This window comes from Staurois parvus, unplaced genomic scaffold (assembly GCF_062004578.1).
Source record: "Staurois parvus isolate SC_StPar_1 unplaced genomic scaffold, SC_StPar_1.0 ptg003840l, whole genome shotgun sequence".
Classification (NCBI taxonomy): domain Eukaryota; kingdom Metazoa; phylum Chordata; class Amphibia; order Anura; family Ranidae; genus Staurois; species Staurois parvus.
In genome coordinates, this window is record NW_028321635.1 from 23673 (window position 1) to 95761 (window position 72089).

The following is a 72089-nucleotide window of genomic DNA, read 5'->3' on the forward strand; positions in this document are numbered from 1 at the left end:
TCGTTATGGACCTCATTTCTTTGTCATCCATTCCACCAGTAGAAGAAGGTGGTCTTGTGAGTGTCTGTTACTTCCAAACTGTATGCCCTAGAATGTAAGGAAATATATGCCTTCAGCCTTTACAATTTTACTTGGAAGAACCAGGACCTAATTCATATCCTTGATGTTTCCAGAGTCTGCAAGGCCTGCCTCCAAGCTACAGAACCTTCCTAATTTCCAGAAAGGCTAGTCATCCATCCAGGAATTTCAAGAGGCTTCATCTCACCCAAACACTAGCTAGATTGTCAAGTTGAAACCAGGGGCGGACTGACAACTCATGGGGCCCCCGGGCAATAGGGGATCATGGGGCCCCTGTGTCCTTGCCCAAACTCAAAAAAGCCTATGAAAAAGGTACCAGGGGCATCTCATGGGGCCCCCTACTGACCCAGGCCCTCGGGCAGTGCCCGAGTTTCCAAATGGTCAGTCCGCCCCTGGTTGAAGCATAGAGCTTACAGGGTCTTTCAAGTGGCTGTTACTTCCGAAAACTGCATGCCCTAGGATGAAGGGAAACGGTTGTGGGTGGGGCCCCCTTGCCCGGGGCACACGGGGGGCCTTTTAAACTCTCTCTCCTCCTCAAAACAAAATTAATTATATCCATCAAGGGCCTATGTATATAAAGGTAGAGATATCAACCTTTACCTTTATTTATACATGGGCGGCACAGTGGCTTAGTGGTTAGCACATCTGCCTTGCAGTAAATGGGTCATGGGTTCAATTCCCGACCATGGTGCCTCCTGCATGGAGTTTGCATGTTCTCCCTGTGCTTGCATGGGTTTCCTCTGGGTGCTCCGGTTTCCTCCCACACTCCAAAGACATGCTAGTAGGTTAATTGGATCCTGTCTAAATTGTCCCTAGTATGTGTATGTATGAATGTGAGTTAGGGACCTTAGATTGTACACCCCTTGAGGGTTAGGGACTGATGTGAATGTATATATATATGTGTAACGCGCTGCGTAAATTGACAGCGCTATATAAGTACCTGAAATAAATAAATACTTATATATACATAGGCCCTTGATGGATATATTTAATTTTTTTGAGTTTTAGACGTATATGTACAATGTATGAACAATGTCCCATCTATGTGTTGTTCACGTGTTCATTTATCAGTATTTTCACTCTTATCCCCTCTCCATTGTTCTAATATTTTAACTTTGAGAATTATGTTGTGTTCTTACTGAGTTTTTATTCAATTTATTTACAATTTAGTTCCAGTATTTATGTAATTTTAATTTTTTATTTTTATAAAATTATGTTCTGTATTTTCATGTACTATCCCCTTTTTTCAAAGACAGCCAACTTCCATATATAGTGATATGGGGGTAGCTCGGGAACGACCGCCAGCCAGTTTGGCAACAGCAAAACAGTTAATTTATTTGGTTCATGGAAAAACAAAAGACAGCTTACTTCAGCAAAAGTCTATAAACAGTCCCAAAAGCTGGTTTCAGAAGCTAAATCTTAAGCTCACCACAATCTTCAGTCCCATACAGGGGTTAGGCTCCTCCATACAAGGGTGTCAGGCAGGCCACATTGGGGGATCAACAGCCGTGTCTCAGTTTGTCCAGAGAGTTTCCACTGGCCTCACAGCTTGTGAGTCTCTCTCTCTCCACTTCCATGACACCCCTGCCGATTTCCCTCTGCTGCCATTTAAGCCTCCCTCACCTGGGATTTAACCCCCTTGGGACCAAAGTCTTGGTAGTCTCTGCAATGGTCTCCCTTAAAGAGACCACACCGCTAATATAGGGGAAATGTATCTACCATCCAGGACAAACTCCCGGAGTTCTGTAGAACCGTGACCATTAGCACTAGATGTCCCATATAAGGCACAACCTCCTTTATCCTGTCAACTTGATAAAAGGAGTGCTCCTGGAACAACAACCTCAGAAAGCAAGCTCGGGAAACGCGTCGCTACAATGCCAGGTGACATCATCGAGCATACGTTGCGTTCCACTTGTGGTCCAGACCTCAGTACCAGGCCCCTTCCATCTTGCCGGCTCACCTGCAATGCTGACAGAAGGTCTATTACCACCTACAGCTGCACATTCTGCTTCTCACCGTGGCCATCTCTCCCATGACGGGCATTGATGTGCCTGTTTTATTCTACTCTCTTGTAAGTTGCTCTTCACTGTGTGCAATAAATTTGTTTTCAAGTCCACACTTAGAGGCGACTTTCTTCCTTTCTGTTTTACATGAACCACTCTGGAACAAGCTTCAGTCCAGTGAGAGGCAACCACAAGTGTGAAGGAGTTTTTTTATCCTGCTGTATAGAGACACTTTATTAGCAGTGCCACCATATTATATCCATTGTCTATACTGACTAGCTGTATTCTTACGGGCAATGTCTCCATGGTTAGTATCATTGTTCCATCCATTTTATGCATGAAGATTTTGGCATTTAACCCATTGTTTTAGTGCCACCTTTGGATTAAGATCAGGCTGCACCAGTTTCCCTTGTTTATGCCCAGGCATACCCCTGCAGGTAGGAGTCCATGTCTTGAAGAATCCATTACTGGTGGGTTTCCTGGTGGTAGTGCCGGCGGGTTGCTGCTGGTTACATTCTCACTTATAGACCCTTTGGCCTTCTTTCATGGTGTCCTTCTTTCTCCCCTGGACTGAACCTTCCCCCTTTTATATAGCACCACAGGGTGGAGGGCAGAGCCCAGAGAAGCCGGGGAAACCGGCAGACCCAGAGTTAACCCTTCCCCACCTGGGCAGCCCAGAATCCCTATCTAACAACAACACAACTTGTAGGCTTCTGCCTAAGCGAAAACCTTCAGAACCTTTCCTATTTCACTTTGGAGAAGAAAGATTCTAATACCCTTGGTGTTTCCAGAGTCTGCAAGGCCCAACTCCAAGCTGCAGAGTCTTTCAGATCTGCTGAAAGAAAATTCATCCATCCATAACTGCAAGGGGAAAGAGGCTTCATCTCACCCAATAACTAGATAGATTGCCAAGTTGATACAGTGGGGCAAAAAAGTATTTAGTCAGCCACCAATGGTGCAAGTTCTCCCACTTACAAAGATGAGAGAGGCCTGTAATTGGCATTATAGGTAGACCTCAACTATGAGAGACAAAATGAGAAAACAAATCCAGATAATCACATTGGCTGATTTGGAAAGAATTTATTTGCAAATTATGGTGGAAAATAAGTATTTGGTCACCTACAAACAAGCAAGATTTTTGGCTCTCACAGACCTGTATCTTCTTCTTTAAGAGGCTCCTCTGTCCTGCACTCATTACCTGTATCAATGGCACCTGTTTGAACTTGTTATCAGTATGAAAGACACCTGTCCACAACCTCAAACAGTCACACTCCAAACTGCACTATGGTGAAGACCAAAGAGCTGTCGAAGGACACCAGAAACAAAATTGTAGACCTGCACCAGGCTGGGAAGACTGAATCTGCAATAGGCAAGCAGCTTGGTGTGAACAAATCAACTGTGGGAGCAATAATTAGAAAATGGAAGACATACAAGACCACTGATAATCTACCTTGATCTGGGGCTCCACACAAGATCTCACCCCGTGGGGTCAAAATGATCACAGGAACGGTGGGCAAAAATCCCAGGACCACACGGGGGGACCTAGTGAATGACCTGCAGAGAGCTGGGACCAACGTAACAAAGGCTACCATCAGTAACACACTACGTCGCCAGGGACTCAGATCCTGCAGTGCCAGACGTGTCCCCCTGCTTAAGCTAGTACATGTCCGGGCCCGTCTGAAGTTTGCTAGAGAGCATTTGGATGATCCAGAAGAGGATTGGGAGAATGTCATATGGTCAGATGAAACCAAAATAGAACTGTTTGGTAGAAACACAACTCGTCGTGTTTGGAGGAGAGAGAATGCTGAGTTGCATCCAAAGAACACCATACCTACTGTGAAGCATGGGGGTGGCAACATAATGCTTTGGGGCTGTTTCTCCGCAAAGGGACCAGGACGATTGATCCATGTACAAGACAGAATGAATGGGGCCATGTATCGTGAGATTTTGAGTGCAAACCTCCTTCCATCAGCAAGGGCATTGAAGATGAAACGTGGCTGGGTCTTCCAACATGACAATGATCCCAAACATACCGCCCGGGCAACGAAGCAGTGGCTTCGTAAGAAGCATTTCAAGGTCCTGGAGTGGCCTAGCCAGTCTCCAGATCTCAACCCCATAGAAAACCTTTGGAGGGAGTTGAAAGTCCGTGTTGCCCAGCGACAGCCCCAAAACATCACTGCTCTAGAGGAGATCTGCATGGAGGATGGGCCAACATACCAGTAACAGTGTGTGCCAACCTTGTGAAAACTTACAGGAAACATTTGACCTCTGTCATTGCCAACAAAGGATATATAACAAAGTATTGAGATGAACTTTTCATATTCACCAAATACTTATTTTCCACCATAATTTGCAATAAATTCTTTCCAAATCAGCCATTTTGTCTCTCCTAGTTGAGGTCTACCTATGATACCAATTACAGGCCTCTCTCATCTTTTTAAGTGGGAGAACTTGCACAATTGGTGGCTGACTAAATACTTTTTGCCCCACTGTATATAGAGCTTATGGGGTTATGGGCACTTTCCTCCTTGAGTTGTCACAGCTCATCCCATCGGAGGAACCTTCCTGTCCTGGACAGGCTTTGCTATTGATTCACAACCATCTGGATGGCACATAGTCATCATATAACACCTTCCTGTCTTAATACCGAGTCGATGCATCTGCTCTTTGCTTGGCCAATTTCAGAAGAAGGACCTCATCCACCTCTCTCTGTTTATAAATGTCTTTTTATGGCACTGTCCCTCCCTGTTTAGCTAGCTTTTTCCATGAGACCATGAAGACACCAGAGACAAAAAAAGGAAAATTGTCTAGTAACCAGCAAACTTTGCCATTTCTGTTGTCTTTTCATGAGGCATGCACTCTTCTTTTAGAATCAGGAGTTCTTGGACGTCAAAGGTTTTTTATGAGATATCGTTTGTCCTGTGGTTTGAAAGAGATCTGAGCACCAGTCGTATGTATGTCACCATGGAGAGGAAAATGGTGATAGTTATAGAAATAATTTTCCATTATATTTATCATTTTTGTATTGATATTTCCATGTTACATAAAGTCACTCCGGGATTTGGTTTTACCGACAAGAACATATACTGTAGTACAAATAGTGTTGGTTGGGTTTGTTTGGAGATTTCACCAGCTCCTACTTATATTGTTGTTTATCCAGATAGAAGCTACGCTATATACATAGTAAAGAAATTGGCTTGATATAAAGAATGTGTCCTAAATAAATAAGTCGCTGTTTATTTATATGATACATAATATAGAGATGCAAGGATGTTTAAAGTCGTTGGGGGGCTTAGGGCAAACATGCTACGGGAGGGACCCCCAACTAATCACTATAATCAGCCCGTACACAAAACATTCACCCCATATCACTCCTCCACACTCCTCTCCTGTACATACCACCCCGTATCACCCCTCCACACTCCTCTCCTGTACATACCACCCCGTATCACTCCTCCACACTCCTCTCCTGTACATACCACCCCGTATCACTCCTCCACACTCTTCTCCTGTACATACCACCCCGTATCACTCCTCCACACTCCTCTCCTGTACATACCGCCCCGTATCACTCCTCCACACTCCTCTCCTGTACATACCGCCCCGTATCACTCCTCCACACTCCTCTCCTGTACATACCGCCCCGTATCACTCCTCCACACTCCTCTCCTGTACATACCGCCCCGTATCACTCCTCCACACTCCTCTCCTGTACATACCACCCCATATCACTCCTCCACACTCCTCTCCTGTACATACCTCCCCATGTCATCCCTCCACACTCCTCCTGTACATACCACCCCATATCACTCCTCCACACTCCTCCTGTACATACCTCCCCGTGTCACCCCTCCACACTCCTCTCCTGTACATACCGCCCCATATCACTCCTCCACACTCCTCCTGTACATACCTCCCCGTGTCACCCCTCCACACTCCTCTCCTGTACATACCGCCCCATGTCATCCCTCCACACTCCTCCTGTACATACCACCCCATATCACTCCTCCACACTCCTCTCCTGTACATACCGCCCCGTATCACTCCTCCACACTCCTCCTGTACATACCACCCCATATCACTCCTCCACACTCCTCTCCTGTACATACCGCCCCGAATCACTCCTCCACACTCCTCTCCTGTACATACCACCCCATATCACTCCTCCACACTCCTCCTGTACATACCACCCCATATCACTCCTCCACACTCCTCTCCTGTACATACTGCCCCGTATCACTCCTCCACACTCCTCCTGTACATACCACCCCATATCACCCCTCCACACTCCTCTCCTGTACATACCGCCCCGTATCACTCCTCCACACTCCTCCTGTACATACCACCCCATATCACCCCTCCACACTCCTCTCCTGTACATACCGCCCCGTATCACTCCTCCACACTCCTCTCCTGTACATACCACCCCATATCACTCCTCCACACTCCTCTCCTGTACATACCACCCCATATCACTCCTCCACACTCCTCCTGTACATACCTCCCCGTGTCACCCCTCCACACTTCTCTCCTGTACATACCGCCCCGTATCACTCCTCCACACTCCTCTCCTGTACATACCTCCCCGTGTCATCCCCTCCACACTCCTCTCCTGTACATACCTCCCCGTGTCATCCCCTCCACACTCCTCTCCTGTACATACCTCCCCGTGTCATCCCCTCTACACTCCTCTCTTGTACATACCCCCCCATGTCACCCCTCCTCGCTCCTCTCCTGTACATACCCCCCGTGTCACCCCTCCACACTCCTCTCCTGTACATACCTCCCCGTGTCATCCCCTCTACACTCCTCTCTTGTACATACCCCCCCATGTCACCCCTCCTCGCTCCTCTCCCGTACATACCTCCCCGTGTCATCCCCTCCACACTCTTCTCCTGTACATACCTCCCCGTGTCACCCCTCCACACTCCTCTCCCGTACATACCTCCCCGTGTCACCCCTCCACACTCCTCTCCCGTACATACCTCCCCGTGTCACCCCTCCACACTCCTCTCCCGTACATACCTCCCCGTGTCACCCCTCCACACTCCTCTCCTGTACATACCTCCCCGTGTCACCCCTCCACACTCCTCTCCTGTGCATACGGCTCACTGTCATAGCTTCTGCTTGGCTGTGACATCTGAAAAAGTTCTGAATCAAGGTTGCAGCACATACACTGTATGTGTTTATGAATATATATGTTGGTGATATAGTTTTGCACTTGTTAATGAGTAAAAACAGATCTCTTATCAGAGCCGGAACTGGCCATGTGGTTCAGGTGAATGTTCTTTCCACCTGTCTCTGTAAATTATGAGATGATCCTTATTTAGTCCCGTATTGAACAATCACATGTCTATAGAACATCCATCCACCACTCATAGAGGACATGGTAATATAACGGACAATTCGTACTTTTACCTCCCCTCAGAAAATAGCCTTATTACTGGGCTTTACAGAGTACGGTCCTTGTCATAGTTTTTATTCTCTCAATAGTTACAACAAGTCTGTTCAATGTCTGTCACTACTGAAATTACAATATTGCCAAAAGTATTGGGCCCACCCTCCAAATCATGTGATTCAGATGTTCCAATCCCCTCCAAATCATGTGATTCAGATGTTCCAATCCCCTCCAAATCATGTGATTCAGATGTTCCAATCCCCTCCAAATCATGTGATTCAGATGTTCCAATCCCCTCCATATCATGTGATTCAGGTGTTCCAATCCCCTCCAAATCATGTGATTCAGGTGCTCCAATCCCCTCCATGGACACAGGTGTATACAATCAAGCCCCTAGGCATGCAGACTGCTTCTACAAACATTGGTGAAAGAATGGGTCGCTCTCAGGAGCTCAGTGACTCCAAGCGTGGTCCCGTGATAGGTGGCCACCTGGGCAATAAGTCCATCCGTGACATTTCCTGGCTACTAAATATTCCACGCTCAACTGTTAGTGGGATTATAACAAAGTGGAAGCAACTGGGAAGAACAGCCACTCAGCCACCAAGTGGTAGGCCACGTCACATGACAGGGCGGGGTCAGCGCATGCTGAAGCGCACAGTGCACAGAAGTTGCCAACTGTCTGCAGAGTCAATAGCTAAAGACCTACAAACTTGGTGTGGCCTTCAGATGAGCCCAACAACAGTATGTAGAGAGCTTCATGGAATGGGTTTCCATGGCCGAGCAGCTGCATCCAAGCCTTCCATCACCAAGTGCAATGCAAAGCGTTGGATGCCGTGGTGTAAAGCACGCCGCCACTGGACTCTAGAGTAGGGGAGGCATGTTCTCTGGAGTGACCAATCACGCTTCTCTGTCTGGCAATCCGATGGACGTGTCTGTTGCAAGGAGAACGGTACTTACCTGACTGCATTGTGCCAAGTGTAAAGTTTGGTGGAGGGGGGATTATGGTGTGGGGTTTTTTTTTAGGGGTTGGGCTTGGCCCCCTAGTTCCAGTGAAGGGAACTCTTAAGGCGACATTTTGGACAATTTCATGCTCCCAACTTTGTGGGAGGAGTTTGGGGATGGCCCCTTCCTGTTCCAACATGACTGCGCACCAGTGCCCAAAGCAAGGTCCATAAAGACATGGAGGAGCCAGTTTGGGGTGGAGGAACTTGACTGTCCTGCACAAGGGCGGGGCCAACTCAATATTGAACCCTACGGACTAAGACTGGGAAGCCATTAAAGGTCATGTGGGTGGAAAGGGCGGAGCCAACTTAATATTGAACCCTACGGACTAAGACTGGGGGGCCATTAAAGGTCATGTGCATGGAAAGGCAGGAGGCCCAATGCAATATAGTGTATTTCTTCAAGTAGACCTGAAACCAGAATTTAGATCCACATTTATTCCTTTTATTGTATTATGCATTAGACTCAGAAATAATAGAGGAAAAAAATTGCATAGCCATTTGTCAAAAAAATCTGCATGTCCATGTGGTCTGTATGGACTGGCCAAAAACAAATGTTCTTTAGCCTATTTTCTCTTCTGAACAAGTTATTTTATTTATGGGTGATAGTAAAATGCTGCATCATGGCCACTAGATGGTGCTGAGGAGCATAGGAAATGTACAGATCTTTGTAACAAGAGATACAATGTAACAATTCTAGAGATTTCTACATTTATTTGCCAATTCTCTGTAGCGTTACCTAGACTTGTTACATTGCATCTCTTCTTATAAAGACATACCGTATTTGCCGGCGTATAAAACGACCCCCTACTTTTCCTGCTAAAATGTAGTGTTTGGGCTATTCTCGCCGTATAAGACTACCCCTCTTCCAATGCACACCAGTGGGAGCAATAGTGCCCCATCATTGGTGTCAGTGGGAGGAATAGTGTCCCATCATTGGTGTCAGTGGAGGAATAGGGCCCCATCATTGGTATCAGTGGAGGAATAGTGCCCCATCATTGGTGTCAGTGGGAGGAATAGTGCCCCATCATTGGTGTCAGTGGGAGGAATAGTGCCCCATCATTGGTGTCAGTGGGAGGAATAGTGCCCCATCATCGGTGTCAGTGGGAGGAATAGTGCCCCATCATCGGTGTCAGTGGGAGGAATAGTGCCCCATCATTGGTATCAGTGGGAGGAATAGTGCCCCATCATTGGTATCAGTGGGAGGAATAGTGTCCCATCATTGGTGTCAGTGGGGGGAATAGTGCCCCATCATTGGTATCACTGGGGGGAATAGTGCCCCATCATTGGTGTCAGTGGGAGGAATAGTGCCCCATCATTGGTATCAGTGGCAGGAATAGTGCCCCATCATTAGTATCAGTGGGGGGAATAGTGTCCCATCATTGGTATCAGTGGGAGGAATAGTGTCCCATCATTGGTGTCAGGTGGGGGGTGGAATAGTGCCCCATCATTGGTGTCAGTGGGAGGAATAGTGCCCCATCATTGGTATCAGTGGGAGGAATAGTGCCCCATCATTGGTGTCAGTGGCAGGAATAGTGCCCCATCATTGGTGTCAGTGGGAGGAATAGTGCCTATCATTGGTGTCTGTGGGAGGAATAGTGTCCCAACATTGGTGTCAGTGGGAGGAATGGTGTCCCATCATTGGTGTCAGTGGGGGGTGGAATAGTGCCCCATCATTGGTGTCAGTGAGGGGTAGAATAGTGCCCCATCATTGGTGTCAGTGAGAGGAATAGTGCTCCATCATTGGTGTCAGTGAGAGGAATAGTGCCCCATCATTGGTATCAGTGATGGAGCACTATTCCTCCCACTGACACCAATGACACTTGCTGACCCTGTTCTAGTATGGTGCTGCTGCAGCCAGCATATGTGGTTGCAGCAGCACCTCTACACGGCACACTTACCTGCTGCTCCTGCACTCGATTTTCACGGGGCCGCTCGGCTCCGCCCCCTCGCCGGTGATTGGCCGCCTGTGTGCCTTTCCTGAGCTACAGTTCTGGCGGCCAATCACCGGTGAGGAGGCGGAGCCGAGCAGCCGCGCGAACATCCAGTGGCCGAACCGAAGGAGCAGCCGCGCTTCCTGGACCGGATCGTCGTGGGACCGGAGCCAGGTAAGAAACACCAGCCCCTGCCCACCCCTGTACTTAGTGTCCCTTCCATTGGAAGGGGGGGGGGGCGGCGGCGGCACCGTGCCGCCCCCCTAAAAAGTGTCAGTATGCCGTATACCGGCGTATAAGACGACCCCCGACTTTTGAGTAGATTTTCAAGGGTCAAAAAGTCGTCTTATACGCCGACAAATACGGTATGTACTGAATTTCCCATCTAGTGGACATATTAAACTACAGGTAATAATAAAAGAACATTCAGAAGAAGAAAAAGTAGATCAACCAGTTGCTGAACGGCCTATTGGGATATCCTGCGGGCCGTGATCTAGAGTTTCCAGGTAGCAGGCGCACGTGCACACGCCGCCCGCCACCCCTTCTGTGTTGTCATTCGCTACAGCACAAACCGATCAGCAGGACCTGATTTATGACTTGGACCTGCTGATCGGCTTAGCGAATGACAATTCAGAGTCCTGTGTTGACAAACAACACGGCTCTGAATGGAGAGCAGCTACGTGGCTGTTTTTTTTTTCTAATAGGAAAAGCAGTACCTTTTCCACACATTACACATGTCAGGCACACAGTTAACTCTTTGATTGCCCCTAGATGTTAACCCTTTTCCAGCCGGCGTCATTAGTACAGTACAATGTATAGTATCAGCACTAATCACTGTATTAGTGTCTCTGGAAATGTCAGTATCATTTAGTCAGTTCCCACTTAACATCAGTTAGTGTCAGATTGCCCGCCGCACTATAACAGTCCCATTCTAAATTGTTGATTGCGATTACTTGTATTAAAAAAAAAAAAAAAAAAATCCAATATATACACCATTGTTTGTAGATGCTGTAACTTGCACAAAAAAATTAATATACACTTATTGGGATTTTTTTTAAAGACATGTAGCAGAATACATTTTGGCCTAAATTTATGAAAAACATTTATTTTTGTATTTTTTTATAACTAAAAGTATTTTTTTCATTCCATTTTTTTTTTCCGTTTATATAATAAAAAAATAAAACCCCCAGCGATGATCAAATACTAGCGAAAGAAAGCTCTATTTGTGTGAAAAAAATATATAAATTTCACTTGGGTACAGTGCTGCCTGACTGAGCAATTAGCAGTTAAAGTAGTGCAGTGCTGAATAGTAAATAATGCCCTGGTCATGAAGGGGATAAAACCTTTCAGAGCTGATGAGATTAAAGAACAATTATTTTTGCAAAAATTCACACAGAATGTACTGGCAGATTCACTGGACAAATGACTATTATTTCAGATACTTATACAGCGCCAGGGGTGGACTGACCATTTGGAAACTCGGGCACTGCCTGAGGGCCTGGGAAACCCATGCAAGCACAGGGAGAACATGCAAACTCCATGCAGGAGGCACCATGGTCGGGAATTGAACCCATGACCCATTTACTGCAAGGCAGATGTGCTAACCACTAAGCCACTGTGCCGCCCATGTATAAATAAAGGTAAAGGTTGATATCTCTACCTTTATATACATAGGCCCTTGATGGATATAATTAATTTTGTTTTGAGGAGGAGAGAGAGTTTAAAAGGCCCCCCGTGTGCCCCGGGCAAGGGGGCCCCACCCACAACCGTTTCCCTTCATCCTAGGGCATGCAGTTTTCGGAAGTAACAGCCACTTGAAAGACCCTGTAAGCTCTATGCTTCAACCAGGGGCGGACTGACCATTTGGAAACTCGGGCACTGCCCGAGGGCCTGGGTCAGTAGGGGGCCCCATGAGATGCCCCTGGTACCTTTTTCATAGGCTTTTTTGAGTTTGGGCAAGGACACAGGGGCCCCATGATCCCCTATTGCCAGGGGGCCCCATGAGTTGTCGGTCCGCCCCTGTACAGCGCCATCAATTTACGCAGCTCTTTACATATATATTGTACATTCACATCAGTCCCCGCCCCCGAGGAGCGTACAATCTAAAGTCCCTAACTCACATTCATACATACAGATATTAGGGACAATTTAGACAGGAGCCAATTAACCTACCGCAAAGTGAAACAAAAACGAGAAGCGCACCAACCTTGCGCATTACCTCAGCAACCAAATTTTATTAATTAAAGAATGGTACTCACAAACAGCGAATAAAATCAGGCATGTAGTCCTCAAAGGGACTTCACAGATAAGGAGCCAGTGCCAATCCCATCATGGGGGTAGACACTCAGTACAGCCAATTAACCTACCAGCATGTCTTTGGAGCATGGGAGGAAACTGGAGTACCCAGAGGAAACCCACACAGGCACAGGGAGAACATGCAAATTCCAGGCAGGTGGTGCCGTGGTTGGGATTTGAACCAACAACCCCAGTACTGCCAGGTGGAAGTGCTAACCATTCAGCCACTGTGCCAACTATGCACCGTTCTTCATAAACAGCCCTCAAGCTGTAATCAGTTGTATCCTATCCTGTAGAATTCTGAAAAACCTTTTTTTTTCTAGAGATTTTGCAAAACTTTTTTTCTGCAAAAAAAAGGGAGTAAAAACACAATTTTTTTGGTGTTTATTTTTTTCAACAGTGGAAACTGATTTTCAAACAAATTCAAACTTTGGAAAAACACACATTGCCTTGGTGAAGAAACTTTCAACACAAAACTATGTCATCCGATTATATTCTCACTGAATATCGCTCCAATAGACCCAAGGTAAGGTCACCATTTGTCGGGCACCTTACAGTATATATTCCAGTGTGGGCGCTCAAAGCGAGCTGTACGCCAGCCAAGCGTCAATCCAAAATGGCGCTGCTAAGGTGGCCTGCATGATCACAGCAATTCATGAGTCTGCACCTATACAGGCTGCTCCGGGTGCTCCAGCCACCCTCATTGTGTACAACGGGACTGGGAGTTGGAGAATGCACAATGCAATGTTTAATCTGGGGTGCCTGCCTCCTGGGGACATTGCCCAAGCAGCTGGGGATGACTGGAAAAAGAAGAAAGATGGACCCCAAATGTAGAGGACACCAGGAAAAATCTATGAGTTACCTGCTTAATCCTGACCCCCTAAACTCTGCACATTGCGTAATCCTGACCCTTGAACTCTGGGTGTTACACAGTCCTGACCCTTGAACTCTGGGTGTTACACAATCCTGACCGCTGAACTCTGGGTGTTACTTACTCTTGACCCCTGAACTCTGAGAGTTACACAATCCTGACCCTTGAACTCTGGGTGTTACTTACTCCTGACCCCTGAACTCTGTGTGTTACACAGTCCTGACCCTTGAACTCTGGGTGTTACACAGTCCTGACCCTTGAACTCTGGGTGTTACACAATCCTGACCGCTGAACTCTGGGTGTTACTTACTCCTGACCCCTGAACTCTTTGTGTTACACAATCCTGACCCCTGAACTCTGGGTGTTACTTACTCCTGACCCCTGAACTCTTTGTGTTACACAATCCTGACCCCTGAACTCTGGGTGTTACTTACTCCTGACCCCTGAACTCTGAGAGTTACACAATCCTGACCCCTGAACTCTGTGTGTTACACAATCCTGACCCTTGAACTCTGGGTGTTACTTACTCCTGACCCCTGAACTCTGTGTGTTACACAATCCTGATCCTTGAACTCTGGGTGTTACTTACTCCTGACCCCTGAACTCTGTGTGTTACACAATCCTGACTTTTGAACTCTGTATGTTACACAATCCTGACCCCTGAACTCTGGGTGTTACTTACTCCTGACCCCTGAACTCTGTGTGTTACACAATCCTGACCCTTGAACTCTGTGTTACACAATCCTGACCTTTGAACTCTGTATGTTACACAATCCTGACCCCTGAACTCTGTGTGTTACTTACTCCTGACCCCTGAACTCTGTGTGTTACACAATCCTGACCCTTGAACTCTGTGTGTTACACAATCCTGACCCTTGAACTCTGTGTGTTACACAATCCTGACCCCTGAACTCTGTGTGTTACACAATCCTGACCCTTGAACTCTGTGCTACACAATCCTGACCCCTGAACTCTGTGTGTTACACAATCCTGACCCCTGAACTCTGGGTGTTACTTACTCCTGACCCCTGAACTCTGTGTGTTACACAATCCTGACCCTTGAACTCAATCCTGACCCCTGAACTCTGGGTGTTACTTACTCCTGACCTCTGAACTCTGTGTGTTACACAATCCTGACCCTTGAACTCAATCCTGACCCCTGAACTCTGGGTGTTACTTACTCCTGACCTCTGAACTCTGTGTGTTACACAATCCTGACCCCTGAACTCTGAGAGTTACTTAATCTGTACTTGTGAATTCTCTGCATTACTTAAAGAAGAACTCTGGAATGTGGAAAAAAAAGTAACCATTAGTACACCCCCCCTACACAAAACACTAAACGGTTAATAAAATCCTTACCAATAGGAGAAAAGTCGAACTGAATTTTCATGACATCATCTCTGTAATTCAAAAGATAACAGCATCTGCTCTGCCAAGGAGGAGGTGTAACAGCCGGGATTACATTGTGTCCTCTCCTCTATCTCTGCAGTGAAAGGAAACTACAGTTCCCATCAACCTCTGGGAATTGTAGTGAATGTGGGCGGGTACACTAGACCTGTACATGCTGAATGTGTCTGAGAGTCCCTTTCCGCCCACCACAGTAGGTAGAGCTTTATTATATCACTGCTTCCTGGAGAAAGAACTACGGCAGGGATGTGCCAAGACCAGTGGCTGGGGGAATAGGAGGCATAGCAGCCACCGATCTAACAAACAGGAAACCAAAGAGAATGAACGTTTTATTCGAAAATGAATAGGCTATTTCAGAGCAACTACTAAGCGAACAGTGAAGGTAGTAAATCAGCAACAAGGACATGTAAAGATGTTTTTGCCCTGAGTTCTGCTTTAATCATGACCCCTGAACTCTTTGCATTACTTGATCCTGACCCCTAAACTGTTGCCATTACTTACTTCTGACCTTTGAACTCTGGGTGTTACTTGGGCCCGGTTCAAACGTATGCAGTTTGCTTTTGATCCATTTCTGAAGTACTTTTTGTAGTGTGTTTTGCGTTTTTTTTTCACACGCCTTTCTGAAGCGTTTCTTGATGCGTTTTGCATTTACACCTTTTTTTTTCCAATTGTTTTGTGAGAGGGATGAAAGAAAACCCAAAACGTGTCAAAAACGCATAAAAAACCCATCAAGAACACATAAAAAAACACACTACATGTTCTTCTGCAGCGTCTATAATGAAGTCTATTGAACCAAAAACACAACATTTTGCATTTAAAGAGTCTCTAACCCTTTCCAAACAGCGGCTTGAATAAAGCATAGATGTGAACTTGTCCCAAAGGAAACCATGTTAAACGGACTGTAGTGCGTTTCTGCAAAAAGCACCCAAAGGACACATGGGTGTAAACCAGGCCTCAATCCTGACCTCTAAATCATTTGCATTACTTAATTTCCACCCCTGAACTCTTTGTGTTACTTCATTCTGACCCCTGAACTCTGGGCGTTACTTTATCCTGACTCCTGAACTGTCTGTGACCAACTGTCTCAGAGCAAGTGATACTACGGGTATATAAATGGTGGTTTTGTGGGTGTGGTCAGTAGGGTGTCCATTTTGAAAATCTGGTAACCTTAACCCAAGGAGTGACAGGACAGGACAACCACACTAGTGATACCTCAAACAAAGGTTGGCTGTAGGTCTTCCTTAAAATTTACAACAAGCTGAGAACCTGTGAGATGGGTTGGCCAACCTTTTAAGTAGTCTGTAGACTCAGTCTCCGTGTCGCTGGTCTCACACATATGTGGAAAGCATATATCGCAGTACGGCCGGTGACAAAGACAAAAAGTCTCCTCAGAGCTGCTGGTGTCTGACTCGGAGAAAGGAGACTCCGATCGAAACCTCAATGGCCCATTTGTGTCCTGTCCCGCATGAATCCAGTTTATAATACGGCCAGGTTGCCTTGAAAAGTTTGATGGGTCTGATAATGTGGATATCCATAGTCCACCATTTTCATGGACCCTCGTCCCTTCGGTTTGAACACCTAGTTCCATATTATTGGCTGGAGAAGAGGGTACATGCTGTGAAATGTTATCAATAGTTTCATCCAGACTCATTTCACCCGGGTTATTTAGTGTGTCCTCCGTGTGTGCGTTTGCACATTCCCATTTGTCTCTAGCACTCTGGTTTATGAACCATTGGTCTGCTTGGGGCATTTTCTTGTTGGGCTGCAAGGAAGGCCCAGTATTCCTACGACTGTAGGCAAGCCCCCTTCTTCTTCGAGGCATGGACGGCGAAAAGTTGAGGCTGACATTCCGGAAGCGTTCCGTAGAATGCCCCATTGTCTCTCTGTGGATGCTGTGGCTTCCACACCTCTGTCTTCCAGGGGACAACTGGCAACCTTTTGACAGAGTTTCTACACTAAGTTCCCTGAGAATCTCCTGCAGCTTCTCGGTGCTCACATAGTTCACCTTCCTCGATAACCGTTCCCAAGCCTCGCACGTGCCTTCTGCTCCTTTGTCTGTGCACTCACTTGGAGGTTTTGAGGTGCTCTCCATGAAACATGTGGGCACGTCAAACTCTTGTTTTGCAATGGAGCTTTCAGAGGGCTGGAGGGCATTGTCTTCCTTGGGGTCTTCTGTAAGAGGATGAGGGTTTTCAACATTTGACTCTATGTCACCTTCTTCATGGGGACTCTGGTCCAGGTTTGTGTCGTTGGTCGTCACTTTTTCACTTGGTTCCTGGTTCTCTGGTTTGTTGGTGGCCTCGCTGATAGGAGCTATTTGCAATGTAGAAACAGACAGCATGGACACTTCTGTGATCTCTACGCTGCATTCTGATTTTAAGAGTTGCATTAACTTTTCCTTCGCATTTGTAACTTGTTCCTGTAGACTGTCGATCACTGCATTTTTCTGTGGAGCAAATAAAAGTGAATTAGTGGCTTCCAGCATAGGGTGTAGATAGATCTTGGCACTTTGTAAAGTAAGGGCAGATTTACAGGGGTTAAAGTTAAGCTCTAGCAAAGTTTAGCACAATAGGCCCCCCAGCTAGCACAGCTGGGACCTCGTTGAGCAGTAGAATGCCCAGAAGGGCAGCAGTCCTTCACACTGGGATCTCTGGACAAGAACCCTTCTGTTCCAAGCCCCAAGCTATTTATGCTCCCTCCCAGCCACCATCTGGACATCCTCCCCCAGGGATTGGCTGGGATTGTATAAATATTAAGTTACTGATTTGACTCTCCCAGCCCACTGTTTTCCAGGAACCCTGCAGAAGGCAGAGGGAAACAGCCAATCCAGCAACCAGTGAGATACAGAACAGCCCATATTAATCACAAGCAGCTCAACTGACTACAGTGGAGCTAAGAACGAAATTTTCCTAACCTAGCACCTAACTAGGAGGGTGTTACACATTCGCAACAGTTTCACCAGACAGGAAATGAGCGGAAATCTGCAACAGAGGCTCAGACAGCAACAAATGTCTGACAGAAGTTCCAGCTTTCCTTCACCACCCACTAGACAGGTAATTATTCGGCCAATTCTCTTAACGGGTGGCTGCCATTGACTCGTTTTCGGACAGCGATGAGGTTGCTGACTGTGTAACCACTTGAGGATTTTGAACAGAAGGGAAATATAAGAGATACGTTGTAAAAAAAACTTCAGCAAGAGTTTTGAGGAAAGGCCTCTTACGTCCTGCACCTCCTCATTGGCCACCACCCCTCCTGCTCAATCATTATGACATTTGCTTTGCATTGCGCAGCAGGAACACCTGTCTAAATGCATTCAGAATTCATTTTGACACGGGGCCCAGGGCCTATCAGTTTAGCAGGGGGGCCCGGGACAAAGAGTGGACTTTTTTTAAATTACTTTTGATACCACAGGATGGGGTTCCCCACAAATAAAGTTCCCTGGGCACCATCAGGGCCCAAGGACAAAGAAGGAACTATTTTCTGACTTTTAGGAGCAGGTGGCGTAGTCTTTGCTGCCTCAGCTCCCGACAAAATTTTATAAATTTTGAAAATGTTGGCCTTTTCTTCGATTTCAATCCACTAGGGCAGGACAGAACTATAATTTAATTGCTGAGAGCCACGGCACAGAGGATTACTCCATGGGGATCTATGGAAGGTTCATTGGAATTTGTGCCACTGGCATTGGCAGGGGCTAGAGATGTAGCAAATGCAAGCACCTGCTGCTTATTATATATATTTCAGGTACTTATATAGCACCATCAATTTACATATATATTGTACATTCACATCAGTCCCTAACCCTCAAGGGGGGTACAATCTAAGGTCCCTAACTCACATTCATACATACTAAGGAAAATGTAGACAGGAGCCAACATACCTACCAGCATATCTTTGGAGTGTGAGAGGAAACCCACACAGGCACAGGAAGAACATGCAACTCCAGGCAGGTGGTGCCTTGGTTGGGATTCAAACCAACGACCCTAGTCCTGCCGGGTGGAAGTGCTAACCATTTAGCCAAAGTGCTGCTTCCTTAGGAACCATTGATAGAGGGAAGCGGTGATATATACAAATGGTAGAAATGCCTTCCATATACGTATGATGCTCAGCTTCTGCTGAATAGGCCATAGTTCTTGTATTTGTTTGAATGCCATACAGCCATAGTTGAATTTGGACCGAACTGTTGGCTCATCCCCAGGGGCAGACTGACCATTTGGAAGCTCGGGCACTGCCTGAGGTCCCGGGGTCAGTAGGGGGCCCCATGAGATGCCCCTGGTGCCTTTTTCATAGGCTTTTTTGAGTTTGGGCAAGGACACAGGGGCCCCATGATCCCCTATTGCCCGGGGGCCCCATGAGTTGTCAGTCTTCCCCTGCTCATCCCTATCCAGGAAGGGGGGGGGATTATGTCAGGCAGGCAATATGGGGCCCCACAATTTCATATGGCAGCCTGGCAATACCCCACAGTATAAGCCGGCCCCTGAGGATTCTGGAGGGAGTGAAGCCACACCTCGCTCTTTCTGTTCTATAACCTATAAGAACCCAAGTTGTGAGCCGGCCATTATTGTTTAAGGCAGAAGCAGATACAACCAAAGTGCCAGATATTAATGAAAAGTATACCTTATGGCTTCGCTCCAAGCTGTGGATGGAAGGAAAAAAATCACCCCTCCGGCAAGTGCGAAGAAGGGAGCATGAGTCCGGGCGATTCCAGTGTCAGCCAATACAAGTGAAGGGATGGACGCTGCTCAACCAACCCCAGAAGTGAAGGGATGGACGCTGCTAAACCGACCCCAGAAGTGAAGGGATGGACGCTGCTAAACCGACCCCAGAAGTGAAGGGATGGACGCTGCTCAACCGACCCCAGAAGTGAAGGGATGGACGCTGCTCAACCGACCCCAGAAGTGAAGGGATGGACGCTGCTAAACCGACCCCAGAAGTGAAGGGCTGGGCGCTGCTTAACTGACCCCAGAAGTGAAGGGATGGACGCTGCTCAACCGACCTCAGAAGTGAAGGGATGGACGCTGCTCAACTGACCCCAGAAGAGAAGGGATGGACGCTGCTCAACTGACCCCAGAAGAGAAGGGATGGACGCTGCTCAACTGACCCCAGAAGTGAAGGGCTGGGCGCTGCTTAACTGACCCCAGAAGTGAAGGGATGGACGCTGCTCAACTGACCCCAGAAGTGAAGGGATGGATGCTGCTAAACCGACCTCAGAAGTGAAGGGATGGATGCTGCTCTACAGACCCCAGAAGTGAAGGGATGGACGCTGCTCAACCGACCCCAGAAGTGAAGGGATGGACGCTGCTCAACCGACCTCAGAAGTGAAGGGATGGGTGCTGCTCAACTGACCTCAGAAGTGAAGGGATGGACGCTGCTCAACCGACCTCAGAAGTAAAGGGATGACCGCTGCTCAACCGACCTCAGAAGTGAAGGGATGGACGCTGCTCAACCGACCCCAGAAGTGAAGGGATGGACGCTGCTCAACCGACCCCAGAAGTGAAGGGATGGACGCTGCTCAACCGACCTCAGAAGTGAAGGGATGGGTGCTGCTCAACTGACCTCAGAAGTGAAGGGATGGACGCTGCTCAACCGACCTCAGAAGTAAAGGGATGACCGCTGCTCAACCGACCTCAGAAGTGAAGGGATGGACGCTGCTAAACCGACCTCAGATGTGAAGGGATGATCGCTGCTCAACCGACCCCAGAAGTGAAGGGATGGGATCTGTTTCTTCCGACCCCAGAAGTGAAGGGATGGACGGTGCTAAACCGACCTCAGATGTGAAGGGATGGACGCTGCTTCTACTGACCCCAGAAGTGAAGGGATGAACCCTGCTCAACCGACCCCAGAAGTGAAGGGATGGACGCTGCTCAACCGACCTTAGATGTGAAGGGATGGGCGCTGCTCAACCGATCCCAGAAGTGAAGGGATGGACGCTGCTCAACCGACCCCAGAAGTGAAGGAATGGACGCTGCTCAACCGACCCCAGAAGTGAAGGAATGGACGCTGCTCAACCGACCCCAGAAGTGAAGGGATGGATGCTGGTCAACCGACCCCAGAAGTGAAGGGATGGATGCTGGTCAACCGATCCCAGAAGTGAAGGGATGGACGCTGCTAAACCGATCCCAGAAGTGAAGGGATGGACGCTGCTCAACTGACCTCAGAAGTGAAGGGATGGACGCTGCTAAACCGACCTCAGAAGTGAAGGGATGGACGCTGCTCAACTGACCCCAGAAGTGAAGGGATGGACACTGCTCAGCCGACCCCAGAAGTGAAGGGATGGATGCTGCTCAACCGACCCCAGAACTTACCTCAGTCAGCAGGCGTTTCATGGACGTATTTTCACCCAGCAGCTGGTAGATCTGCTCTTCGCTGTACATCGATCTCATGCTTTTGCTGGGACTGTTGAAATATTTGGCCATGTGGACATTTGTGTGACTGGACTCCTCTTCCAACTGCCTCCACTGCAGCAGCTGGGGGAGACAGAAAAAATATTCACTTGCTGCTCACATGCGCCATAACATTGTAACTTCAAAAGCCATTGCTATTATTTTCAGATCATCAGCTTTTATTAAAGTAATACCTGGTGATCCCACTACCGCCTTGGCCAGGCACTTCCTGTTAGAGGGTGACAACGCTCTGTTCCTCTTGCCCAAAGGTACTCCTGCGTTGTCACCCTGTCGCACAGGCTTTAAATCGAGAATAGCTTGGTGATCCAGACAATTCCTTGGCTTCTTGTCCCAGGGTAGAAAAGGCCCCCTAAGCAGGGCCTGCGTTGTCCCCTCCAGGAAAGTGCCATCCCTGTGCAGGGCCGGTGCCAGACTATTTTGCGCCCTAGGCGAGACTAGCTACTTGCACCCTCCCCTCCTAAAAAAAAAATCAACCTTCACCTGTAGTTCGACTTTGCCCATACTAGCACACATCCTCTTTCCCCTCACATTTTACCCAAGCATAAATCCTCTCCCCCAAACCCCCCCTCCTAGCATAAATCCCCCCAATCCCATATCCTAGCACAAATCCCCTTAAACCGCTCCTCCTAGCACAACCCCATCCAAATTACTCTTCCCAGTACAAATCCTTCCTCCCCGCCTAAATTCCACATCCTAGCACAACCCCTTCCAATTCCTCCTCTTAGCACAACCCCCCCCCCCCCAACACAAATCCCTCCAATCCCACTCTCTTAGCACAAATACTCCCTCCCCCAATCCCCTCTACTAGCACAGCCCACCCCAATCCCTCCTGTAACCCAAATCCAACCCCCCCCATTCCTTCCTCCTAGGACAACCCCCCCAATCCCCTCTCCTAGTACAAATATCCTCCATTCCCCCTCCTAACACAAATCACAAATTCCTGAAATCCCTACTCTAACTAAAACTCCTCCATATTACCCTTCCCAGCATAAAATCCTCCCACTTTATCCAAATCCCCCCCCCCCTATTGTAGCACAAGTCCCCCCCATCCAAGCCTCCCTCCTACTCCTAGCACATATCCTCCTATTGCTTCTCTCAGCACAAATTTCCCCCCATCATCCCCATTACCCTTCCCAGAACAAATATCCCCCATCCCACTCCTGCCCAAACCACTCATTTCAGCGCAAATGATTGTCACCCCCCCCCCCACTTTTCATTGTGTACAGTTCCCCTAGCCTGTGAGCTCCACCCCAGCACCCCCTTTATCTGGCGATGGTGAGAGTAGAGAAACCAGCGGCCGTGGCTGCGCCCTAGGAAGCAGTGCGCCCTAGACGGCTGACTAGTTTGCCTAGTGGTCCCTGTGGACTCCAAACTTACATAGTGACAAATGGTGAACCAACATTTACAGCTTGGAGTCCACAGGGGGGCAACAGGGCATGGGATGTTGAATGTCACTGGGAAGGGACCAGGGGCGGACTGACAACTCATGGGGCCCCCGTGCAATAGGGGATCATGGGGCCCCTGTGTCCTTGCCCAAACTCAAAAAAGCCTATGAAAAAGGTACCAGGGGCATCTCATGGGGCCCTCTACTGACCCCAGGCCCTCGGGGAGTGCCCAAATTTCCAAATGGTCAGTCCGCCCCTGGAAGGGACACAAGGTGGACGAGGCCAAGGGGAGCACGTTGGACAGGCATGGCACATATGCTTTGCTAACAAAAGGGAAGCAATGAGGAACTGAATGATTGGCAAGCAGCACTTTGTTACATTTATGGTTTTGGATTTAATATCGCCTTAAGACACCTCATACAAGAATTGTGGCGGGCAATGAGCCAATCAGCTATGAGGGACAACAAGGTTAACATTTTTATTTCCATAATAATGATCCTATGGAGAAAGGGCTTGCAATGATTGTCATTATACCGGATTTATATAACACCAGCAGTGTACTCGGTGCTTTATAAAACGATAGGAGACCGTGCAGCTACAATACCAATCAGTACACGAGGGTCAGGAGGGCTCTCCATGCTTCCTTTGGTACCTGTGGGATGAAGATGAGGCAGTTGATGGTGGTGGTACAGATGAGGATGCTGCCGGAGGTCACCCCATACACCAAGTTGGGCCAGGAGTGGAAGAATCGAGTGACTAAGAGCACGACCCCGGTGCCCACAACCACAAAGGTGGTGCCAACCATGATGACCAAAGACTGGTTCACCGGAGGAGTGCTGATGTTCTTGGTCAGGCCAGCCAAGTAACTTCCATAGAGGAGGAAAATACCCTGAAATGAACCAGAAAGATTCTTAATTATTATTATATTTTTTCGCACTGTTTTTAAAAGATGATGTTTAATGTGCTTTCCTTGGTTATTGTTGATCACTTTATTCCTATCACAAGGAATGTAAACATCCCTAGTGATAGAAATAAGCAGCGACAGGTACTCTTTAACCAATCAATAAGTCCAGTGATGCTCAACCTTTTTTCAGCCAAAGCACCCTTTATATTATGGACAGTCCCGAGGCACCCTTTATAATGACGGACAGTCCTGAGGCACCCTTTATATTATGGACAGTCCAGAGGCACCCTTTATATTATGGACAGTCCCGAGGCACCCTTTATATTATGGACAGTCCAGAGGCACCCTTTATATTATGGACAGTCCCGAGGCACCCTTTATATTATGGACAGTCCAGAGGCACCCTTTATATTATGGACAGTCCCGAGGCACCCTTTATATTATGGACAGTCCCGAGGCACCCTTTATATTATGGACAGTCCCGAGGCACCCTTTATAATTATGGACAATCCCGGGGTGCCCTTTAAAATTACAAACAGCCCCAAGGCACCCTTTATAATTACGGACAGTCCTGAGGCACCCTTTTAAATTATGGACAGACTTGAGGCACCCCATTCTAAAATGTGAAAAACTATTCTAATAGTTGTATATAACGCAGCAACATCCACACACGTAGGACACCCAACGTTACAGGTGATTAATTCTTCCAAAGCATACACTTTTGCACACTGGTACTGACTAATATTCCAATGTTTCTCTTCTCCCTCAGTTTTTCTCCATCACTCAGCTAATGTGCCAAGGCACCCCTGAAGAAACCTCAAGGCACCCTGGTTGAGAAAGGTTGAATAAGTCGATATGACCCCACATCTCTCCTCTACAATGTAAAGCATTAGATTTTAAAAAAAGCATCAATCTAGTGCTGTAAAAGAAAAAAAAATCACCTTGTTTACAATAAGCCGGACGTAATGACGTCATACCGGTCTTCCTAGGCCATAGAGATGAGTGGAGGCCATCCTTCTGTCAGTCATCTCCATGCCCAGCAGCTGCGATTGTCAGATCAGTTCTCGGACTCACCAATCATCCCAATAAGCCCGAGAACCACCAAACGGCGGCTGGGGGTGGTGGTGGGGGTACAGCTATGCAAGACTGAAGGGGAGGAGCCAGTACACCTGTGAAAGACTGAAGGGGAGGAGCCGGTACACCTGTGCAAGACTGAAGGGGAGGATCCGCTACACCTGTGCAAGGCTGAAGGGGAGGAGCCGATACACCGTGCAAGGCTGAAGGGGAGGAGCCGGTATAACTGTGCAAGACTGAAGGGGAGGAGCCAATACACCTGTGCAAGGCTGAAGGGGAGGAGCCGATACACCGGTGCAAGGCTGAAGGGGAAATGCCGGTATAACTGTGCAAGAGTGAAGGGGAGGCCGGCGGTCAGATTTAAGTATACCTTTAGGGAGTGTATAAAGCCCCAGGTCTGATTTCATTCTTTTGCTGCCTGTGTCTTTTTGATGAGATTTTCCATCACTTCCTGTCCAGGAGACAAAACTTTTAGGAATCTTTCCAAAATGAAGGAAAATTGCTTCTTAGTTGTCCCCACTGTAAGATCTCCCCTCACTTCCTTTTCTGGTGACAACTGTAAAATGCGGGATTTCCCATCACTTTGTGCCACTGGGATAATGGTCACAAGGACCAGCAGAGAGGGCGATTTGCTCCAATGGCTGCTGAAAAAAAACACCCATCAGGGGTCCTAATTCTTCTCTGCTCCATCCAAAACACAAAAAAATGTTGGCTTTGGATGCATTTTAACTCCAACAAAATTTTGGATGGGGGATTACTTGCAGAGAAGTGCTTGTTAAGGATTAACCTGCAGCCCATGCAGTCCCTGTGATAATACGACCACTGGATCTCCCTACCACATAACAGGACTGGATATCCTCAACAAGGACAGTTGCTGAGCTCCTGCATACCACCGCTGGCCACTAAAACTGCCTTCCCACAAAAGGCACGACATGCCTGACAAAGGGGTCCTGCGTGGCTCCAAAACCTTGACTTTCTGTTGTGCTGTGATCTTTTTAGAATAAAAACCTTTTTTGGACCATATTGGAGATCCGTGGTGTGCTGGCGAATATGTACACATCCCACACTGGAAGCCGTGAATAATTCTGTTGGGTTCGGTCATAAAACATTCGTTGCACGAATATCAGAAGCATTTGACAGAGGTTACTGCCTGTATCTTCAGCTCCATCTAGTGGCCACAATGCAGTAGTTTTGTGAAATATCTCAAGGAGAAAACTATAGCACATTTTGACCTCTAGATGGAGCTGATGACACAGGAATGAACCTGACATTTCGTTCAGGGGGTAGGACTACTTCGGACATTCGTGCAACAAATAGTTTATGAATCGACCCCTACGTGTGTCTCAGCTCTGCTATTACCTTGAAGCCCAACAACAGGGTGACCCAGAAATCTGGGTAGAGGGAGGAGCAGGAGAGGGTTCTGGTCACAGCGCAGTGCGTCTCTCTCTCAGCCGCCTGTAAGAAACAGTACAAAATTCATATTGTGAGTTTATGGGTTGCATAGAAAATCTGTCTAGGAATCTAGAAGTGTTAAAAGATCATTGTATATACATTATGTACAATTATACACTTAATATTGTATATTATATTGCCAAAAGTATTGTCCCCGCCCTCCCAATCATGTGATTCAGGTGTTCCAATCCCCTCCAAATCATGTGATTCAGGTGCTCCAATCCCCTCCATATCATGTGATTCAGGTGCTCCAATCCCCTCCAAATCATGTGATTCAGGTGTTCCAATCCACTCCAAATCATGTGATTCAGGTGTTCCAATGCCCTCCAAATCATGTGATTCAGGTGCTCCAATCCCCTCCATATCATGTGATTCATATGTTCCAATCCCCTCCAATTATGTGATTCAGGCGCTCCAATCCCCTCCATGGACACAGGTGTATACAATCACGCCCCTAGGCATGCAGACTGCTTCTACAAACATTGGTGAAAGAATGGAGCTCTAAGGAGCTCAGTGACTCCAAGCGTGGTCCCGTGATAGGTGGCCACCTGGGCAATAAGTCCATCCGTGACATTTCCTGGCTACTAAATATTCCACGCTCAACTGTTAGTGGGATTATAACAAAGTGGAAGCCACTGGGAACAACAGCCACTCAGCCACCAAGTGGTAGGCCACGTCACATGACAGAGCGGGGTCAGCGCATGCGCAGAAGTCGCCAACTGTCTGAAAAGTCAATACCTAAAGACCTCCAAACTTGGTGTGGCCTTCAGATGAGCCCAACAACAGTGCGTAGAGAGCTTCATGGAATGGGTTTCCATGGCTGAGCAGCTGCATCCAAGCCTTCCATCACCAAGTGCAATGCAAAGTGTCGGATGCCGTGGTGTAAAGCACGCTGCCACTGGACTCTAGAGCAGTGGAGGCGTGTTCTCTGGAGTGACCAATCAAGCTTCTCTGTCTGGCTATCCGATGGACGTGTCTGGGTTTGGCGGTTGCCAGGAGAGCGGTACTTGCCTGACTGCATTGTGCCAAGTGTGAAGTTTGGTGGAGGGGGGATTATGGTGTGGGGTTGTTTTTCAGGGGTTGGGCTTGGCCCCCTAGTTCCAGTGAAGGGAACTCTTAAGGTGACATTTTGGACAATTTCATGCTCCCAACTTTGTGGGAGGAGTTTGGGGATGGCCCCTTCCTGTTCCAACATGACTGCGCACCAGTGCACAAAGCAAGGTCCATAAAGACATGGAGGAGCCAGTTTGGGGTGGAGGAACTTGACTGTCCTGCACAGAGTCCTGACCTCAACCCCATAGAACACCTTTGGGATGAATTAGAGCGGAGACTGCGAGCCAGGCCTCCTCCCCCGACATCAGTGCCTGACCTGACCAATGTGCTTCTGGAAGAATGGTCCAAGCTTCCCATAGACACCCTCCTAAACCTTGTGGGCGGCCTTCCCAGAAGAGTTGAAGCTGTTATAGCTGCAAAGGGCGGGGCCAACTCAATATTGAACCCTCTGGACTAAGACTGGGAGGCCATTAAAGGTCATGTGCGTGGAAAGGGCGGGGCCAACTCAATATTGAACCCTCTGGACTAAGACTGGGAGGCCATTAAAGGTCATGTGCGTGGAAAGGCCGGCGGCCCGATACTTTTGGCAATATAGTGTCAAAAGACCTGCGTAACAAGGTAAGAGAACTTTATAAAGATGGAAAAGGATATGAAATGATATCCAAAGCCTTGAATATGCCAGTCTGTACTGTTCAATCACTTACTAAGAAGTGGAAAATTATGGGCTCTCGATACAAAGCCAAGGTCAGGTCAACCAAGAAAGATTGTAGCCACAACTGCCAGGATACAAAGAAAAACCCCACAGGTGACCTCAGGAGAAATTCAGGCTGCTCTGGGAAAAGGTAGTAGGATTGGTTTTGTACAAAGATACATGAACAAAAACGAGCTGCATGGTCAAGTTTCTAGAAAGAAGCCTTTATGCACCAAAACACTGTAAAATGGGGCGAAGTCCAAGGAGAGTGAATGCAAGACATGGCAGCGAGTTCCCGTTTTTTATGTAGCTAGAAGATATTTGCCTGCTGACTGTCCAGTGACATCACATATTGGGTTCTATTACTGATCAGAATGGATTTGGGTTCTCACCTTGATGCTGGCGCTGACATTCTGGGCACAAAGGATGGGATCAGACAACACCCAGGACAGGAGCAGCACGGAGTCAATGAACAGCAGGGCGGCCTGTAGACCCAGCAGGGTCAGGTCCTTTATAATCTGCAGGATGAACACAGGAATCAGTGATACATCATAAGAGGACCTGTCACGGCACTGCTGCTATTCCTTCTCTGTAAATGTGAGACCTGCCAAAGATCAGCTCCGCAGAGGTCAGTAATCACATACTGTAACAGTGTTGGCATCCTGAGGCCCGGGGTGGACTGACCATTTGGGCAATCGGGCCATGAGATGCCCCTGGTACCTTTTTTTTTGGTGTGGTTTCAGTGTGGGTGAGGACACAGGGGCCCCATGATCCCCTATTGCCCGGGGGGACCCCATGTGTTGTCAGTCTGCCCCTGATCACAACTTTCATTTCTGACCTGACCCCCCGATATTAGTGTTGTGGTAACACTAGATGTGTTCGGTGTGAGAGGTGCCAGGGACTGGGGTACCATGCTGTGTGTCTCTCTGTCCACTAGGGGATGAGACAAACTGCCTTGGGTTCACAAACTTCAAAGTTCGGATGCTGAACCTGAATCCCATTAAAATCAATGGGAGCCGAATCCATCAAACCACAAGGAAAACATTATTACAAAGTGCCAGCAAATGACATCTCCCCGCTGCCTTCTTAAGATAGATAATATACAGGTTAAATTGTTAGCAAATGACATTTCATTGCTGGTTTCATTAAAAAAAAAAAAAAAAAAAAAAAAAACCTCACAGGCCCCACCAAAGAATCCCAAAATACATAGCAGATATAGGGTCTGCTATGTATTTTGGGGGACCTTTGGAGGAACCTGTGTTTTTTTTTTCAAGAAGCCGGCAATGAAATGTCATTTGCTAATTTAACTTGTATCATCTTTTTTGTCTTCATAAACGTCACTTTTGCTATATGTACAGTAAGAATGACAAAGAACTTTTGTGTAGAGTCCCCCCCCCCCCTTCCCCAAAATGAATACCAGACCCTTTGAGACTGGTATGGATTTTAAGGGGTACCACATGCAAAAAAATACAAAGAAAAATGCATGAGATCCTCCAGGAAATTCATACCATATAGTTGGGGTCTGGTATTGATTTTAAGGGGCATCCCAAAGGGAATAAAGTGTGGGGGTCCCCCTAAAAATCCATACCAGACCCTTAATCTGAGCATGCAGGAAGGGTGGCCAGGAAAGGGAGGGATGAGCAAGTGACCTCCTCCCCTCTTGAACCATACCAGCCCTCAACAAAGGGGGTGTCTTGCCAGAAAGGGGGCCCTGGCAAAGCACCTTTTTCCTATATTGATGAGGACAAGGGCCTCTTCCCTACAATCCTGGCCCAGTGGCTGTGGGGGGGGGGGGGGTCTCATTTAAATGTGGAAGCCTCCTTTAAGAATAAGGGGCCCTCAGGTAAGCCCCTGTGTTGCCATGGCCATTTGTAGTGATTTTATAGCATTAACATTTTAGTTACCTGTGGTTTTTGGAAGGCAGGCCTCCCCTATTGAAATGCAAATGAACCTGTTAGACTGGTTCATGAGCTCCCAGGAAGTGAGGCTGCAGGATATGATCTAACAGGAAATAGAACCTTAATAGACATAAGCCAAACATCACCCCACCCCCCCATGTTAATGAGTATGGGTCCATAGTAGTCTTACTCATTCATACAAAAAAATGTAATCTAGAACAGGGGCAGACTGACAACTCATGGGGCCCCCAGGCAATAGGGGATCATGGGGCCCCTGTGTCCTTGCCCAAACTCAAAAAAGCCTATGAAAAATGTACCAGGGGCATCTCATGGGGCCCCCTACTGACCCCGGGCCCTCGGGCAGTGCCCGAGCTTCCAAATGGTCAGTCCGCCCCTGGTTGTGATCACTATTGGGGTTCAGTAAAACTCACCACTCGTTTGTCGGGGATGCGATGCGTGAACACTCGATGTAGTCTCCAGCTCTTCCCCAGCAATGGCCCAAACACCAGAGACACCCCGATATACAGAAAGCTGATCCTCACCTGAGAGCCCAAAAAAAAAGAGTCAGTCAGGGAATACAATGCAGTTTATGATATTCCTAGATCAGGGCTGGGCAACTGTGGCCCTCCAGTTGTTGGTGAACTACAAGTCCCATCATGCCTCTGCCTTTGGGAGTCATGCTTGTAACTGTCAATTTTTCAATGTCTCATGGGACTTGTAGTTCTAAAACAGCTGGAAGGCCACAGTTGGCCACCCCTGCCCTAGATGAATGCAGCAGGGGGGTGAGCAAGGAGAAAATGGAGTTGAGGGAGATATATACACTGTACAGTATTTTTAAGGAGGCCTGTGCTTAGAAAAATGTGCAATCTGCCTCTAAAATCTATAAACAGGCATTGGGGTGACACCCATTTTAACACGTTTCCCCACAAAAGCATGGAAGTCAACCCATACTGGGTGGGCCACGTTAACAGAGCAGCAGCATTTACAGAGTCACTAATATTTGAGTGTTGCTGCCTCTGCCTGCACTCCATCCGACCTAGATGCATTAGCTCAGCGTAGACATCAAGTTGGCATGCTCTCTGCAAGTCATAGGCATGGATAGAGGAGAATTACTTTCCAAAATTAACCAGGGAAAGGTCCAGGGAAGGAAATCAGTGGGGGGGGGGGGGGGGGGTTCAATGGCTCATACAAGTAGTACTGACATATATTCCTTGTCATGCAACAGACCCTAGTCAATCATTCACAGACAGGTGCAGAAGGTACCTCCTCATCCTTCACAGACCTTGTGTGCAGAAGGTACCTCCTTGTCCTTCACAGACATTGTGTGTAGAAGGTACCTCCTTGTCCTTCACAGACATTGTGTGTAGAAGGTACCTCCTCGTCCTTCACAGACCTTGTGTGTAGAAGGTACCTCCTCGTCCTTCACAGACATTGTGTGCAGAAGGTACCTCCTCGTCCTTCACAGACATTGTGTGTAGAAGGTACCTCCTCATCTCTCACAGACATTGTGTGTAGAAGGTACCTCCTCGTCCTTCACAGACATTGTGTGTAGAAGGTACCTCCTCATCTCTCACAGACATTGTGTGTAGAAGGTACCTCCTAGTCCTTGACAGACCTTGTGTGTAGAAGTTACCTCCTCGTCCTTCACAGACATTGTGTGTAGAAGGTACCTCCTCATCCTTCACAGACCTTGTGTGCAGAAGGTACCTCCTCGTCCTTCGCAGACCTTGTGTGCAGAAGGTACCTCGTCGTCTTTCACAGACCTTGTGTGCAGAAGGTACCTCTTCGTCCTTCACAGACCTTTTGTGTAGAAGGTACCTCCTGATCTCTCACAGACATTGTGTGTAGAAGGTACCTCCTAGTCCTTGACAGACCTTGTGTGTAGAAGTTACCTCCTCGTCCTTCACAGACATTGTGTGTAGAAGGTACCTCCTCGTCCTTCACAGACCTTGTGTGCAGAAGGTACTTCCTCGTCCTTCGCAGACCTTGTGTGCAGAAGGTACCTCGTCGTCCTTCACAGACCTTGTGTGCAGAAGGTACCTCCTCGTCCTTCACAGACCTTGTGTGTAGAAGGTACCTCCTGATCTCTCACAGACATTTTGTGTAGAAGGTACCTCCTCATCCTTCACAGACCTTGTGTGTAGAAGGTACCTCCTCGTCCTTCACAGACATTGTGTGTAGAAGGTACCTCCTCGTCCTTCACAGACCTTGTGTGTAGAAGGTACCTCCTCGTCCTTCACAGACCTTGTGTGTAGAAGGCACCTCCTCATTTTTCACAGACCTTGTGTGTAGAAGGTACCTCCTTGTTTTCCACAGACCTTGTGTGTAGAAGGTACCTCCTCGTCTCTCACAGACATTGTGTGTAGAAGGTACCTTCTCATCTCTCACAGACATTGTGTGTAGAAGGCATGTCCTCATCTGTTACAGACATTGTGTGTAGAAGGTACCTCCTCATCTTTCACAGACCTTGTGTGTAGAAGGCATGTCCTCGTCTGTCACAGTCAGATCTTCTGTGTAGAAGGTACCTCCTTGTCTTTCACAGGCTTTATGTGTAGAAGGCATATCCTTATCTGTCACAGTCAGACCTTGTGTGTAGAAGGTACCTTCTCATCCTTCACAGACCTTGTGTGTAAAAGGTACCTCCTCATCCTTCACAGACCTTGTGCGTAGAAGGTACCTCCTCATCCTTCACAGACCTTGTATGTAGAAGGTTCCTTCTCGTCCTTCACAGATCTTGTGTGTAGAAGGTACCTTCTCGTCTTTCACAGACATTGTGCATAGAAGGTACCTTCTCATCTCTCACAGACATTGTGTGTAGAAGGCATATCCTCATCTGTTACAGACATTGTTTGTAGAAGGTACCTCCTTGTCTTTCAGACCTTGTGTGTAGAAGGTACTTTCTCGTTCTTCACAGATCTTGTGTGTAGAAGGTACCTCCTCGTCCTTCACAGACCTTGTGTGTAGAAGGCACCTTCTCATCTTTCACAGACATTGTGCATAGAAGGTACCTGCTCACCTCTCACATACATTGTGAGTAGAAGGTACCTCCTCGTCTCTCACAGACATTGTGCATAGAAGGTACCTCCACATCTCTCAAAGACATTGTGTGTAGAAGGCATGTCCTCATCTGTCACAGACAATGTGTGTAGAAGGTACCTTCTTGTCTTTCAGACATTGTGTGTAGAAAGTACAGCCTCATCTTTCGAACATTGTGCCTAGAAGATACTTTTGTGTCTTTCATAGACATTGTGCATAGAAGGTACCTCCTCATCTTTCACAGACATTGTGTGTAGAAGATACCTCCTTGTCTTTCACAGACATTGTCCATAGAAGGTACCTCCTCATCTTTCACAGACATTGTGCGTAGAAGATACCTCCTCGTCTCTCACAGACATTGTGCGTAGAAGATACCTCCTCGTCTCTCACAGACATTGTCTGTAGAAGATACTTCCTCATCTCTCACAGACATTGTGCATAGAAGGTACGAGGAGGCCTGACGGCCATCTTTACTAAGGGGTCAGTACTACTCTTCATCAATTATTGATTTACAAGGAGTGTATACTACCCTGTTTTAATACTGCATCTTTGTGAATAAAGTCTTTTAACCATACTACACTATGGGTACCGTTCTTGGCTCCCATTGGAGCTAATTGATTTCCAGGACATCTCACCACTATCCACCACCACCAGAGGGAAGGAGCTCTGTATCCAGTTCATGCACCCATCCAGCCTTAAGGGGACCTCTGGACCTGGAAGTCTTTACTACATACTACCAAGACAGGATTACCAGGATTACTTACCTTTAGATGGATGCTCACCTTCCCTGCCTTCCTGAGTGATCTGAGTGGATATTGATTACAGGCGCTTGATTTTAGCTCGTCCGGTGAGTGCGCATTTTTATCACTTGTTCCTGTGACAACTTTCCTTGATATACGGCTACATCAAGTGGATTATCCGTTACCTATTTTATGAACTGCTTAATTATGCATTTATAATATTTATGGGACAATTTATCATCATTTTTTTATTTACCATTCATATCTAGCGCTGCACTTTTATTTATTTATTTATCCTTTAAGGTTTGCTGCGATTACCTTGAGTGCATTAGCTGCTGGTTTTTGAGCGCTCACTTCCCATTTATCTATCTCTCTTTGAACAAATCCAGTTTAGGTTTGCAGCTGCTCTCTCATATCTACACCATCATTCATACCATCATATATACAGTTGCAAGAAAAAGTATGTGAACCCCTTGGGATTCCGTGGAGTTTTGCACGAATTGGGCATAACATGTGCTCTGAACGTCACCTAAGTCACAACAATATAAGAATAGAAACTCCACGTAATCCCAAGGGGTTCACATACTTTTTCTTGCAACTGTATCTAATTATCTATCATAATGGGAGACATTTTTGATCTCAGATTATCCCATACGGATATATCTGATGACATCTTCACCATCGAAAATGATACAGATGACCTTAAAGGTCTTTTCCTACATCTTAAAAACCTTACTAAAGCAGAAATTAAGACACTATGGGACATCTCATTCCTAAATAAATATGTTAAAGAACAGATGGTACCAAGATCTTTACGTTGGGATGTATCCCCCAATTCAGATGATATAAATGGTCATCTAGAACAGCGTTTTTCAACCACTGTGCCGCGGCACACTAGTGTGCCGTGAGATATTGTCTGGTGTGCCGTGGGAAAAATTCCAATTTCATCTGTAACATGTGGCTTCGGCTCACAAATAGACCAATCATTAGAATCTAATGATTCAGTGGTCGGCAAGCCGCGGCTCGCGAGCCACATGCGGCTCTTTACCCAGTCTAATGCGGCTCTTCTGTGTGCCGGGCGCCTGCTCCCCTCCCTCCTCTCGGTCGGCCGCTCCCCTGCCTCCTCTCGGTTGGCAGCCCCAAAAGTCCGCGCGGACCTTTTAATCCGGCTTGCGGATGTGGCTGTCAGGATGTGTGTAGGCGGGGCAGCGTGCCGAACGTGAGGGGAGGGGAGCTAGGCTCCTCTCACAGTCCGCCCTGAAGACCCGAACGGCGCGGGAAGACAGCGAGAGGAACGCAAAAGGTAAGTGAATTGACACGGGGGACTTGGCTTACTAGAAGGGGGGGGGGGGGAATAGTACTGTGGGGGATGAAATACTATATGAGGGATGAATTACTTTATGAGGGATGAAATACTATATGGGGGGATGAAATACTATATGGGGGATGAATTACTATATCAGGGATGAATTACTATATGAGGGATGAAATACTATATGGGGGGATGAAATACTATATGGGGGGATGAAATACTATATGGGGGGATGAATTACTATATGAGGGATGAAATACTATATGGGGGGATGAAATACTATATGAGGGATGAAATACTATATGGGGGATGAATTACTATATGAGGGATGAATTACTGTATGAGGGATGAAATACTATATGGGGGGATGAAATACTATATGAGGGATGAAATACTATATGAGGGGATGAAATACTATATGGGGGGATGAAATACTATATGGGGGATGAAATACTATATGAGGGATGAAATACTATATGAGGGATGAAATACTATATGAGGGATGAATTACTATATGAGGGATGAAATACTATATGGGGGGATGAAATACTATATGGGGGGATGAAATACTATATGGGGGGATGAAATACTATATGAGGGATGAATTACTATATGAGGGATGAAATACTATATGGGGGGATGAAATACTATATGGGGGGATGAAATACTATATGAGGGATGAATTACTATATGGGGGGATGAAATACTATATGAGGGATGAATTACTATATGAGGGATGAAATACTATATGAGGGATGAAATACTATATGGGGGGATGAAATACTATATGAGGGATGAAATACTATATGGGGGGATGAAATACTATATGAGGGATGAAATACTATATGAGGGATGAATTACTATATGGGGGATGAAATACTATATGAGGGATGAAATACTATATGGGGGATGAAATACTATATGGGGGATGAAATACTATACGGGGGATGAAATACTATACGGGGGATGAAATACTATACGAGGGATGAAATACTATACGGGGGATGAATTGCTATGGGGGATGAATTACTATATGGGGGATGAATTACTATGGGGGATGAATTACTATATGGAGGATGAATTACTATATGGGGGATGAATTACTATATGGGGGATGAATTACTATGGGGGATGAATTACTATGGGGGATGAATTACACTATGGGGGATGAATTACACTATGGGGGATGAATTACTATATGGGGGATGAATTACTATGGGGGATGAATTACTATATGGGGGATGAATTACTATATGGGGGATTAATTACTATGGGGGATGAATTACTATATGGGGGATTAATTACTATGGGGGATGAATTACTATGGGGGATGAATTACTATATGGGGGATTAATTACTATGGGGGATGAATTACTATGGGGGATGAATTACTATATGGAGGATGAATTACTATGGGGGATGAATTACTATATGGGGGATTAATTACTATGGGGGATGAATTACTATATGGGGGATTAATTACTATGCTTACTATGGGGGAATATTACTATACTTACTATGGATGACACATACACATCATTCATCTACTCTTGGTCCGGCCCCCGGGTCCAATTATAAAATACTTTATTATTTCATAATAAAGTAATTATAAAATAATTTCTTTGTGTTTGATTCCTATTCAAGAGAATTACTTTATATATAGTCAATATAGGCACAGAGGTAAATTTTTTTAACATTTTCTAATGGTGGTGTGCCTCGTGATTTTTTTCATGAAAAAAGTGTGCCTTTGCACAAAAAAGGTTGAAAAACACTGATCTAGAATAATATCAGGTTTTTAACTCTGCTGGTATTGATCTCCTCAAGTTTCTAATTATAAGGAAAAAGAAGAAACGTACACATCTTGATAAGGAAATGAATCTAGTACGAGAAAAACTCATACCATTCAAAGATAAAGAAAATTACAAAAACGAATCAGACAGATTAAAAACACACATGGAAGGGGTAGAAAAAGAACAAAAACAAAAGAAAAAGAAAAAGTATCAGAGGGTTTATGGGGATTATTCTGACCAGTTAGTGTTTCATTGGCAGAAAGACAAAGAGACTCCCCAAGCACTACCTATCAGTACCCCTAAACCCTCCACACATAGACCCAGACCGAGACCAGTGTACAACAATTCTCACACTAAGACTCAGCATCATGACATCACTACCTCTAATCGGTTTGGACCCCTCCAAGACCTACACGATGAAAACATAGGGTCCAGAGACTCTCGCTGGCATCCTCATCGGAATTTACCAGCTTATACCAATACTCCTTATAAGAAGTTCTGTATGGGACCCCAACATGGGAAGGTCCCTCGAGTGGATAGAAGGGACAACACCTACTATGCATCTCCACGTCAATATAACAGATGCCCACACCAATCCAATGTCCCCCCGAGTGGATAGAAGGGACAACACCTACTATGCATCTCCGCGTCAACACAACAGACGCCCACACCAATCCAATGTCCCCCGAGTGGATAGAAGGGACAACACCTACTGTGCATCTCCGCGTCAACATAACAGACGCCCACACCAATCCAATGTCCCCCGAGTGGATAGAAGGGACAACACCTACTGTGCATCTCCGCGTCAATATAACAGACGCCCACACCAATCCAATGTCCCCCGAGTGGATAGAGGAGACAACACCTACTGTGCATCTCCGCGTCAACATAACAGACGCCCACACCAATCCAATGTCCCCCCGAGTGGATAGAGGAGACAACACCTACTGTGCATCTCCGCGTCAACATAACAGACGCCCACACCAATCCAATGTCCCCCGAGTGGATAGAGGAGACAACACCTACTGTGCATCTCCGCGTCAACATAACAGACGCCCACACCAATCCAATGTCCCCCGAGTGGATAGAAGGGACAACACCTACTGTGCATCTCCGCGTCAACATAACAGACGCCCACACCAATCCAATGTCCCCCGAGTGGATAGAGGGGACAACACCTACTATGCATCTCCGCGTCAATATAACAGACGCCCACACCAATCCAATGTCCCCCGAGTGGATAGAGGGGACAACACCTACTGTGCATCTCCGCGTCAATATAACAGACGCCCACACCAATCCAATAACAGACCCTATTGGCAAAGTCCGAGAAGAAATAACTATCCTCATGCCCAAGAGGCACCTCAGACCACCCCTAGAAAGAGTATTTATCCCAACAATAACTATTCCCGACAGCCTTTTTTAGGGGAAGGCAGAGTAAGAAAACGGAGAGACACCACAGAGGAAAAACAGGAGGGAGGAGAGTACACAGACATAAACAAGAAAAGGAGAACATAGTGGGGAAAGGGTTATTTAATCTTAGTAATGCGGATGTCACCAAAGAAGAATTACGATTATTAGATAAGGGTCTTAAATATGCCCCCGCCAATAGACTAAATAAATTCCAGGTGTATATGGACATACACAAATTTACTAGGCAATTATCCCTAAAAAGATTCTTTGCCAATAAACCTATTATTAATAACATGGTACAGGATCATTTTATACATTCCAATTTACGTAACGCTTCTACTTACAACCCACCCCCACAGACACATTTTCATGTGAATGTATTCAGGGATAAGGTTCTCAAGGAATTGGGCAATTTGTCTATCAAATGGCCCTACGATGGGGCCGGGGACATCAAAGCTATGAAGTCACTTTTGGAAAAGAAGGACCTGGTTATCAGACCAGCTGACAAAGGGGGAGGGGTAGTGGTCCTCAACAAAACCGATTATATTACTGAAGTTGAGAATATTTTGACTGACAGAACCAGATACACCCCATTAACAAAGGACCCCCTTGTTGGTTACAAACGTTCACTTAAGAACATCATTAACTATGGCTTTGAACATAGAATTTTGAATAAAAAAGAGAAAGCATTTCTAATCCCTATTGCACCCAAATTACCCATTTTATACATTTTACCGAAATTCCATAAATAGTCCATCAAACCCCCTGGACGCCCAATAATAAGTGGTATTGGATCCTTATGCTCGAAGGTGGGGGAATATATCGACTTTTTTTTGCAACCTTTGGTTGTACAGACACCTTCTTACCTTAAAGACACCAAACAGGTAATTTGGTGAATAATGTCACAATATCGGCTGATACATTCCTAATAACAGCAGATGTAGCCTCGCTGTATACAAACATTAAACATTGGGATGGAATGGAGGCGGCTGACTTTTATTGACACATCTCAGCAACCTGCCTGCTGCACAGAAGGATTTTATTCTTAATTTATTAGAATTCGCTATGGCTAACAACTACTTTTGGTTTAACAAGGTTTTCTATTTGCAAGTCAAAGGATGTCAGGGATCCGGGTATGACCAGAAATGTGTGGGAACACAGGCGTAGTCAGGGCTGGAGAGGTGGAATGGTCAGGCAGGCCGTTAGTTACTGTACACGGCGCGGGGTCTAAGTCCCAATCTGCTTATTCACCAGGGCCCCTGATGGTGGGGATGGACTTGGAGCAGACTGAGACCAGGTCGCGACCCCTGAGTATGTCCGGCAATGGTAAACAGCGTCGTCAGAGGTGTGCGGGGAAAGGAGCCTGACGTGAAGAGGCTGGCAGACCTGGTAACAGGGACAGATCCGTGTGGGATGGATGGATGGATCGTCTGGGTAGCGTCAGACGTAGTCATGCAGGCCAGGTCAGCAATGTGTGGGCAGCGAGGTACCGGAGGAGCAGGCAGAGAATGGTCAGGGTCACAAGCCGGGTTCAGTAACTCATGGGCAGCGCGGTACAGAGGATCAGGGAGAAGGATGGTCAGGCTAGCCAGGGGTTAAACAGGAGACGGTCAGCAGAGGTTAGGATCAAAGCAGGGTCAGCAACTAGGCATATAGGCAGGAACACAGGATACCAAGTACAGGGGCTCATGGGAAACAATACACCAAGGCACTGACTGCAGGTCTGGCCATTCCTAAAATACACCTCCTGCAATCAGCCTCAGGTGATGGCTGATTGCAGGAGTGAGCTTCTGGTTGCTGAGAGCACCCGCTGGCCAGCCCTGGTACTGCAGCCCACACGGCATGTGAGTCCCACCACCAGTGGTGAATCCATTCCTGACAAAGGAGTAGCTCTGGGGGCTAAATTTGCCCCCAGCCTCGCCAACCTGTTCATGGCGAGGTGGGAAGAGGACATCATATACGCCAGAGACTGGCCTGAGTTGACACTCTACAAAAGATACATAGATGATGTCCTCCTACTATGGAACGGGAATGAAGAATCACTTTTCTTTGGTACTATGAATAACAATACACATAATATCAGCTTATTGTACACTTACAGTAAACTACAAATTAATTTTCTCGATCTTCCACTCATGAACATTGAGGGAAGGATCATTACTAAATCATACTTTAATCCCAGAGATCGTAACAGCTACATTCGCATCCACAGCTGCCACCATCCCACTTGGTTAGCAAACATACCAAAAGGCCAATTCACAAGAATCAGGCGGAACTGCACAAATTTGGATGTGTACTACTCTCAGGCCATGATCCTGAAAGATAGATTCCTCAAAAAAGGATACGATAACAACACACTAACGGAAGTTATGCATTCTGTCGCCAATCTAGACAGAAATACCATGTTACAGGACAATTGCAGACCAACTCAGGCAAAAGTCTGCCCTTTCATCACTACCTATACATTACACAGATCCATTAGTAGAATAATTAAAAGAAACTGGGACATTCTACTTAGAGATGAGCGAAGTATTCAAAAATTCGATTCGGCGAATTCGAGGAATAAATTTGATTCGATGCGAATATATTCGCTGTGAATTTAACTTAAAAAAGGGTGTTTCTAGGCTTCAGAGAGCCTTTATATTAGTGCAGAACACTGTACCTTTAATTTAAATGCCCTTGGAGTCTGCTGGGGAAGAGAAATAATACTGTCAGTCAGTATGACATGCAGATGAGTGCCGTCGATCTTAGAATCACCGCACACTTCACTCATTTGGGCAGTCACGGGGCCAAAACCAGAGTGTGGAGCCACAGTGTGGCGGTGGAGGCAGCAGCAATGGGAGGCCATACAGCACCCTATGACAAAATGGAACCCACCAGCAGTGTGAGGAGACCTGAAAGTGGCACATGGCAGAGTGTGGCGATGGAGACAGCAGCAATGGGAGTCCGTACAGGGGCCCATGACACACTCTGGACCTGGCAGCAGCATGAGGAGGCGGTACAGGGGCCCATGGCAGATTACGGGCCTGGCAGCAGCAATGGGAGGCCCGTAATCTGCCAGCACCCTATGACAAAATGTAACCCACCAACAGTGTAAGGAGACCTGAAAGTGGCACATGGCAGAGTCTGGCGATGAAGTCAGCAGCAATAGGAGGCCGTACAGGGACCCATGACACACTCTGGACCTGGCAGCAGCAAGAGGAGGCGGTATAGGGGCCCATGGCAGAGTGGCGAAGCGTAAGCAGCTTAAATTGAAGGCCATACAGAGGCCTATGTTAAAAATAATAACATGTTTGGGGCATGATTCATGGCGGATTTAGTCAGTTGTGTCAGGAACTGGTGGTTTGAAATCCAGACTAATCCACGCCTGATTCATTTTCACAAACGTGAGTCTCTCCACACTTTGGGTGGACAGTCGTGTCCTACGCGGAGTTACAATACCTCCTGCCGCACTAAACACGCGCTCCGATGCCACGCTACTGGCCGGGCATGACAGCCTTTCAAGGGCAAATTCAGCTAGTTGGGGCCAAAGGTCAAGTTTCGTTGCCCAGTAGTCAAGGGGATTGTCTACCTCGGTTGGCAGGGTGCTGTCCAAGTAGGCCCGAGCCTGTTGTTTGAGGTCCTGCTCCAGGTCCACCTGATGCTGCTGCTGCTGCGGCTGGTTAGTAGTTTCCTCACTGCGCTGGTGAAGAAAGCTACTCATCATCGACTGCAGACTGAGGCAGCTGCTGCTGGTGGAGCTGCCACTGCTCCTACCACCCCACCCCTCCCCTGCTGCCATGGCAGCGGAACGCGAGCGCACAGGGCCCACAGTGTCTGAGGATGGACGTTGGCGCAGAAAGGCAGAGACCAACTGACTACATAGGTGGTTTTTATAGTACATTATTTTGGCCTCTCAGCAGGTGTGAAAAAGGCCACCATTTTGGAACGGTAGCGAGGGTCCAACAAGGTGGACAGCCAAAAGTCATCCCTCTGTCTGATGGTTATTATTCGGCTGTCGCTACGCAAGCAACCGAGCATGCTATGGGCCATTTGTGCCAAGGAATGCGAGGGACTCCATCTCCACAGCATACTGCCACGGTGCGTCTGGGTCCTCTGTCTCCTCCTCCTCCTCTACCAGATGCTCCTGCTCCTCCACTCCTGTCCGCTGAGTGGAAAAACCACCCATTTCACTCAATAATTCCTGAGCACCAATGTCCTCCTCTACCTCCTCCTCTTCTTCCTGTCCTGCCCCCACAGGGGTCATGTGGCGTTGAGATCTGTGCGCCACGTCTACCGCACTCTGACCAGCCATTGTTAACAGCATTTGTTCCAGGACGTGCAACAGAGGAATGACGTCGTTCATCCCATAGTCCTGCCGACTCACGAATAGCGTGGCCTCCTCAAAGGGCCTGAGCAAGCGGCAGGTGTCACGCATGAGCTGCCAATGGCTGACATCTAAGTTACACAGGGAGTACCTTTATCCGCTTGTAACATCAGGAAATCGGTGATGGCCTTTCGCTGTTCGTAAAGGCGGTCTAACATATGTAGGGTTGAATTCCACCTTGTTGCAACGTCACAGCATGAGGAGTCGGTACGGGGGCCCATGGCAGATTACGGGTCTGGCAGCAGCAATGGGAGGCCGTACAGGGACCCATGACAGATTACGGGCCTGGCAGCAGCATGAGGAGGCGGTACAGGGGCCCATGACAGATTACGGGCCTGGCAGCAGCAATGGGAGGCCCGTAATCTGCCAGCACCCTATGACAAAATGGAACACACCAGCAGTGTGAGGAGACCTGAAAGTGGCACATGGCAGAGTGTGGCGATGGAGACAGCAGCAATGGGAGCCCGTACAGGGACCCATGAGAGACTCTGGACCTGGCAGCAGCATGAGGAGGCGGTACAGGGGCCCATGGCAGATTACGGGCCTGGCAGCAGCAATGGGAGGCCCGTAATCTGCCAGCACCCTATGACAAAATGGAACCCACCAGCAGTGTGAGGAGACCTGAAAGTGGCACATGGCAGAGTGTGGTGATGGAGACAGCAGCAATGGGAGGCCGTACAGGGACCCATGAGAGACTCTGGACCTGGCAGCAGCATGAGGAGGCGGTACGGGGGCCCATGGCAGATTACGGGCCTGGCAGCAGCAATGGGAGGCTGTACAGGGACCCATGAGACACTCTGGACCTGGCAGCAGCATGAGGAGGCAGGCAGAACCGCCGTATCTTTATCACGGTTTTCCCAGGCCACCAAATGGCGACGCTGCATATGCTGACGCAACGCTGTAGTCCCAACATGGGCCCCCTGGCCACGCTTGACTTTCTGGCCACATAGTCGACATACGGCTACGTTTACTTCCTCGGGCGGCTTGACAAAAAATTGCCACACCGCCGAGTAGGAAACTTTGCCCCCGCTACTCCTCACTGGCTGACTGCTACTTCCTCCGTGCACACCGGCACCACTACTGGCCGTGGTGGTAGGCTGCAGTGGAGCTGGTGCTCTACTCCGTGGCCGTTTGCCTCCACTGACACTGCTGCGACCCTGCTGCCTCCTGGGCAACCCACCGACTGTTTCGCTCACTGCCAAGCTGGCACCCTCTTCTCCTGATGATGCGGAAGCAATAGCCTGATGACGACGAGGCTGCCAAGTGCGATCAGCCTCATCATCATCAATTAGGGTCTCCGCCTCACTACTAGCCCCCTCGGCTGCGTGTGGGTCAGGAGACAGACCTGTCTCTAGACCGGCTACCGAGCCACTCTCCTCGCCAGTACTTCTTCGCCTGGCTGCTGAAGAGGCGGATGTTTCCCCCCGTTCCTGACCGCCCTCTGTTAGCTCTTCCTCACTGTACAGTGGGGCTGAGCCCACAGCATGCGATACTTCGCTTGGTGAGGGAACACCAAAGGACAGGGGCAGGTAGAGGACACGTGATTTCAGTGGGCTTGCTCCCGGGCCATGCCAACTAACGGTTGTGTCTGACGTACCCACCGACCGTTGGCTGTAGGTGTCAGAGGTGACCTGGGAAGAGGAAGACGACCGAGCCAACCAATCGATGACGGCAGGGTTGTCGGTGGAGACACGACCGCTGGATGACACCGGGAGCACTGGCCTCTGGCTGCGACTAGTGCTGCCTCGACCCCTTCCTCTGCTGCCACGTCTGCTCGCTCCTAAAACATTGCCTCCTCTGCCACTCCTCTGCGTGTTGTCTGACATACTCTTTAATTCAACGATTCTGTGTCCCTGAGTAACAATTCTGTGTCCCTCAGTAACAATTCTGTGTCTGTCCCTGAGTAACAATTCTGTGTCCCTGAGTAACAATTCTGTGTCCCTGAGTAACAATTCTGTGTCCCTCAGTAACAATTCTGTGTCTGTCCCTGAATAACAATTCTGTGTCCCTGAGTAACAATTCTGTGTCCCTGAGTAACAATTCTGTGTCCCTCAGTAACAATTCTGTGTCCCTCAGTAACAATTCTGTGTCCCTCAGTAACAATTCTGTGTCTGTCCCTGAGTAACAATTCTGTGTCCCTGAGTAATAATTCTGTGTCCCTCAGTAACAATTCTGTGTCCCTGAGTAACAATTCTGTGTCCCTGAGTAACAATTCTGTGTCCCTGAGTAACAATTCTGTGTCCCTCAGTAACAATTCTGTGTCCCTCAGTAACAATTCTGTGTCTGTCCCTGAGTAACAATTCTGTGTCCCTGAGTAACAATTCTGTGTCCCTCAGTAACAATTCTGTGTCCCTCAGTAACAATTCTGTGTCCCTCAGTAACAATTCTGTGTCTGTCCCTGAGTAACAATTCTGTGTCCCTGAGTAACAATTCTGTGTCCCTCAGTAACAATTCTGTGTCCCTCAGTAACAATTCTGTGTCCCTGAGTAACAATTTTGTGTCCCTCAGTAACAATTCTGTGTCCCTCAGTAACAATTCTGTGTCCCTCAGTAACAATTCCGTGTCTGTCCCTGAGTAACAATTCTGTGTCCCTCAGTAACAATTCTGTGTCCCTCAGTAACAATTCTGTGTCTGTCCCTGAGTAACAATTCTGTGTCCCTGAGTAACAATTCTGTGTCCCTGAGTAACAATTCTGTGTCCCTCAGTAACAATTCTGTGTCCCTCAGTAACAATTCTGTGTCCCTGAGTAACAATTCTGTGTCCCTCAGTAACAATTCTGTGTCCCTCAGTAACAATTCTGTGTCCCTCAGTAACAATTCTGTGTCCCTCAGTAACAATTCTGTGTCTGTCCCTGAGTAACAATTCTGTGTCTGTCCCTGAGTAACAATTCTGTGTCCCTGAGTAACAATTCTGTGTCCCTCAGTAACAATTCTGTGTCCCTCAGTAACAATTCTGTGTCTGTCCCTGAGTAACAATTCTGTGTCCCTCAGTAACAATTCTGTGTCCCTGAGTAACAATTCTGTGTCCCTGAGTAACAATTCTGTGTCCCTCAGTAACAATTCTGTGTCCCTTAGTAACAATTCTGTGTCTGTCCCTGAGTAACAATTCTGTGTCTGTCCCTGAGTAACAATTCTGTGTCTGTCCCTGAGTAACAATTCTGTGTCCCTCAGTAACAATTCTGTGTCCCTGAGTAACAATTCTGTGTCCCTCAGTAACAATTCTGTGTCCCTTAGTAACAATTCTGTGTCTGTCCCTGAGTAACAATTCTGTGTCTGTCCCTGAGTAACAATTCTGTGTCTGTCCCTGAGTAACAATTCTGTGTCTGTCCCTCAGTAACAATTCTGTGTCCCTCAGTAACAATTCTGTGTCCCTCAGTAACAATTCTGTGTCTGTCCCTGAGTAACAATTCTGTGTCTGTCCCTGAGTAACAATTCTGTGTCCCTCAGTAACAATTCTGTGTCCCTCAGTAACAATTCTGTGTCCCTCAGTAACAATTCTGTGTCTGTCCCTGAGTAACAATTCTGTGTCCCTCAGTAACAATTCTGTGTCCCTCAGTAACAATTCTGTGTCCCTCAGTAACAATTCTGTGTCCCTCAGTAAAAATTCTGTGTCTGTCCCTGAGTAACAATTCTGTGTCTGTCCCTGAGTAACAATTCTGTGTCTGTCCCTGAGTAACAATTCTGTGTCCCTCAGTAACAATTCTGTGTCCCTCAGTAACAATTCTGTGTCCCTCAGTAACAATTCTGTGTCTGTCCCTGAGTAACAATTCTGTGTCCCTCAGTAACAATTCTGTGTCCCTCAGTAACAATTCTGTGTCTGTCCCTGAGTAACAATTCTGTGTCTGTCCCTGAGTAACAATTCTGTTTCCCTAAGTAACGGTTCTGTGTCCCTAAGTAACGGTTCTGTGTCCCTAAGTAACGATTCTGTGGCCCTAACTCTGTCCCTAATACAGAGAGGTCTGTCTCTCTTGAATGACCGGAGGCTATTGGAGAATTCTAAAATGGCCGCAATTTATAGCTCGACCATTACACAGTGCTGGCTGGCTGCTGATTGGCTAATGCGATCACATGTCATGAATGAATGCATTATGGGTCAGCGTGCCTTGTCTGCGCGCCTTCCCACAGATCCCCGCTCCGTCGCCGCACATGTCGCCGCCATTTTTGGAAAAATTTCGATTCGCGCATCCGAAGTCTGCTAATTTTCGGATTCGGCGCGAATCGAAATTTTCCTAATATTCTAAACGAATTCCACTTCGCCAAGTTCGATTCGCTCATCTCTAATTCTACTAACTGATTCGGTTGCATGTAACATCTTACCCAAACAACCTGAAATTGTGTTCAGGAGGGCTACATCCATGAGGCATAACCTTGCGCTTAATGTAGTAAATCCCCCTGCACAAATCACTCTGTTTTCTCACTTGAAAGGGTTTAATCCCTGTAATAAGTGTGTGATCTGTAAATGTGACAATACCAGGAAACGCAAGGTTAATACGTTCACATCATACGTGACTGGGAAGACATATACCATTAAGGATTTCATCTCCTGTTACAGCAAATACGTGGTTTACTTACTTCAATGCCCTTGCCATAAACAGTATGTGGGGCGAACCACGAGGAGGTTACGGAATCGCTTACACGAGCACATAACAAACATTAAAAAAGGATACAGAGAGCACTCTCTATCCAACCATTACAGAATCCACCACAACAAGGACCCCACCTCCCTCAAATTTACAGCCATCGATATAGTCGATATATACACCTACTGAGCGACATATCAGATTGGATGTCGCTCCACTTCCTTAAACTGAACCCTTCCAAAACCGAGTTTCTTGTCTTCCCCCCCCAGCCCGGACCCCACCCCCCATTGACCTCTCCATCACGTCCAATGACGCCACCATCAAACCCGCCCAGCAGGCCAGAGTACTTGGTGTCATTCTGGACTCCAACCTATCCTTCCAGCCCAAAGTCCAATCTTTAACAAACTCGTGCAGACTCCGCCTCCGCAACATGCAGACTCCACCTCCGCAACATGCAGACTCCACCTCCGCAACATCGCCAAAATCCACACGTTCCTAACCCCAGAAACCACTAAACAGCTCATCCACTCCCTCATCATATCACGACTCGACTACTGCAACTCCCTCCTCACTGGCCTGCCTCGCCGCTGGCTATCCCCGCTTCAGTCCATCCTGAATACGGCTGCCAGACTCATTCACCTTTCCAACCGCTCCATCTCCGCCACTCCACTCTGCCAATCCCTCCACTGGCCTCCACTCAGTGTCCTCCACCCCTCTCTGCCAATCCCTCCACTGGCTTCCGATTGCGCAACGGATCAAATTCAAAATCCTAACACTGACGTACAAAGCTGTCCACCATACTGCCCCGAACTACATCACTGACCTAATATCCAAGTACCACCCAACACGCACACTCCGCTCCTCACAAGACCTCCTTCTCTCTAGTTCCCTGGTCTCCTCCTCCCATGCCCGCCTCCCATGTCCGCCTCCAGGGTGTCACCCATCCTCTGGAACTCCCTGCCCCAACCCATCAGATTATCACCTACTCTCCTCTCCTTTAGGCATACCCTGAAAACCCATCTCTTCAGGGAAGCCTACCCCACCCCCTGCTAACTTGCCGACCTCCTACACTCTTCCTACCACTCCATCCCCCACAGCTTTCTCCTCCTGTGCCACCATCCCCTCCCTCCTAGATTGTAAGCTCCAAGGAGCAGGGCCCTCGATCCCCTCATGTATCACATTGTATTGGTATTGTTCTGTCACATGTTCTGTTCCCCTCTGTAATGTACAGCGCTGAGCGAACTATCGGCGCTTTATAAATACTGTATAATAATAATAGTCACCCCTCATTGGAGGGGTCTGAACAAAACCCGTGCGGTCTCTCAAGCAGAAACCAGATGGGTGTACGAGCTTGGTACTCTATACCCTTCCGGTCACAATATTGAAATTGATGTAAATTGTTTTACCGCTAATAGCTAACACAGAGCTTTTCATTACCATCATCTGGCCATGCACTACTAAATATGACCTTTTGTGTATAGGAGTAGGTTTTGGTCTATTTATATATTTTTTTAACACACCTGCATACCAATATCCATTATGTACACCATAACTTCACCTATTTTACCTTCTTTTGGGTGCATTTTATGTCATATTGACCATTATTTATATTTGTCCCTTTTAAATTTTATTTCACTTCAGTGATGCTTTTTATTATACTTTTATTGTAAATACTGTTTAATATCTGTTTACTATACTGGTACGGATTAACTTATCTGACATGGTTAGCTCTTATTATCACCTTTTTCTGTAAACGGTAATGTCACCCTCATTTTTTGCCTTTTTGCCTCGGATATTTACCTCTTTCCTTATAAGCACTTATACATTTTCTAAATATTTGCATTTTTAGATTTTTTTTTATGTGATCTTGATTCAACATATCGATATTTACTGTGGAGCATGTACATGTTCTGGGATCACATTATTGGGGTGCTAAAGATGCCGCTCCTGTATTACTGCTGATTGATATGATTTCAGATCAGTGACGGGAGAAGTGCTTGCTTTTTCCCTGTAATAGGGATTCGTTCACTGAGCTTGATCCACGGCAAGATGGCGCCCGCGGAGTCGCACGTGCGCAACTCCAACAAAATGGTATCGCCGCATTAGGTTATAAAAGGAATGGAGGTCTGTCATGCTGCTGTTGGCCTCCCCTCTGATGATGTGCCTAGCACGAAAGGCCTTAGGAGGAGCCAGCAGAGCGTGACGTCACAGCCGCCCGGAGCCACGAGGAGGCCCGGTGGCCATCTTTACTAAGGGATCAGTACTACTCTTCATCAATTATTGATTTACAAGGAGTGTATACTACCCTGTTTTAATACTGCATCTTTGTGAATAAAGTCTATTAACCATACTACACTATGGGTACCGTTCTTGGCTCCCATTGGAGCTAATTGATTTCCAGGACATCTCACTACTCTGCACCACCACCAGAGGGAGCTCTGTATCCAGTTCATGCACCCATCCAGCCTTAAGGGGACCTCTGGACCTGGAAGTCTTTACTACATACTACCAAGACAGGATTACCAGGATTACTTAGATGGATGCTCACCTTCCCTGACTTCCTGAGTGATCTGAGTGGATGTTGATTACAGGTGCTTGATTTTAGCGCGTCCGGTGAGTGCGCATTTTTATCACTTGTACCTGTGACAACTTTCCTTGATATACAACTACATCGAGTGGATTATCCGTTACCTATTTTATGAACTGCTTAATTATGCATTTATAATATTTATGGGACAATTTATCATCATTTTTTATCTACCATTCATATCTAGCGCTGCACTTTTATTTATTCATTTATAGAAGGTACCTCCTCATCTGTCACAGACATTGTGCATAGAAGGTACCTCCTCATCTGTCACAGACATTGTGTGTAGAAGGCATGTCCTCATCTGTCACAGACATTGTGTGTAGAAAGTACAGCCTCGTCTTTCGAACATTGTGCCTAGAAGATACTTTTGTGTCTTTCACAGACCTTGTGTGTAGAAAGTACCTCCTCGTCTCTCACAGACATTGTGCGTAGAAGGTACCTCCTCGGCCTTCACAGACCTTGTGTGTAGAAGGTACCTCCTCGTCTCTCACAGACCTTGTGCGTAGAAGGTACCTCCTCGTCTCTCACACTCTCACAGACATTGTGTGCAGAAGGTACCTCCTCGTCTCTCACAGACATTGTGTGTAGAAGGTACCTCCTCGTCCTTCACAGACATTGTGCGTAGAAGGTACCTCCTCGTCTCTCACAGACATTGTGCTTAGAAGGTACCTCCTCGTCCTTCACAGACCTTGTGTGTAGAAGGTACCTCCTCGTCTCTCACAGACATTGTGCGTAGAAGGTACCTCCTCGTCTCTCACAGACATTGTGTGTAGAAGGTACCTCCTCGTCCTTCACAGACATTGTGCGTAGAAGGTACCTCCTCGTCTCTCACAGACATTGTGCGTAGAAGGTACCTCCTCGTCCTTCACACTCTCACAGACATTGTGCGTAGAACGTATATCCTCGGCTGTCACTCACCTGTATAACAGTCTGTATGGAGGAGACAGATTCCTGGAGAGCAAACATGAAGGCACTGATGTACACGAGAAGACTTCCCAGCAGGATGACCAGGTTCAGGTTAGGGCTGGACATCTTCACTATCCTGACACAAAGGTGAAGACAGTGAGTATTGTCAGTGTTAGTGTCAATAATATATATATACAGTAAAGTATACAAAGCCATGATGGATGGGGGGCTGAAGTGAGTAATATACTGTGTCTTACTGAGTGCTGATTATTGAGTGTGCTATGTCTAGGGCAAGGCCATAGATGAGTCGAAAATAGCTCATCAGGTTGTGCCATCAATTATTTTGCTTTTCTAATAAAAATCCATCGTGTTGGATCAGGCACTTTCGATTGCGGCAGGAAAATCGCATATCGCAGCTGGCACGCCATTGATGCGGAAAACAAACTATTTGAAATTTTAATTTGTTTTTTGCATCGTGCTTAACCCTGGTGCCTGCGGGACTGCAGAGTCATGTTTTAGGACCCCGTCACATCTGCTATAAGAAGAAAGTAGTACAAGGTCTTCTGTGTCTTTGGATGGGCTTTACAGATTTGCAGTTCTGGATGATATGGATGGATGTGACAGTCCCTTTCCTGGGTGACCTCAGGACCTCACATGGTGTCACTTGGTGTCATGCTGTGTTCCTCTCTATAGGGTTTAGCCTACCCAACAGCCAATACCTGTTCTGCCGGAAGCGAATGGTGAAAATGATGAAGAAGAGAGACAACAGGAGTCCGCAGGAGAGCAGAGATCCCAAAATTCCCTGTACTGCAGTGGAAAGCTGTGTTCTGTCAGAGGCCTGTAGGGGGAGATACCGAGCATCACTCATTACATCACATAGAGGTAAATCCTACATCATATATCAGCCTAATGGAACAATCGTATTTATGGTGAGCAAATCGATCCACGAATAGTGAAAGATAGAGCCTGCATGGCTGGAGGACATCCAGCGTCATCTAGTCCTTTCCTCTCCAGCCTGACTGTCCTTGGTCACGCCCCTTTCATTCATTGGATTTCACAGGATCGCATGTGGGTGTTATCTAGAAACGTCTTCATGCAAATACAGCCTGCCTAGGAACGCCCACTCCTCCAGACTGACCTGCATCCATTAATGTATTATATTTGCATAACTCCTCCCAAGAGCCAGCCCACTGCTTGCATCAGGACTGAGGACCCCTAAGATGGGGGCAGAGACACAAACTAATGGGGGGATTCTCCCCATTGTGGGAGGGGCAGAGACACAAACTCTGGGGGAAATCTCCCCATTGTGGGAGGGGCAGAGACACAAACTAATGGGGGGATTCTCCCCATTGTGGGAGAGGCAGAGACACAAACTACTGGGGGGATTCTCCCCATTGTGGGAGGGGCAGAGACACAAACTACTGGGGGAAATCTCCCCATTGTGGGAGGGGCAGAGACACAAACTACTGGGGGAAATCTCCCCATTGTGGGAGGGGCAGAGATACAAACTACTGGGGGGATTCCCCCTATTGTGGGAGGGGCAGAGACACAAACTACTTGGGGAAATCTTTCCATTGTGGGAGGGGCAGAGACACAAACTACTGGAGGGAATCTCCCCATTGTGGGAGGGGCAGAGACACAAACAACTGGAGGAAATCTTCCCATTGTGGGAGGGGCAGAGACACAAACAACTGGGGGAAATCTTCCCATTGTGGGAGGGGCAGAGACACAAACTACTGGGGGGATTCTCCCCATTGTGGGAGGGGCAGAGACACAAACTACTGGGGGAAATCTTCCCATTGTGGGAGGGGCAGAGACACAAACTACTGGGGGAAATCTCCTCATTGTGGGAGGGGCAGAGACACAAACTACTGGGGGAAATCTCCCCATTGTGGGAGGGGCAGAGACACAAACTACTGGGGGAAATCTCCCCAATGTGGGAGGGGAAGAGACACAAACTACTGGGGGAAAACTTCCCATTGTGGGAGGGGGCAGAGACACAAACTACTGGGGGAAATCTTCCCATTGTGGGAGGGGCAGAGACACAAACAACTGGGGGAAATCTTCCCATTGTGTGAGGGTCAGAGACACAAACTACTGGGGGAAATCTCCCCATTGTGGGAGGGGCAGAGACACAAACTACTGGGTGAAATCTTCCCATTGTGGGAGGGGCAGAGACACAAACTACTGGGGGAAATCTCCCCATTGTGGGAGGGGCAGAGACACAAACTACTGGGGGAAATCTCCCCATTGTGGGAGGGGCAGAGACACAAACTACTGGGGGAAATCTTCCCATTGTGGGAGGGGCAGAGACACAAACTACTGGGGGAAATCTTCCCATTGTGGGAGGAGCAGAGACACAAACTACTGGGGGAAATCTCCCCATTGTGGGAGGGGCAGAGACACAAACTACTGGGGGAAATCTTCCCATTGTGGGAGGGGCAGAGACACAAACTACTGGGGGAAATCTCCCCATTGTGGGAGGGGCAGTGACACAAACTACTGGAGGAAATCTCCCCATTGTGGGAGGGGCAGAGACACAAACTACTGGAGGAAATCTCCCCATTGTGGGAGGGGCAGAGACACAAACTACTGGGGGAAATCTTCCCATTGTGGGAGGGGCAGAGACACAAACTACTGGGGGAAATCTTCCCATTGTGGGAGGAGCAGAGACACAAACTACTGGGGGGATTCTCCCCATTGTGGGAGGGGCAGAGTCACAAACTACTGGTGGAGATCTCCCCATTGTGGGAGGGACAGAGACACAAACTACTGGGGGGATTCTCCCCATTGTGGGAGGGGCAGAGACACAAACTACTGGGGGGAAGCTCCCCATTGTGGGAGGGGCAGAGACACAAACTACTGTGGGAGAATCTCCCCATTGTGGGAGGGTCAGAGACACAAACTACTGGGTGGAAGCTCCCCATTGTGGGAGGGGCAGAAACACAAACTACTGGGGGGATTCTCCCCATTGTGGGAGGGGCAGAGACACAAACTACTTTCTATCCTTTTAAAGGACATACCCTTTAAAAGGATAAGTTCACCTTTGTAAAAAAAAAATTGCACATCTTTTTGCACGTAAAACAAATGTGCATTTATTTATTTTATTTTTTTACTAGCAGCCTGCAGAGCAATGCACTCACAATCAGCAGGTCGCAGGTACAATTTGAGGCTCTGCAGACTGTCAGTGTAAGCGGTCTGCTTGTCCCTCACACAGGCAGGCAATTACACGATGACGGGAAGCATCCATGAACCACCTAGAGCACTCGTCAGCACCATGGCAGTTCAATGAGAACTAAAAGCCAACAGCCGCATCGGGACATGTAGTTCTCCACTTCACAGAACTCTGTGAATGACTTACATCACCAGGTGGGTGGAGCCCCGTACGCCCACATTTTTGTTAAAATTGTGACAGCGGGTGCGGGGAGAGGATCCCCTGCTCCTGGCGGATTGGGGGGTGCGGGGGCGGAGGTTGCTCCAACAGTAACATGTTACATGTTTAAAAAAAAGGGGGGGGAGTGTCCTGCGTGGAAAACTATAATGACAGATGAGAGCACCACCCACTACATCTGCACAATAATACAAAACATATCGCCAAAATGAATGTGTTGCACCACAAAATAATAAATGATGGGAATTTTAGTGATGTTACACCCTGAATATGGGCGCAACGTGTAGCATGTTACAAAAGGTGAACATATCCTTTACATACAGTTCCGTCCACATATATTTGGACACAGGCACAAGTTTAGTGTTTTTCAGGTATTAACCAAAACCTATTCAAGCTCTAGTTCTATACTAGAAATGGGCTGAATGTGCGCACTCTCAGGTGTAATTTGAGGGTATGTACATCCAGATTGGAGGAAGGGTTTAGGAATTACAGCTCTTAAGAGTAGCCATCCCCCCCCCCTTTTTCAAGGGACCAAAAGTAATTGGACAATTGAATATAATCATAAATAAAATGTTCATTTGTAATATCTTGTTAAAAATTCTTTACTGGCAATGACTGCCTGAAGTCTGGAACCCATGGACACGACCAAAGACTGGGTTTCCTCCTTTCTGATGCTTTGCCTGCAGTCTGGAACCCATGGACATGACCAAAGACTGGGTTTCCTCCTTTCTGATGCTTTGCCTGAACTCTATAACCCATGGATGTGACCAAAGACTGGGTTTCCTCCTTTCTGATGCTTTGTCTGAAATCTGGTGCCCATGGACGTGACCAAAGACTGGGTTTCCTCCTTTCTGATGCTTTGCCTGAACTCTATAACCCATGGACATGACCAAAGACTGGGTTTCCTCCTTTCTGATGCTTTGCCTGAAGTCTAGAACCCATGGACATGACCAAAGACTTGGTTTCCTCCTTTCTGATGCTTTGCCTAAAGTCTGGAACCAATGGACATGACCAAAGACTGGGTTTCCTCCTTTCTGATGCTTTGCCAGGCTCTAACTGCAGCTTTCTTCCATTGTTCTTTGTTTGTGGGTCTTTCTGCCTTTAGTTTTGTCTTCAGCAAGTGAAATGCATGCTCAGTTGGGTTGAGATCAGATGATTGACTCGGCCATTGCAGAATATTCCACGTATTTTCCTTCAAAAGCTCCTGGGTTGCTTTTGCAGTGTGTTTTGGATCATTGTCCATCTGTACTGTGAAGCACCCTCAGAACTGTCATTCCTAAACCCTTCCTCCAATGTGGATGTACATACCCTCAAATTAAACCTGAGAGTGCGCACTGTCCGCCCATATCCATTATATAACTATAGCTTAAATATTATTGACAAATCATATTTTATAATTCCAAACTATTAGTGCGGCGCTCTGTAAATAATAAAGTGATAATTTATTTATTTATTTTCATTTATTTTGGGGTATATTTTATATTTTTTCATTTAGCGCAGTTTGTGTTTTGAAGGTCGATTTTTTTTGACCCAGAGAAATACGGTGATTTATATATAGCTTGAATATATATATAGAAAACTTGCCCCAAAGGAATAAATTAAAAATAAATGCTGCTCTTCAGAAATTGACTAAACATCAAAATATACTCATAGAAGAGATAAAGCGCAAATAATACAAATAATAAAAATGTGAAAAATTATATATTAAAGTCCAACAAAAAAAGTCCCAAATTAAAGTCAAATGTCCCAAAAATTTGTGAAAAAAATATTTTATAGAACTGTAACTCAAACTTCATAAATTTTCTAGACTTCAGGCAAAGCATCAGAAAGGAGGAAACCCAGTCTTTGGTCATGCCCATGGGTTCCAGACTTCAGGTAAAGCATCAGAAAGGAGGAAACCCAGTCTTTGGTCATGTCCATGGGTTCCAGACTTCAGGCAAAGCATCAGAAAGGAGGAAACCCAGTCTTTGGTCATGTCCATGGGTTCCAGACTTCAGGCAAAGCATCAGAAAGGAGGAAACCCAGTCTTTGGTCATGTCCACGGGTTCCAGACTTCAGGCAAAGCATCAAAAAGGAGGAAACCCAGTCTTTGGTCACGTCCATGGGTTCCAGACTAAAGGCAAAGCATCAGAAAGGAGGAAACCCAGTCTTTGGTCATGTCCATGGGTTCCAGACTTCAGGCAAAGCATCAAAAAGGAGGAAACCCAGTCTTTGGTCATGTCCACGGGTTTCAGACTTCAGGCAAAGCATCAAAAAGGAGGAAACCCAGTCTTTGGTCACGTCCATGGGTTCCAGACTAAAGGCAAAGCATCAGAAAGGAGGAAACCCAGTCTTTGGTCATGTCCATGGGTTCCAGACTTCAGGCAAAGCATCAGAAAGGAGGAAACCCAGACTTTGGTAGTGTCCACGGGTTCCAGACTTCAGGCAAAGCATCAGAAAGGAGGAAACCCAGTCTTTGTTCATGTCCACGGGTTCCAGACTTCAGGCAAAGCATCATAAAGGAGGAAACCCAGTCTTTGGTCGTGTCCACGGGTTCCAGACTTTAGGCAAAGCATCAGAAAGGAGGAAACCCAGTCTTCGGTCATGTCCATGGGATCCAGACTTCAGGCAAAGCTTTATAAAGGAGGAAACCCAGTCTTTGGTCATGTCCACGGGTTCCAGACTTCAGGCAAACAGGGACTTTTTTTATTGGACTTTAATATATAATTTTCTTTGGAAAACGCAGCCGAGGTTCCCAGTACGGTTGTGTTTCCTAGTGCGGGCGGAGTGCCGTTAGAATGAATGGTACCCGCCCGCAGATCCACAATTCTCTGTGCGGCAGCTGCACGGACTTTCATAGCCGCACCACCCGCACAGATGTGACCCGGGGGTAAATGAATGTAAAGAAACTCTTTAATTGACTCTGAATACAAATTCACATTGTATGTCACACAGACGGTTCCGCTCACCCCTGACATGCGGCACAGTTCCTGCAGGACCCCCAGCGCCTCCATTCTGTCCAGTGTTGTGTCAATGTGACTCTCTGGTAGGGCGCTACAGTTCAGAGGGGGCTCCATACCCTGAGCCCTCCTTGAGGGTCACCTGGTACCATCCAGGATCCAATGTTCCCGCAGAATCATAACTGGATCATATCGTTCACCTGGGCCAATCGCAATAATCCTTGAAAAACAAAATCCACAAATCTTCCTCTTTATTCCAGTGGAATCAGATCACCTTCTCAATATCCATGACAAGGCGAGAGGATCTGCGGATGGTCACTGCGAGGGAGAAGAAGCACAATGAGTCCAGTGCTGAAAAAAGACAAAAGTCCATCTGGTTCAACCATAGAAAAAAAAAAAAAGTTATAATCCTATACCCACACTTTCCCCCCTTCCAGTCCGGACACTTTCACCCCCTTCCAGTCCGGACACTTTCCCCCCTTCCAGTCCGGACACTTTCACCCCTTCCAGTCCGGACACTTTCCCCCCCTTCCAGTCCGGACACTTTCCCCCCTTCCAGTCCGGACACTTTCACCCCCTTCCAGTCCGGACACTTTCACCCTCTTCCAGTCCGGACACTTTCCCCCCCCTTCCAGTCCGGACACTTTCACCCTCTTCCAGTCCGGACACTTTCCCCCCTTCCAGTCCAGACACTTTCCCCCCCTTCCAGTCCGGACACTTTCCCCCCTTCCAGTCCAGACACTTTCCCCCCCTTCCAGTCCGGACACTTTCACCCCCTTCCAGTCCGGACACTTTCATCCCCTTCCAGTCCGGACACTTTCTCCCCCTTCCAGTGCGGACACTTTCCCCCCCCTTCCAGTCCGGACACTTTCCCCCCCTTCCAGTCCGGACGCTTTCCCCCCCCCCTTCCAGTCTGGACACTTTCACCCCCTTCCAGTCCGGACACTTTCACTCCCTTCCAGTCTGGACACTTTCCCCCCTTCCAGACCGGACACTTTCCCCCCCTTCCAGTCCGGACACTTTCCCCCCCTTCCAGTCCGGACGCTTTCACCCCCTTCCAGTCCGGACACTTTCACCCCCTTCCAGTCCGGACACTTTCCCCCCCTTCCAGTCCGGACACTTTCCCCCCCTTCCAGTCCGGACACTTTCCCCTCCTTCCAGTCTGGACACTTTCCCCCCCTTCCAGTCAGACACTTTCCCCCCCTTCCAGTCCGGATACTTTCACCCCTTCCAGTCCGGACACATTCCCCCCCTTCCAGTCCGGACACTTTCACCCCCCTTCCAGTCCGGACACTTTCACCCCCCTTCCTGTCCAGGCCAATTTTCAGCTTTCAGCACTATCACACTTTGAATGACAATTGCGCGGTCGTGCGACACTGTAACCCGTATGCATTTTTTAGCCTTTTTTTGAGATAGATAAAACTTTATTTTGGTGGTATTTATTCACCGCTGGGATTTTAATTTTTTTGCTATATAAATGAAAAAGTGCAAACATTTTGGGAAAAAAAAGTGTTTTTCTTACAATTTTGCAAATAAATAATCTTTCTTCATAAACCTTGGCCAAAATATATTCAGTTATCTTTTTAGTAAAACAAAAATAACCCAAATTAGTTTATAACCAAAAATTATAATTTTTCAAAAAAGTGTTGTTACATTTTAATTTTATTTTTTCATATTATTATTTATGTGGTTTTTTTTTTACATACCGTCACCCTAGCAGTGTCGGGTCACCATGGTGACACTGTACTACTTGTGGGGGGTGATTGTTTTTTTTTTACACTGATTGCTTTTACACACATAAAGGCTGTAAAAGAAATCATTTCTCCTTCTCTCTGGCCGCATTCTTGCACTCATTGAAAAATACTGTGTGAGATGTGATTGGTCACAGCTTGTCACATGGTACAGGGCTGTTGTGAATAGCCTTTTACCATGTGACCTCTGTGATCATTCACAGATTTCACACGTAGTAAGCAATGATGTCAGGAAGTGACAGAACGCGGTGCCATGCACTCCCAGGGAGCGCAAGCAGGCAGGGAAGCGGAAAGGACGTTTATAAACGGCCACCCCACCCCTGCAGTGCTTCGTCCAGGCGTTTATGTACATGGGTCGGATGGGAAGGGGTTAAAAGGACACTGAAATGATGATCCTGGCAAAAAGCATTGCAAAGTTATTTGCAAATGAAATAAGGGCTTTTATTTTCAATTCTGCACTTTTTTTTATATATGACACAAAAAAAATTAACAAACAAAACAGATAAAGATGAAATTTTTTTTAAATTTAATATTAATATTTCATAAAACAGAAATAAAGAAATAAACATCAGCAGAGAAATAAAAGTTGAACAAAGAAGGGGAGGAAGGAGTTAATTAGGGCTGGTAAGGGGAAACTAAGGGTTCATAAAGGGTTAACTGGAGACACATTTTATTTAAAAAAAAATTTTTTTTTTTTTGAATATTTGTCAAGTTGTGTTAACAGAGATAATATGTAGATGGAAGATCATCCGATCGATCTGCAGATGATTGAGACAGAGTAGATACAAAATAACAATGTTACTTTGTATCTCTCTATCTCCTGTCTGATCGATGTTTATAAACAATGTTACTTTGTATCTCTCCATCTCCCGTCTGATCGATGTTTATAAACAATGTTACTTTGTATCTCTCCATCTCCCGTCTGATCGATGTTTATAAACAATGTTACTTTGTATCTCTCTATCTCCCATCTGATCGATGTTTATAAACAATGTTACTTTGTATCTCTCCATCTCCCGTCTTATCGATGTTTATAAACAATGTTACTCTGTATCTCTCTATCACCCGTCTGATCGATGTTTATAAACGACGTTACTTTGTATCTCTCTATCTCCCGTCTGATCGATGTTTATAAACGACGTTACTTTGTATCTCTCTATCTCCCGTCTGATCGATGTTTATAAACGATGTTACTTTGTATCTCTCTATCTCCTGTCTGATCGATGTTTATAAACAATGTTACTCTGTATCTCTCCATCTCCCATCTGATCGATGTTTATAAACGATGTTACTTTGTATCTTTCTATCCCCCGTTTGATCGATGTTTATAAACAATGTTACTTTGTATCTCTCCATCTCCCGTCTGATCGATGTTTATAAACAATGTTACTTTGTATCTCTCTTTTGCACATAGGAATGGTGTCAGATGGTTCTCATTTGAGTGCAGCAGCTGTTAGAGCTCTTATATGTACACAAAGCTCCCACTATTGTGGTGTGGCAAACCACGTATGATTGGGAGAGGCATCACGACGCATTCCTGTTCAAACCACATGTGATTCTTTGCAGTATGATTTGAGTCCTTCATTTTATATGGCTCAGATCGCACTGCAAATTGCACCTCATCCGCATGAAAGGTGTAGGCACCTTTTTGTTTTCCGCACTGGTCTTGGATCACATAGGTGTTCACACCCATGTGATTCGATTCAGCCAACTGCACTGCAATTTGCGAACCATTTTTGGGGGGGTCGGTGCGGGAAACACACAGAAATCGCTGCCAGTCCCGCACCGTATCAGTGTGAACCGGCACTAAAATCAGGTCTGTGGTATCAGTAGCTGTGCTGTTCTCCCTGCTGGTGCAGCTTTATAAATCTGTCACTAGATGGCAGCATCTTATTAATATAACCCAAAATCTGCGCTTAAAGCAGTGGTCTCCAAACTGCGGCCCGGGGGCCGAATGTGGCCCTTTGTTTGCTTTTATCTGGCCCTTGGAGCACTACTTCATTCGCTGACACCAAAGAAGGGGCACAATTGCTCCCAATGACACCAATGATGGGGCACATTTCCTCCCTGTGACACAACAATGGGACACAATTCCTCTCAATGACACCAACAATGGTGCCCAATCACATCAATGTTGGGACACAATTCTTCCCTATGACACCAACGATGGGACACAATTCCTCCCACTGATACCAATGATGGGACACTATTCCTCCCTCTGACACCAATGGTGGGGCACTATTCCTCCACTGATACCAATGATGGGGCACTATTCCCCCCACTGACACCAGTGATGGGACACTATTCCTCCCACTGACACCAATGATGGGGCACTATTCCTCCCACCGACGCCAATGACGGGGCGCTATTCCTCCCACCGACACCAATGACGGGGCGCTATTCCTCCCACCGACACCAATGACGGGGCGTTATTCCTCCCACCGACACCAATGACGGGGCGCTATTCCTCCCACCGACACCAATGACGGGGCGCTATTCCTCCCACCGACACCAATGACGGGGCGCTATTCCTCCCACCGACACCAATGACGGGACGCTCTTCCTCCCACCGACACCAATGACGGGGCACTATTCCTCCCACCGACACCAATGACGGGACACTATTCCTCCCACCGACACCAATGACGGGGCACTATTCCTCCCACCGACACCAATGACGGGACACTATTCCTCCCACCGACACCAATGACGGGGCACTATTCCTCCCACTGACACCAATGACGGGGCACTATTCCTCCCACTGACACCAATGACGGGGCACTATTCCTCCCACTGACACCAATGGCGGGGCACTATTCCTCCCACTGACACCAATGGCGGGGCACTATTCCTCCCACTGACACCAATGATGGGGCACTATTCCTCCCACTGACACCAATGGCGGGGCACTATTCCTCCCACTGACACCAATGATGGGGCACTATTCCCCCCACTGACACCAATGATGGGGCACTATTCCTCCCACTGTCACCAACGATGGGGCACTATTCCTCCCACTGACACCAATGATGGGGCACTATTCCTCCCACTGACACAAACAATGGGGCCCAATAACACCAGAGACAGGGTACATTCTTTCCAATGACACCAGTGATGGGGGGCAGTTCTTTGCATTGACACCAGTGATAGGGCACAATTCCTCTCAATGACACCAACAATGGTGCCCAATTCCTACCAATAATGGGGAACAATTCCTACCAATGACACCAAAGATGGGGCACTGTTTATTCCAACTGATGCCTGGACATTTTCTACTCCCGATGGCCACAGTCCGGCTCCCCTAAAGTCTGAAGGACAGCAAACTGGCCCTTTGTTTCAAAAGTTTGGAGACCCCTGGCAAGGGGCGTCCCTAGGGTTGGTGTCACCCGGTGCGGTAACACTTGGTGTCACCCCTCCAATGATCCCTGCAGGATGGATCTGATCTGCAGCGATCGTCGGCTTGCAAACTATACGGGGTTAACTGATCTCTCCACGAGCTCCACCAAAAGGAAAGTTTTAAAGCAAGCTGACGATCCCCGCAGGATGGATCGGATCTGCGGATTGGGGAGCATAATGGATAGGGCGGTCCGCAGATCCGCCCTACGTGTTTCATCATAGGTGACGTCATCAGGGGGTGGCACTTTATTGAACACGTATTAATACATACTGGGGTTTTATCCACACTACATTCAGCAATGCAGATGTGGTCTGTATGATTTATCAGCTTCACGATACCCCGGATATTATGGATGATGTCATTTTACAGGACTTCTCTCATGTTGCTTTCCTTCTCTGTGTGCCCTCAGGAACTCACCAACCCTCTGAAAGGGACTATTTTGTTTTGAAAAGAAAAATGCCATCCTGCCAAGGGCCATCCTGTGTACTGTGCCATCATGCCAAGGACCATCCAATGTACTGTGCCATCATGCCAAGGACCATCCTGTGTACTTTGCCATCATGCCAAGGGCCATTCTGTGTACTGTGCCATCATGCCAAGGACCATCCTGTGTACTGTGCCATCATGCCAAGGACCATCCTGTGTACTGTGCCATCATGCCAAGGGCCATCCTGTGTACTGTGCCATCATGCCAAGGGCCATCCTGTGTACTGTGCCATCATGCCAAGGGCCATCCAGTGTACTGTGCCATCATGCCAAGGGCCATCCTGTGTACTGTGCCATCATGCCAAGGGCCATCCTGTGTACTGTGCCATCATGCCAAGGACCATCCTGTGTACTGTGCCATCATGCCAAGGGCCATCCTATGTACTGTGCCATCATGCCAAGGGTCATCCTGTGTACTTTGCCATCATGCCAAGGGCCATCCTATGTGCTGTGCTATCATGCCAAGGACCATCCTGTGTACTGTGCCATCATGCCAAGGGCCATCCTATGTGCTGTGCCATCATGCCAAGGACCATCCTGTGTACTGTGCCATCATGCCAATGGCCATCCAGTGTACTGTGCCATCATGCCAAGGGCCATCCAGTGTACTGTGCCATCATACCAAGGACCATCCTGTGTACTGTGCCATCATGCCAAAGGCCATCCAATGTACTGTGCCATCACACAATGGACCATCTTATGTACTATCATCATCATCATTATCATCTTGCTATGTACCATGTACTGTGTCCTCAAGCTGTGGACCATCATATGTACCCCATCATCATGCAATAAACCATCCCATGTACTGTGCTATCTATCATGTCATGGACCATCCTATGTACTTCTCCACCATGCCATGGATCATCCTATGCACTCTTCTACTATGCCATGGACCATCCTATGTTCTCCTCCACCATGTCATGGATCATCCTATGTACTCTTCCATCATGTCATGGACCATCCTATGTACTCCTTTACCATGCCATGACCATCCCATGAACTCTTCTGCCATGGATCATCCTATGTACTCTTCCACCATGCCATGGACCATTCTATGTACTCTTCCACCATGTCATGGACTATCCTATGTACTTCTCCACCATGCCATAGACCATCCTATGTACTCTTCCACCATGCCATGGATGATCCTATGTACTCTTCTACTATGCCATGGACCATCCTATATTCTCCTCCACCATGCCATGGATCATCCTATGTACTCTTCTACTATGCCATGGACCATCCTATGTACTCCTCCACCATGCCATGGATCTTCCTATGTACAGTACTCTTCCACCATGCCATGGATCATCCTATGTACTTCTCCACCATGCCATGGACCATCCTATGTACTCTTCCACCATGTCATGGATCATCCTATGTACTCTTCTACTATGCCATGGACCATCCTATGCACTGTTCTACTATGCCATGGACCATCCCATGTTCTCCTCCACCATGTCATGGACCATCCTATGTACTCCTCTACCATGCCATTGACCATCCCATGTACTCTTCTGCCATGGACCCTCCTATGTACTCTTCCACCATGCCATGGATCATCCTATGTACTCCTCCACCATGTCATGGACCATCCTATGTACTCCTCCACCATGCCATGGATCATCCTGTGTACTCCTCTACAATGTCACAGATCTTCCTATGCACACCTCACCATACCGTGAAACCCGAGTCCTCTGCTGCTAGTGGCTGCCTTGCTCTGTATCCGTGATCTGGCACCTTTCCATCATGACATCCAGGGACTACAGTCAATGAATTGCACTCTTCTTAGGGTGACTCAGACAGATTTGTCTTAACATGCCACAATTATTTCCTCTCGTCTTCTGAAGAGGTGCTAAAAACATGAAAAATACTAAATCCCATCAGCTTATAAAATTTGCTGCTGTCATCGATAACGTCAAAGACGTCTCAGCGCAACCACATACCTTGCAGCAGTGGGGATCATGTGACCCGCATCAGAGGTATGCAGGGCTCTCCTTAACTCAGGAAGGAATAATCTTCTGGGAATGTCAACGTTTCTGGGACTAACTGCACCTAAATCCCACCACAAAGCTGGATTGCATGTCCCATTGCATGTAGGGGGGCTCCTTGGGTTCCTCCAATGTGCTGGAGATGTGGACTGGCCCCCCTATCACCTGATTGGTGACCACTTAGTGACTTTTATTGGAAACAGATATTCCACCTCAGTGAGAATGACCATCGTGACCCTTCTATGGGACCCCCTGGACCTCGTATTCCAGAACACAACTATGTCTGTCCCCACATACAGGAATACATCGATATCACACCCGATGACCAGGAGACTGACCCCCGAATACTAGGGACCCCCCCAGACCACCTTCACTACAGTAATACATCGATATCACACCCGATGACCAAGAGACTGACCCCCGAATACCAGGGACCCCCCCAGACCACCTTCACTACAGGAATACATCGATATCACACCCGATGACCAGGAGACTGACCCCCGAATACCAGGGACCCCCCCAGACCACCTTCACTACAGGAATACATCGATATCACACCCGATGACCAGGAGACTGACCCCCAAATACCAGGGACCCCCCCAGACCACCTTCACTACAGGAATACATCGATATCACACCCGATGACCAGGAGACTGACCCCCAAATACCAGGGACCCCCCCAGATCACCTTCAATACAGGAATACATCGATATCACACCCGATGACCAGGAGACTGACCCCCGAATACCAGGGACCCCCCCAGACCACCTTCACTACAGGAATACATCGATATCACACCCGATGACCAGGAGACTGACCCCCAAATACCAGGGACCCCCCCAAACCACCTTCACTACAGGAATACATCGATATCACACCCGATGACCAGGAGACTGACCCCCAAATACCAGGGACCCCCCCAGACCACCTTCACTACAGGAATACATCGATATCACACCCGATGACCAGGAGACTGACCCCCAAATACCAGGGACCCCCCCAGACCACCTTCACTACAGGAATACATCGATATCACACCCGATGACCAGCAGACTGACCCCCAAATACCAGGGACCCCCCCAGACCACCTTCACTACAGGAATACATCGATATCACACCCGATGACCAGGAGCCTGACCCCCGAATACCAGGGACCCCCCCAGACCACCTTCACTGCAGGAATACTTCGATATCACACCCGATGACCAGGAGACTGACCCCCGAATACCAGGGACCCCCCAGACCACCTTCACTACAGGAATACATCGATATCACACCCGATGACCAGGAGACTGACCCCCGAATACCAGGGACCCCCCCAGACCACCTTCACAACAGGAATACTTCGATATCACACCCGATGACCAGGAGACCGACCCCCAAATACTAGGGACCCCCCCAGACCACCTTCACTACAGGAATACATCGATATCACACCCGATGACCAGGAGACCGACCCCCGAATACCAGGGACCCCCCCAGACCACCTTCACAACAGGAATACTTCGATATCACACCCGATGACCAGGAGACCGACCCCCAAATACTAGGGACCCCCCCAGACCACCTTCAATACAGGAATACATCGATATCACACCCGATGACCAGGAGCCTGACCCCCAAATACCAGGAACCCCCCCCCCAGACCACCTTCACTACAGGAATACATCGATATCACACCCGATGACCAGGAGCCTGACCCCCCAATACCAGGGACCCCCCAGACCACCTTCACTACAGGAATGGATACGATTGGTGGAAAAATTGCCTATCGGTAAACAGGCAGATTGTGACATCTATTTCAAAATGGGGGCCAGCCGGATACATGTTAGAGAACTCGGATTCATGCAGGCAGTCCCAGATCCTATGTATCAGTCCCAGATCTTAGGTATTAGTCCCAGATCTTATGTATCAGTCCTAGATCTTATGTATCAGTCCCAGATCTTAGGTATCAGTCCCAGATCTTAGGTATCAGTCCCAGATCTTAGGTATCAGTCCCAGATCTTATGTATCAGTCCCAGATCTTATGTATCAGTCCCAGATCTTATATATCAGTCTCAGATCCTATGTATCAGTCCCAGATCTTATGTATCAGTCCCAGATCTTATGTATCAGTCTCAGATCCTATGTATCAGTCCCAGATCTTATGTATCAGTCCCAGATCTTATGTATCAGTCTCAGATCCTATGTATCAGTCCCAGATCTTATGTATCAGTCCCAGATCCTATGTATCAGTCCCAGATCTTAGGTATTAGTCCCAGATCTTATGTATCAGTCCTAGATCTTATGTATCAGTCCCAGATCTTAGGTATCAGTCCCAGATCTTATGTATCAGTCCCAGATCTTAGGTATCAGTCCCAGATCTTATGTATCAGTCCCAGATCTTATGTATCAGTCCCAGATCTTATATATCAGTCTCAGATCCTATGTATCAGTCCCAGATCCTATGTATCAGTCCCAGATCTTATGTATCAGTCCCAGATCTTATGTATCAGTCTCAGATCCTATGTATCAGTCCCAGATCTTATGTATCAGTCCCAGATCCTATGTATCAGTCCCAGATCTTATGTATCAGTCCCAGATCCTATGTATCAGTCCCAGATCTTATGTATCAGTCCCAGATCCTATGTATCAGTCCCAGATCCTATGTATCAGTCCCAGATCCTATGTATCAGTCCCAGATCTTATGTATCAGTCCCAGATCTTATGTATCAGTCCTAGATCTTATGTATCAGTCCCAGATCTTAGGTATCAGTCCCAGATCTTATGTATCAGTCCCAGATCTTAGGTATCAGTCCCAGATCTTATGTATCAGTCCCAGATCTTATGTATCAGTCCCAGATCTTATATATCAGTCTCAGATCCTATGTATCAGTCCCAGATCCTATGTATCAGTCCCAGATCTTATGTATCAGTCCCAGATCTTATGTATCAGTCCCAGATCCTATGTATCAGTCCCAGATCTTATGTATCAGTCCCAGATCTTATGTATCAGTCTCAGATCCTATGTATCAGTCCCAGATCTTAGGTATCAGTCCCAGATCTTCTGTATCAGTCCCAGATCTTATGTATCAGTCCCAGATCTTCTGTATCAGTCCCAGATCTTATGTATCAGTCCCAGATCTTCTGTATCAATCCCAGATCTTATGTATCAGTCCCAGATCTTAGATATCAGTCCCAGATCTTATGTATCAGTCCCAGATCTTATGTATCAGTCCCAGATCTTAGGTATCAGTCCCAGATCTTCTGTATCAGTCCCAGATCTTATGTATCAGTCCCAGATCTTCTGTATCAGTCCCAGATCTTATGTATCAGTCCCAGATCTTCTGTATCAATCCCAGATCTTATGTATCAGTCCCAGATCTTAGATATCAGTCCCAGATCTTATGTATCAGTCCCAGATCTTATCTATCAGTCCCAGATCTTCTGTATCAGTCCCAGATCTTATGTATCAGTCCCAGATCTTATCTATCAGTCCCAGATCTTCTGTATCAGTCCCAGATCTTATGTCTCGATTCCAGATTTTCTGTATCAGTCCCAGATCTTCTGTATCAGTCCCAGATCTTATGTCTCGATTCCAGATTTTCTGTATCAGTCCCAGATCTTCTGTATCAATCCCAGATCTTATGTATCAGTCCCAGATCTTAGATATCAGTCCCAGATCTTATGTATCAGTCCCAGATCTTATCTATCAGTCCCAGATCTTCTGTATCAGTCCCAGATCTTATGTATCAGTCCCAGATCTTATCTATCAGTCCCAGATCTTCTGTATCAGTCCCAGATCTTATGTCTCGATTCCAGATTTTCTGTATCAGTCCCAGATCTTCTGTATCAGTCCCAGATCTTATGTATCAGTCCCAGATCTTCTGTATCAGTCCCAGATCTTATGTCTCGATTCCAGATTTTCTGTATAGATCTCGTTTCTTTTGTAACTTTCTGTATATATTTTGTATCTTTTTCAGCACACAGGTCATGGCACACGAGCTCCTCCCCTCCCCCGTGACACCATTGTCTTTGTAATTATATGTACGCTGTTTGAAGAATTATTTTCGTATTTTATGGCGCTGGTTGTGATTGTCACGTGACTTCATGGAGTGCGCAGATTTCTACTTCTAAAATCTAAACAACGTCATAATCGGCGCTCTGGTTTGGTACGCTCGATGACGTCAGCCTGTTTCCTGCGTGGAGAAAAAGTTAATAAAGCTTTAGAAAATCCAATTCTATCTCCCAGCCCGGAAGGCAAGGCGTTGGATGTGAATTTCCGGTAAGAATGAGTTCATACTGGTGTCAGAGGGGCAGTATAAATAGGACCCTGAACTGTGTTTTTACCAACCCTAACCACTTCCCTCAACCACCGCTCAGCAAACTCACCCTTTGATGTTTATGGGACCGTGCCGCAAAGGAATAGTGCCCCATCATTGGTGTCAGTGGGAGGAATAGTGCCCCATCATTGGTATCAGTGGGAGGAATAGTGCCCCATCATTGGTGTCAGTGGGAGGAATAGTGCCCCATCATTGGTGTCAGTGGGAGGAATAGTGCCCCATCATTGGTGTCAGTGGGAGGAATAGTGCCCCATCATTGGTGTCAGTGGGAGGAATAGTGCCCCATCATTGGTGTCAGTGGGAGGAATAGTGCCCCATCATTGGTGTCAGTGGGAGGAATAGTGCCCCATCATTGGTATCAGTGGGAGGAATAGTGTCCCATCATTGGTGTCAGTGGGAGGAATAGTGCCCCATCATTGGTGTCAGTGGGGGGAATAGTGCCCCATCATTGGTGTCAGTGGGAGGAATAGTGCCCCATCATTGGTGTCAGTGGGAGGAATAGTGCCCCATCATTGGTGTCAGTGGGAGGAATAGTGCCCCATCATTGGTGTCAGTGGGGGGAATAGTGCCCCATCATTGGTGTCAGTGGGAGGAATAGTGCCCCATCATTGGTGTCAGTGGGAGGAATAGTGCCCCATCATTGGTGTCAGTGGGGGGAATAGTGCCCCATCATTGGTGTCAGTGGGAGGAATAGTGCCCCATCATTAGTGTCAGTGGGAGGAATAGTGCCCCATCATTGGTGTCAGTGGGGGGAATAGTGCCCCATCATTGGTGTCAGTGGGAGGAATAGTGCCCCATCATTGGTGTCAGTGGGAGGAATAGTGCCCCATCATTGGTGTCAGTGGGGGGAATAGTGCCCCATCATTGATGTCAGTGGGAGGAATAGTGCCCCATCATTGGTATCAGTGGGAGGAATAGTGCCCCATCATTGGTGTCAGTGGGAGGAATAGTGCCCCATCATTGGTGTCAGTGAGGGGAATAGTGCCCCATCATTGGTATCAGTGGGAGGAATAGTGCCCCATCATTGGTGTCAGTGGGAGGAATAGTGCCCCATCATTGGTATCAGTGGGAGGAATAGTGTCCCATCATTGGTGTCAGTGGGAGGAATAGTGCCCCATCATTGGTGTCAGTGGGAGGAATAGTGCCCCATCATTGGTGTCAGTGAGAGGAATAGTGCCCCATCATTGGTGTCAGTGGGAGGAATAGTGCCCCATCATTGGTGTCAGTGGGAGGAATAGTGCCCCATCATTGGTGTCAGTGGGAGGAATAGTGCCCCATCATTGGTGTCAGTGGGAGGAATAGTGTCCCATCATTGGTGTCAGTGGGAGGAATAGTGTCCCATCATTGGTGTCAGTGGGAGGAATTATACTCCACCATTTGCTCTCCAGAGGATCCCCCCCTTACTGACCAGGACATTTTTGCAATACGGAGCTGCGTTATTCGGACAATTGCGGGACGCTGCACTCAAATTTAATTTATGTTGGTTTTTTCCCATGAATAGAGCTTTCTTTCGGCGGTATTTGATCGCCTGCGCTTTCCTTATTTTTTGAGCTATAAACAAAAAAAGGCTGACGATTTTGAAAAAGACAACAACAATATTTTAGATTTTTTCCTATAAAACATATCCTGGAAGAAACATTTAAGAAATCAAATTTCGTCATCAATTTAGGCCAAAATGTCTCCCGCTCTGTGTGATCGCTAAAGAAATATCCCGATACGTGTAAATTAATCAGTTTACGTGAAAGTTATAGCGTCTACAAATGGCGGGATAGATACTGGGATTGTCTGTCTTTTTCTGTTTTTTTTTATACTAGTGTCTAGCTGTGAATGGTCACAGCAGGTCACATGCACATGTCATGTGATTAGCTGTGGCCAAATCACAGCTAAGCACAAAAAAAAACCCTGAATGAATCGATGTCATTCAGGTAAATGCTTGCTTATAGCAAAGTAATTCTTTGCTATAAGCAAACTGTGTAAAAAAAAAAAAAATACTGATCACTTCCCCAAAGTAGTACAATGTTACTATGGTAACATTATCCTACTTTGGTCATAGTGAAATATGAAAAAAAAATCTTAAAAAAAATAAAAAAATTTAATAAAAAATAAAAAATAATAAAGAAAAAAAAAATATATATATATATTTTTTTTTTTTCATATTGTCACCAGTCAGTGTCCCTGATCACCGCCATGCCAGTTATATGATGACGCCGTACTGCACTGGTGACAGTATGTAAAAAAAAAATAGTGAAACAAATTTTTTACATTTTTTCATTTTCCGAAAAATTATGACAAAAAAAATACAACTTCAAAAAACTCGCCATTCCTCTTATGAAGTACGTCCGACTGTCTACTCTGCAAAAAGGGGTCATTTGGGGGATATCTGTACTGTCCTGACATTTGGGGGATATCTGTAATGTCCTGACATTTGGGGGATATCTGTACTGTCCTGACATTTGGGGGATATCTGTACTGTCCTGACATTTGGGGGATATCTGTCCTGTCCTGACATTTGGGGGATATCTGTACCGTCCTGACATTTGGGGGATATCTGTACCGTCCTGACATTTGGGGGATATCTGTACTGTTCTGACATTTGGGGGATATCTGTACTCTCCTGACATTTGGGGGATATCTGTACTCTCCTGACATTTGGGGGATATCTGTACCGTCCTGATATTTGGGGGATATCTGTACTGTTCTGACATTTGGGGGGTATCTGTACTGTCCTGACATTTGGGGGATATCTGTACTGTTCTGACATTTGGGGGATATCTGTACCGTCCTGACATTTGGGGGATATCTGTACTGTCCTGACATTTGGGGGATATCTGTCCTGTCCTGACATTTGGGGGATATCTGTACCGTCCTGACATTTGGGGGATATCTGTACCGTCCTGACATTTGGGGGATATCTGTCCTGTCCTGACATTTGGGGATATCTGTACCGTCCTGACATTTGGGGGATATCTGTCCTGTCCTGACATTTGGGGGATATCTGTACCGTCCTGACATTTGGGGGATATCTGTACTGTTCTGACATTTGGGGGATATCTGTACCGTCCTGACATTTGGGGGATATCTGTACTGTTCTGACATTTGGGGGATATCTGTACTCTCCTGACATTTGGGGGATATCTGTACTCTCCTGACATTTGGGGGATATCTGTCCCGTCCTGACATTTGGGGGATATCTGTACCGTCCTGACATTTGGGGGATATCTGTACTGTTCTG

General features: G+C 47.1%; 1 protein-coding gene across 1 annotated transcript; it reads right to left on the reverse strand.

Annotated features, from left to right (window-relative positions):
• Window positions 1-13121: 13121 nt before the first annotated feature.
• LOC149427356 (putative G protein-coupled receptor 156) lies at window positions 13122-57024 on the reverse strand. Its single transcript, XM_089668095.1, has 9 exons — window positions 56917-57024; window positions 51297-51415; window positions 50590-50713; window positions 30277-30387; window positions 28340-28465; window positions 26111-26206; window positions 23426-23662; window positions 21290-21451; window positions 13122-17433 (listed from the first exon to the last, which is right to left on the reverse strand). Exons 1-9 carry the CDS (start codon window positions 57022-57024, stop codon window positions 16201-16203), a joined length of 2316 nt encoding a protein of 771 aa, XP_089524221.1. The 3' UTR covers window positions 13122-16200.
• Between the last annotated feature and the right edge of the window lie 15065 nt (window positions 57025-72089).

What these genes read in the sequence shown, in the direction of transcription:
- LOC149427356 (XM_089668095.1), bottom strand. Translation starts at nt 57,024, where the DNA reads ATGGAGCCCCCTCTGAACTGTAGCGCCCTACCAGAGAGTCACATTGAC. An exon ending in CCATACAGACTGTTATACAG is followed by an intron (nt 30,388 to 50,589) that starts GTGAGTGACAGC and finishes TTGGGCTCTCAG; the next exon opens with GTGAGGATCAGCTTTCTGTA. An exon ending in GCATCCCCGACAAACGAGTG is followed by an intron (nt 28,466 to 30,276) that starts GTGAGTTTTACT and finishes TTCATCCTGCAG; the next exon opens with ATTATAAAGGACCTGACCCT.